At 41.3% G+C, this 72089-nt stretch overlaps 1 protein-coding gene across 3 annotated transcripts; it reads right to left on the bottom strand.

Moving 5' to 3' along the window:
- Positions 1–25000: 25000 nt before the first annotated feature.
- TEX15 (testis expressed 15, meiosis and synapsis associated) lies at positions 25001–68743 on the bottom strand. Of its 3 annotated transcripts, XR_003759823.2 has the most exons (10): positions 68638–68743; positions 61778–61937; positions 58038–58203; positions 54166–54403; positions 52297–52443; positions 49947–50106; positions 36885–44303; positions 36077–36141; positions 31560–31775; positions 25001–26957 (listed from the first exon to the last, which is right to left on the bottom strand). XR_003759823.2 is itself a non-coding variant. In XM_039912021.1 (9 exons), the coding sequence occupies exons 1-8, from the start codon at positions 68671–68673 to the stop codon at positions 36101–36103; spliced, it is 8367 nt and encodes a 2788-aa protein (XP_039767955.1). In that variant the 5' UTR covers positions 68674–68743; the 3' UTR covers positions 25001–26957; positions 36077–36100. The 3 variants fall into 3 exon arrangements, 2 of the variants coding, with proteins under 2 accessions (XP_039767955.1, XP_028921615.1); XM_039912021.1 differs by lacking the exon at positions 31560–31775; XM_029065782.2 differs by lacking the exons at positions 25001–26957; positions 31560–31775 and adding an exon at positions 33153–35246.
- Positions 68744–72089: the final 3346 nt, after the last annotated feature.

The following is a 72089-nucleotide window of genomic DNA, read 5'->3' as shown; positions in this document are numbered from 1 at the left end:
CTCTCTCGTTCACCCACACATCCTATCCGTTACCAAGACCTGCCGGTTTCACCTTTACAATATCGCCAAGATCCGCCCTTTCCTCTCCACCCAAACGGCTACCTTACTGCTACGGGCTCTCGTTATATCCCGGCTAGACTACTGTGTCAGCCTTCTCTCTGATCTCCCTTCCTCCTCTCTCGCCCCACTCCAGTCTATTCTTCACTCCGCTGCCCGGCTCATCTTCCTGCAGAAACGATCTGGGCATGTCACTCCCCTTCTTAAACAACTCCAGTGGTTGCCTATCGACCTCCGCTCCAAACAAAAACTCCTCACTCTAGGCTTCAAGGCTCTCCATCACCTTGCCCCTTCCTACCTCTCCTCCCTTCTCTCTTTCTACCGCCCACCCCGCACGCTCCGCTCCTCTGCCGCCCACCTCCTCACCGTCCCTCGGTCTCGCCTATCCCGCCGTCGACCCCTGGGTCACGTCCTCCCGCGGTCCTGGAACGCCCTCCCTCCTCACCTCCGCCAAACTGATTCTCTTTCCCTCTTCAAAACCCTACTTAAAACTCACCTCCTCCAAGAGGCGTTCCCAGACTGAGCTCCTCTTCCCCCTCTACTCCCTCTGCCATCCCCCCTTTACCTCTCCGCAGCTAAAGCCTCATTTTCCCCTTTTCCCTCTGCTCCTCCACCTCTCCCTTCCCATCCCCACAGCACTGTACTAGTCCGCTCAACTGTATATATTTTCGTTACCCTATTTATTTTGTTAATGAATTGTACATCGCCTTGATTCTATTTAGTTGCCATTGTTTTTACGAGATGTTCTTCCCCTTGACGCTGTTTAGTGCCATTGTTCTTGTCTGTCCGTCTCCCCCGATTAGACTGTAAGCCCGTCAAACGGCAGGGACTGTATCTGTTGCCGACTTGTTCATCCCAAGCGCTTAGTACAGTGCTCTGCACATAGTAAGCGCTCAATAAATACTATTGAATGAATGAATGAAAGTAAGAGGTTGAGCTGGCCCCATAAACATTTGGGCATCCACCAGATGGACTCTGATAGATCCTCGCTCTCAGAACTGATGAGGTGGAATACAGTGGGAGACAGAGCAACCTGCTTTCTAGTAAATTCCTTTAAAAGCAAATTACCCAAGATGTTTCTTTGAACAATCTGAGGGAAGGAGAGGGGAGGAGAGAGAAAGCATTTATTCCTTCTAAATGGTAGGTCTGCACAAAAGCTTGCCAGCCTCTCTAATACTTAACAGCATGCAAAGCGAGCAATTGCCATATTGCATTGTTTACATTAAGTTACCTGATGTAAAATCTCAATTTGCATGTTTTTACATATTATTAACTATGAATGAACTAGTCCCAGAGGAGGCAGGAGGTTGCCTGATTGAGGGTAGTTTGGTTCCCTGGAGACAAAATGGATAGGAGGAAGAGGGTGACAATTCCCTCACCTATAAAATGGGGATTAAGAATGGAAGGCCCTTGAGGGACATTGATTGTGTCCACCCTGATTACCTTGTATCTACCCCAGTGCTTAGTTCAGTGCCTGGCACAGAGTAAGCATTTAATAAATGCCATTAAGAAAAAAAAAAAGCCCAGCCTAGGGGAAAGAGGTTTGGAAGTCGGGAGACTTGGGCTTAAATCCTTGCTCTGCCATCTGTTTATGTGACCTCGGGCAAATTACTTCATTTCTCTGTGCCTCAGTTTCATCATCTGTAAAGTGGGAATTAAATACCTGTTCTCCCTCACCTTTGGATTGTGTGCTCCATGTGGGACAGTGTCTGTGTCTCTGATTTAATTAGCCTGGATCTATCTACCTCAGAGATTAGGACAATGCTTGGGACATAGTAAGAGTTTAAATACCACTATTGCTATTTTGGCTATTATTATTATCTGGTGGGGCCAGGTGAAGCAGGCCTGATGCAAAAAGAGATTGGCAAAGGGGATTCTGCATAGGAGAGCCAGAGAATGAGCCTGGGAACTCAGTTAACTTGTTTCTACAACCAAGATGAAGGAGAGCATGAAGAATCACAAAGAGCCATGCCTCCCCACTCAGCTCTGCTCTGGTAGAGGTCATAGGTCTGCTATGGACCCTCCTGAGATGCCATGTCCATCTCACAGGGGGTGGGGTGGGGTCACCACTGTGGACAGGGAATGTGTCTGTCACTGTATTCTCCCAAGCACTTGGTTCAGTGCTTTGCACACAGTAAGCTCTCAATAAATATGACTGAATGAATGAGTAAAGGCCACATCCCCATGCTGTCCAGCCCCCGTGCTCCAATCCCCGATCTCTCCTCCCACCCCCAACCTGCTTCCTACAGCCTCTTCTGACCCTTGGGCCCTCGGAAGCACATGATTCCGCAGGACCGGGCATGGGCTTCCATCCCACACAAAGCTCTGCCGTGGCCCTCTACTGAGGCATTTGTGGAAAGGGGGCGCCTTCTGCTGGGAACAAGCAAAAATGCAGGATTCCAACTAGGGAATGAAGCAAACTATGTCAACAGGGAAAATTGGGGGAAGTATTGCCCGGGAAATTCGTTCATTCAATCATATTTATTGAGTGCTTATTGTGTGCAGAGCATTGTAGTAAGTTCTTGGGAGAATACAATATAACAATAAATAGACACTTTCCCTGCCCACAACGAGTTTCTCCATCTGGGGGCTACTGGCCCCCTATGCTTCTTCAACTCTCTCATCCTGGTGAAATTATGGGATTGAGAAAAACCAGGCAGATGTGAGGAGAGCAGAGGCCCAAGAACCAGGCTGGGAGAAATAGCAGGGGGAAAGGAGGCTGCAGATCAAGGGGGCAGATTTCCCAACCCTTTTCTGAAACATGCAAAAGTCTTTCATTCAGGCCCAGAACCAGAGGAAGGCCTGTGTTTGCTGGTCTGACTACCTGAAGGTCCTCATTCCAGGCCTGGAAGGAACAGGAGAGACTAATAATAATAACTGTGGTATTTGTTAAGCACTTACTATGTGCCAGGCACAGTACTAAGTTCTGGGGTGTTTACAAGCAAATTGGGTTGGACACAGTCCCTGTCCAGCGTGGGGCTCACAGTCTCAACCCCCATTTTACAGATGAGGTAACTGAGGCACAGAGTAGTGAAGTGACTTGCCTAAGGTCACACAGCAGACAAGTGGTAGAGTCAGGATTAGAACCTATGACTTTCTGACTTCCAGGCCTGTGCTCTATCCACTCTGCCATGCCACTTCTCCAATCTATAGAGTAGGTGAGGCTGGGGGTGCCAAGTCCCCCATAGGTCATAGCCAAGTGGGGGTTTGTGCAGTCTGCAGGGCGGAGAAGAGTGGGAGAGCCCATGGGGCCTGGGGCTGCTATTGAACATTATGGGCAGGGAGCGTGTCTACCAACTCTTTTATATGGTACACTCCCAAGAGTTTAGTATAGTGTTCTGTACACTGTAAGCACTCAATAAACACCACTGATTGATTGCAGGAAGCAGATGGGATTTCTGCATATATTCAGCATTCAATAAATATGACTGATTGATTAGGCAAGAGTAGGAAAAGTCTGAGGCCCTGAGTGGGGAGCTGATTTCCTGCTGTATTAGAACCCAAGAGTTCTTCCTCCCTCTAGCTCTAGGGACAGGCCTCCCAACTGTGACTCACTCATGCTCAGGTTGGGGAGGTAGAAGGCCAAGAGGAGGGGGAAGAAGAATGCTCAGGACCAAATTGAGTCCTAGACCAGAGAAATGGGTGTCAGTGAGGTCTCCCATCAAAGTCTCCCTGAGCAGAATGAGCAGCAATCCCCAAGGCCCTGGAACTGACCCAGAACCTCCAGCCTGCAGGAGGCTGGAAAACATAAGCAAGGCCCTGGGTCCAGGCTACTAGTTCCCACACCTAGCCATCAAGCTATACCTTCCCTGAGGGTTCTAGTGGACCAAGCGACTGGTTCAGTTGGTCAGGGTGCTGAGGAAGGAGAAAGGGCCAGGTCATAGAGAACTAGTCCCAGAACCTCCAGCTTCACCATCTCCCTTATTGCTCTCTCTGTTTTTATGGTATTTGTTAAGCACTTACTACTTGTTTTCCTTGGAGCTTCAGGGCTCTTCTCAGGACCAAGGACTCCTGACATGACTAGGGGGCAAGTTCAGAGAGAAGAGTAAGGTGGGAGGTAATCTAGTCTGAGCCAGGAACACTGGCTTCCAATCTTTTTGTTTCTTCCCCTTTTTTGCCTCAGATTCCTCCTCTACACTATGAAAAGAAGAGTATCTGCTCTCAGCTGGTTGATTAGGAGCTGTTTAGAGGAAGCTGTTATACGAATCTATGCATTTTTGGAGGATCTACTGAAGAGAAAAGCACCTGGAGCATGAGGCAGGAAAGCAGTGTTGCCTAGTGGAAAGAGCATGGGCTTAGGAGCCAGAGGACCTAGTTTCCAATCCTGGCTCCACCACTTGTCTGTTGCGTGTCCTTGGGCAAGTCACTTAACTTCTCTGTACTTCAGTTTTCTGATCTTTAAAATGGGGATTAAATCCTCCTCCCTCCTTCTTAGACTGTGAGCCCTTTATGGGACAGGGATTTTGTCTGACCTATCTTTTACATACCCCAGTACTTAGAACAGTGCTTGACCACTAGTAAGTGCTTAACCAGTACCATAAGGAGAATAAAGTGGCATAAGCCCCTTCACTCCACAGAAACTGCCCTCTTAAAGGTCACAAATGATGTCTTTCTTGCCAAATCCAATGGCCTCTACTCCATCCTAATGTTCCTCGACCTCTCAGCTGCCTTCGACATTGTTAACCACCCCCTTCTACTGGAAACATTATCCAACCTCAGCTTCACTAACACTGTCCTCTCCTGATTCTCCTTCTAACCCTCTGGTGGCTCATTCTCAGTTTCTTTTGTGGCTTCTCCTCTGCCTCACACCCCCTGACTCTGGGTGTCCCTCAAGGTTCAATTCTGGGTCCACTTCTATTCTCCATCCAAACCCACTCCCTTGAAGAACTCATTTTCTCCCATGGCTTCAATTACCACTTCTATCAGGATGATTCTCACATCTTCATCTCCAGCCCCGATCTCTCCCTCTCTGCAGTCTTGTATTTCCTCCTGCCTTTGAGACATCTCTCCTTGGATGCCCTGCAGATACCACATACTTAACATGTCCAAAACAAAACTCCCTATTTTCCCACCCAACCTCTGTCCTCCCGATAACTTTCCCATCATTGTAGACAGCACCAGCATCCTTCCGAATGAGCCAGTAACATTGGCATTATCCTTGACTCCCTCTCATTCAAACCACATATTCAATCTCACTAAATCCTGCCAGTTGAACCTTCACAGCCTCACTAACATCTGTCCTTTTTTCTCCAATCAAAATGGTACCACATTAAACTGAGCACCTACCCTATCCTTCCTTGACTACTGTATTAGTTTCCTTGCTGACCTCCTAGCCTCCTGTCTCTCCCCACTCCAGTCCATACTTCATTCTGCTGCCTTGATCATTTTTCTACAAAGACATTCAGTCCATGTTTCCCCACTCCTTAAGAACCTCCAGTGGTTACTCATCCACCTCCTCATCAAACAGAAATTCCTTACCTTTGACTTTAAACTACTCAGTCACCTTGCCCCCTCCTACCTCACCTTGCTTCTCTCCTACTACAACCCAGCCCAAACACTTCGCTTCTCTAATGCCAAACTATTGACTGTACCTCGATCTTGTCTACCTCACAACAGACCTCTCGCCCACCTCCTGCCTCCAGACGGGAATGCCCTCGCTTTTCAGATCCAACAGACAATGCTCTCCCTACCTTTAAAGCCTCACTGAAGGTACATCTCCCTCAAAAGGCTTCCAGCCTTACTGAAGGTACATCTCCCCCAAAAGGCTTTTCCAGATTTAGCCCTTATTTCCTTTTCTCCACACCCTTTTGTATCACCCTGATTTGCTCCCTTTATTCACCAACCCCACCCCAGCCCTACAGCACTTATGTATACATGTATCCATAATTTATTCATGTAATTTATTCTCCTCTAGACTGTAAGATCATTGTGGGCAGGGAATGGGTCTGCTATATTGTTGGTTTGTACTCTCCCACGTTCTTAGTACAGAGCCCTGCACAAAGTAAGTGTTTAATAAATGCAATTGATTTATTAATTGGTGACTCCTGCTCCTCTGCTGCCCATTCCATGAGTCTCACCCAGTCTGTGAGAGTGGGTATCAAGGCATGAAAACCAAGGCAGGAAATGGTGCTATAATTGAAACTTGTATATTTCAGTTTACTTATTATTTTTAGCAGGGGCACTTAAGATCCTGGAATCCAAGAGCTATAAGGGACTTCAAAGGGTCACCTGGCCCAGCCCCTTTCTGCAGGGCTAGGGATTGGCTATTTCTTTATAGTATTTATTAAGCACTTATGTGCTAGGCACTGTACTAAGCGCTGGGGTAGTTACAAGATTGTCAGGCTAGACACAGTCTATGTCCCACATGGGGCTCACAGCTTTAATCCCTATTTTACAGATGTGGTCACTGAGGCATAGAGAAGTTAAGTGACTTGCCCAGGGTCATGCAGCAGACACGTGGCAGAGCCGGAATTAAAACCCAGGTCCTCTGACTCCCAGGCCCATCTCTTTCCACAAGGCCAGGCTGCTTATCTAAATTTTAAATTATTTTGCTAAAGCTCTCCAGTGGAGTCACCCTGAGTAGCAGGTAGAACACCCTCTATCTAACCACTCCCTCAGCATAGTCTAAACCCATTTCATCTTGTTCATCCCAACCAGGACATTAAGAATCACCAGTCAGCATTCCCCTAAAAAGATCCCTTACACAGTCTTGAAGGCAGTGAATCAGTCTGAGACCATCTCTTCTTCTAGTTAAACAACTTTAATCCCTTTACCCTATCCTCTTTGTTTTAAATGGTATTTGTTAAATACTTTCAATGTGCCAGACACTGTACTAAGTGCTGGGGTAGGTGCAAGATAATCAAATTAGACACTGTCCATGTCCTACATGGGGCTGTTAAATCCCCATTTAACAGGGTACTGAGGCAGAGAGAATTTAAGTGACTTACCCACCAGTCATAAAGTAGATTCATTCAATAGTATTTATTGAGCGCTTACTATGTGCAGAGCACTGTACTAAGCGCTTGGGATGAACAAGTCGGCAACAGATAGAGACAGTCCCTGCCGTTTGACAGGCTTACAGTCTAATCGGGGGAGACGGACAGACAAGAACAATGGCACTAAACAGCGTCAAGGGGAAGAACATCTCGTAAAAACAATGGCAACTAAATAGAATCAAGGCGATGTACAATTCATTAACAAAATAAATAGGGTAACGAAAATATATACAGTCGAGCGGACGAGTACAGTGCTGTGGGGATGGGAAGGGAGAGGTGGAGGAGCAGAGGGAAAAGGGGAAAATGAGGCTTTAGCTGCGGAGAGGTAAAGGGGGGATGGCAGAGGGAGTAGAGGGGGAAGAGGAGCTCAGTCTGGGAACGCCTCTTAGAGGAGGTGATTTTTAAGTAAGGTTTTGAAGAGGGAAAGAGAATCAGTTTGGCGGAGGTGAGGAGGGAGGGCGTTCCAGGACCGCGGGAGGACGTGGCCCAGGGGTCGACGGCGGGATAGGCGAGACCGAGGGACGGCGAGGAGGTGGGCGGCAGAGGAGCGGAGCGTGCGGGGTGGGCGGTAGAAAGAGAGAAGGGAGGAGAGGTAGGAAGGGGCAAGGTGATGGAGAGCCTTGAAGCCTAGAGTGAGGAGTTTTTGTTTGGAGCGGAGGTTGATAGGCAACCACTGGAGTTGTTTAAGAAGGGGAGTGACATGCCCAGATCGTTTCTGCAGGAAGATGAGCCGGGCAGCGGAGTGAAGAATAGACCGGAGCGGGGCGAGGAGGTCAGGAGGTCAGAGAGAAGGCTGACACAGTAGTCTAGCCGGGATATAAATAGATGTGTGGTGGAGCCTGGATTAGAACCACTCATTCATTCAATCATATTTATTAAGCACTTACTGTGTGCAGAGCACTGTACTAAGCACTTGGGAAAGTACAATACAACAGTAAACAGTGACATTTCCTGCTCACAATGAGCTTATGGTCTAGAGGGGTTCTTTTGATGCCCAGGCCCAGGCTCTATCCTCTAGACCACACTGCCTCTCTGCCTCAAGCTGCAGGGGCTTTTCTATTCAATAGACTCTCCATAAATGCTTCTTTTGGGGATCTACATGATTTTCCAGTCACTTTTGGGGGTCAGATGCCCAAGTGGAATTCCAGGTTCTTAGTGCCCCTGGTAGTTTACATGTAGCCTGGATGGGGAAGTTTACATGCAGACTGGATGGGTTTCCACACAAGCAAACCCCAAATTTCCCTAGCAGCTTGCTGCTACCATCCTATGACTCTTAGATTCAGAACCCCCAAAAGCACAGGAAGCTCTGGGGACAGACCTACACCCTGAGAGCCATCTGCTGAAAGGAGGAGGAATGTCAAATGCCTTATGGCCTCCCTGCTACAGCCATCCCTCCAGTATTGTGTGTGAAACCTACTGTCTCTTTGGTTATAAGCAGTTAGAATTGAGAAGCAGCATGGCCTTCTGAATAGAGCACAGGACTGGGAGTCCAGAGGTCATGGTTCTAATTCCGCTTTGCCACTTGTCTACTATGTGACCATGGGCAAATCACTTAACTTCTCTGTACTTCAGTTATCTCATCTGTAAAATGGGGATTAAGACTGTTAACTCTGTGTAGGACAAGGACTGTCCAAACTGATTAGCTTGTATCTACCCCAGCATTTAGTACAGTGTCTGGTACATAGTAAACACTTAAATAAAAAAAAACAACAAAGGAAACAACTTGTCTATGCCTCCTTTACTTCACCTGTAAAATTCATTCAAATGTATTTATTGAGCACTTACTGCGTGCAGAGCAACGCAGCAATAGAGACAAAATGGGAATTAAGACTGAGTCCCATGTGGGACACGGATTGTGTCTAACTTGATTAGCCTGTATCTACCCCAGCGCTTAGCAGAGTGTCTGGAATATAGTATGTGGTTAACAAATACCATTAAAAAACAACTGCAAGACCACCTCTGATGCTCCAAAAAATTGTACCATATCAGCAAAGAACCTAACCAGCATTCAGCATACAAGTTACCAGGAACAGAACAGCACTTTGATATATGTGGAATATTAAACTCAGATCCGAGGACCTTTCCATAGCAGCTCCTTTAACCGCTCGCCCTCTACGGTTTCTTCTTCGTAATTTTCCGACGTTCACCAGTTTCCTCCTCCTTTCCTTTAACATCTCCTTTCTGGGAACGCCACCTACAGGTTCTTATCCCATCATTCACCCTAATGAACGCCAGGGGCTCTTTTTCTTTTTTCTTTATTTTATTTTTTTAATTCCATGGTGTTTGTTAAGCGTTTACTTTGTGCCAGGCACTCTATTAACCCCTGGGATAGCTACAAGCCAGTCAGGTTGGACCCAGTCCCCATGTGGGGTTCACAATTTTAATCTGTAAAATACAGATGAGGTAAATCACAAGAAATAATAATAATGTTGGTATTTGTTAAGCGCTTACTATGTGCAGAGCACTGTTCTAAGCGCTGGGGAAGATCCAGGGTAATCAGGTTGTCCCACGTGAGGCTCACAGTTAATCCCCATTTTACAGATGAGGTAACTGAGGCACAGAGAAGTTAAGTAACTTGTCCACAGTCATGCCGCTGACAAGTGGCAGAGTCAGAATTCAAACCCATGACCTCTCACTCTCAAGCCCGGGCTCTTTCCACTGAGCCACGCTGAAGTGAAGTGACTGGCTCAAGGTCACACAGCAGCCAAGTCAGAGCTAGGATTAGAACCCAGGTCCTCTGACTCCCAGGTCCAAACTTTATGCACTAGGCCATGCTACTTCATGCTTCCTTCCCTGGTGGCAGTCTGGCTGGGACTCCCATCTCGCGGCTAGAGATGTTTCTATTTTCCCAGGGTCCCCTTCTCCAGACTAATTCCTCCCCTAGATTTGACTGTGCTCTGGATGACATCAACAGGAGCTCTAGAAATCTCTGAGTCCTCCCCCACTTTAGTGAATGGCTAGCCTAGCATGGTCCTACATTCTCTCAACTATTTAGCATGCTTGGGTTTGTGTACATGCATATATCGACATTCATGTGTACTCGTGTCTTTATACCCAGACCGTTGATTGTCCTTTGTACTTGAAGGCAATATTGGCTGTGGAATTCACCTTTGGGTTCAAGGATGTCTGAAAAGTTCTAGGACAATTCCACCTATACTATATGATCCTTCCTGGAATGTCATGTTTTGCTTGCTGGTGCTGTTTTCACTTTTGCCTACTGATCTTCGACATAGCTGTTGGGTATGACTAAGGGTGCTCTATCTTTCCTTAGCAACCTTCAGTGGAAGAGCTAGAACACCATCGTAATGCTGGAGCTAGAATACCATGGTAACCCAGGCTCAAGGCTCAGAATCCCTACTGCCAGGAAGTTCTTCTTAGTGTCACATTTAAATGCTTCTTACTGTAATTTTAGCTCATTCCCTATTGTCTCCAATAGTGAATAACTTAGTCTTAGGTGATTAAACAAAGGACACAGGCCTGCAGAGAGGACCCCAGTGGCTCATTAGCAGCTCTCTCCCTCTCTCTCTGTGCCTCTGGTTAACTGGAAGCAATATCTTCATCCCCTCATCTGCTTCTCCAGGCTCTTCCCAGAAAGCCATACATGGTCTCAGCCACTACACAGCCTTGTGGAAATAGCACGGGCTGGGGAGTCAGAGTACCTGGGCTCTAATCTGTGCTCTGCCACTTGTTTGTTGTGTGACCTTGAGCAAGACATTTAACTTCTCTGTGCCTCAGTTACTTCATCTACAGAGTGAGGATTAAGACTGTGAGCCCTCTGTGGGACAGGAACCTCATTATCTTGTATCTACCCCAGCACTTAGTACAGTGCCTGGCACAAAGAAGGCACTTAACAAGTACCATTAAAAAAAGAAGAGGGAAGTAGACCCTGCTCTAATAATAATAATGATGATGGTATTTGTTAAGCACTTACTATGTACCAAGCACTGTTCTCAGCGCTGAGGGGGGTTCACAGTCTTAATCCCCATTTTCAGATGAGGCAACTGAGGCACAGAAAAGTTAAGTGACTTACCAAAAGTCACACAGCTGACAAGTGGCGGAGCTGGGATTAGAACCCATGACTTCTGGCTCCCAAGTCTGTGCTCTTTCCACTAAGCCATGCTGCTTCTTCTAGTCTGACACTTGTCAGAGTAACTGGGAATGTCTGAAATATACATTGTGGAGATAAATGCCTTTTTAGTTTTACCCATCCCTAGCTAAAAGCTCATTTCCTTCCAGGCTGTAGAAACGGCAGGAGATGCAGGAACTCTTCCCCAAGCCAAAGATTATTTGGTAGGATCCAAACCCCAAGAAATAGGCAGGGACTATATCTACCAACTCGGTGTCTACCAAGTGCTGAGTACAGTGCTCTGCACACAGTAAGAACTCAATAAATACAATTAATTGGATAGAATTGGGGTTCTTCTTGGCAGGGAAACCACTGATAAAAGGTGCTTTATTCATCAGGGTTTTCAGGAGTCCTCACTGTCTGGGAAGAAACTTGGTTTGGCCCCTCCCCAGTAAGGGGAGCTGCCAATCAGTCACCATATTTGCTGAGCACTTACTGTTGGCATAGCACTGTACTAAGCACTTGGGAAAGTACAATACAACAGAGTTAGTAGATTTGTTCCCTGCTCACAAGTTTACAGTCTAGAGGGGAGACAGATATAAATAAGTCACAGATATGCACATAAATCCTGTAGATCTGGGAGGGGGGATTAATAAAAATATAATAATAATTGTGGCATTGTACTAACCCCTGGGGTGGATACCAGCAAATCAGGTTGGACACAGTCTCTGTCCCATGTGGGGCTGAGTCTCAATCTCCATTTTACAGATGAGGTAACCGAGGCACAGAGAAGTGACTCCCAGACCTATGACCTATCAATTATGCCATGCTGCTTTCCTAAGGGAGCAAGTCAGGGTAACTCAGAAGGGAGTGGGAGAGAGGAAAGGATGATGTAGTCAGGGAAGACCTCTTGGAGGAGATGTGCCTTCAATAAGGCTTTGAAGTAGGAGGAGGAGGGTGTGGAAGAGTAATTGTATATTGGATATGAAGAGGGAGGGCATTCCAGGCCAGAGGCATGATGTGGGAGAGAGGTCAGTGGCAAGATAGGTTAGATAGACAAGATCGAGGTACAGTGAGAATGTTGGCATTAGAGGAGTTGAGTGTGTAGGCTGGACTGTAGTAGGAGAGTAGCAAGTTGAGGCATGAGCAGGCAAGGTAATTGAGTGCTCTAAAGCCAATGATGTGGAATCAATGCCAGGGAATAGAACATGAGACTTAGGGCATGTCAATACATAAGGAGATTGATGGAGGCATAATATGCAAGAGTGTCCCTGGATGACCTGGGCAAAATGGGAATACCTTCATACTGACGGTGCTGGGGTCCTGGCAGGAGGTGGATCACCTGCGCCTGGCGGTGGAGAGAATGGCAGATGACATCCTGGTCCTGCGGGAGCACATCGCTGCACTGGAGGTGGAGAACAGTGACCTGCGGCGCCGCGCAGCTGAGCTTGATGATTTGGAGCACCTCCTCTCCACCAACATTGACACCACCACTGGGGCCAAGGTGGCTGACAGATCATGTAACCTAGGCAGACATCTCTGAGCAGCCTGATGGCTCATTATGAGCAGGGAATTTGTCTGCTAATTCTGATGTATTGTACTTTCCCAGGTGCTGCTTAGTATAGTGTTCTGCACACAGGAAGCTCACAATAAATCCCATTGATTGAGGGCTGCAGAGCAGTGCAGTGGTCTCTACTATAACAATTGGATTCATTCATTCAACTGGTTTATTAAGCATTTACTGTATGCAGAGCACCATACTAAGCACTTGGTGCCCACAGAGGGTTTCTGGCCATCTGCCCATCAGTCTTACTCAGTGTTGACTGCAGATGATGTTTGGACAGTCTGAGCTTAGTAAAATAGGGAGTGTTTGCCTGAGCCCTAAACTCTGCAGTATTCTACAAGCCCCTTCCTGAGGCTAGCTTCCAGGGGCATTCCCCCATTGCTGGAGCAGCTGTGTCCCCCTAACCTAGGCCCTCTACTGGCTTGCCAGTGGGGTCACAAATCTGCAAGACAAGTAACACTCTTGGCAAACTTCTCCCCTCTTCCTAACCATCTCCACCTCCCTGATACTTCCCAATGCTCCCAAAGCTAGAACCGGTTTTAGTGTCACATATACATTCTATGAGCTAGCCCAATTTTCAAATAACATAATGCTATAATCAAAAACCAAATTTCAAGTAGCATGGGCTAGAAGAGCATAGGATTGGGAATCAGAAGACCTGGGGCCTACTCCTAGTTCCATCACTTGCATGCTGTATGACCATGGGTAAGCCATTACATCTCTGTGCCTCAGTGTCCTCATCTATCAAATGGGGGTTATGTCCTCCTTCTCCTTCCCTAACTACACTGTGAACCCCATGTGGGGCAGGAACTGTGTCTCATTTGAGTGTATTTTGTCACAAGCAACCCCCTACCCCAGCTCATACCAACCAGTACCTTCCTGAACAGAAGGAACCTCAGTGACACTTAGGATAGTCAAACCACACCACTGACCATGATGGTTACTGTGGAAGTTTTTTTTTTTAAACTTAGGTTTACCAACATGCAAGGGAATGACACATACACATTCTCACTCACTCCACCAAGGATCCAATATCCAAGGGAGCCCATTCTGCCAATACTTATTTTTTCAGCTTCCAAGTACTGCTTCCTTCTGCTGCTTTTGAGTGCTGCTCTCCTCTTCAAATCTTGCTTCAGCTTGCCTTAATACTACTTCTCTACATGCCCTTTACAAGTCTCATACTTCCAAGCGACCGCCTTTTATCTGCCTTAGGAGTTGCAGCTGGGGCCTAGGTAGCAGTAATTGATTGGTCCAGGCCTGTTACCAGGTAGAACAGGGAGAGAAAGCCACGCCTCCCTCCATGCTTCACCCCCACAGGCCAACAATCACCTGTCACAGGTACAGCCCATCAGTGCCTTTGCCAGTCTCTTCCTTCCCGTTAGTCGGGATCACAAACAGCCACTAATAAGGTAGCTTCTTGTGGGCTCATCACTTATTGTATTTACCCCAGCATTTATTTAGCACAGTGCTTGCTTTTGGGAAGTGCTTAACAATTACCACAGTTGTAATTATCATTACCACCCTCAGGGTTTGCTTTTACTGCTTTTTCTACGGGGTGAAGAAAAAAAAGAGATGTGTATGCCATGCCACTAATGAGTTAAGAATGCCCACTATGGAAAGAATGTTACATTTGACATGTTATGGATGTGAAAACAGTATTTCTCTCCTACAATCCATACTAAAAGAATTTTGGTTGAAATAATTCTATTAACTCTAGTAGTAAGTAAAAGCCAAACACTAGTAAGTTTAATGAAACAATAATATAAGCCTTTAGCCTCTGGTCCATTGTGAAATCTTCATTCCAACATACCAGAGCATGCATTCTCTAAGAGATTTTTCTCATTTCATATCTCTCTCACTCAACAACAAAAAAAAAACCCTAAGCTTCAGCTCTCTTAGGCAAGATTGCTGGCTAGCAGGGACTCTTCCTGTTAAGAGAGTTTTCTTCAACCTCCCAAATCAATCAGAACCAATTAAGCCAAAAATCATTTGCTCAAGATTCTAGTACCAGAAGAACAAATAGCTACAAAGGGCTAAGACACTCCAATCTGTGGAATTTACTGAATGTTTACTTATGCAGAGCACTCTACTATGTCTTCAGAGAGTAAAATACATCAGAATTAGCAGACATATTCCCTTCCCACTACAAGTTTACAGTTCAGAAGGGGAGACTGACATTAATATGAACAAATAAATAATTTATGATAGTTTAAAGATATGTACATAAGAGCAGTGGGGTTTGGGGTGGAGCAAATATCAAATGTGGCGGAGAGGCATAGACTGAATGCTTTTGTTGATAAATGATCTGCACAGCAGAATGAAGTATGGATTGGTGTGGGGACAAACAGGAAGTTGGGAGGTCAGCAAGAGGGCAGACGCCGTAGTCAAGGCAGGATAGGCTAAGTGCTTGAACCACCAACCTTTGTCCTTATGTAGCCACTCTCTCCTCCCACTTTGCCCACCCACACACTTTGATTTTCCCAAGCTAACCATGTAGCTGTAACGTTCTTATGTGCTCCTTTGTCAAGTCCAAAAAAAGTCAAATCATAACAATACAGCATTAGGAGTTTCTTACCACAAAATTTAATGCAGATCTGTATGGGTGAGAATAGAGAGAGTCTGTTGCCCTAAGAAGGGGCTCAACCACATCACAGAAAGTTGTGAGAGGTAGCTAGTTATAGTCTGTGCTGGGCGTGGTGCTTCTACCCACCAACAACAGAATCCAATTAAGTGAGCCTCCAGTTTTCTTAAAAGATGACAGGGTGTGGCTGAAATTGGCAGCCGGGGAAGATGTGGCTAAACGTGATTAGAGAAGCAGTGTGGTTCGGTGGAAAGAGCACGGGCTTGGGAGTCAGAGATCATGGGTTCAAATCTCAGCTCTGCCACTTGTCAGCTGTGTGACTGTGGGCAAGTCACTTAACTTCTCTGTGCCTCAGTTACCTCATCTGTAAAATGGGGATTAAGAAAGTGAGCCCCATTTGGGACAACCTGATTACCCTGTATATACCCCAGTGCTTAGAACAGTGCTCTGCACATAGTAAGCTCTTAACAAATACCAACATTATTATGATTCAGGAAAACAAGGGAGATTAATACCAAAATGGAGACTGAAAACAAAATGGAGTAAGGCTGGATAAGAGTTGGTTTCTAGATCCCTCTCCATCCCATTGCTCAGGCCTTTATTACTCTCCTGCCTGGAACTCCCTATCCCTACAAATTTGCCAGACCTCTGCTCTCTCCATTTCAAGACTCTCCTAAAAACTCACCTCTTCCAAGAAACATTATCTAACTAATCCCCCACCTACCTGATATTGTAACCTTAACCCTCATATCTTTTTGTTTATAATTTAATTATAATCATTCAATGGGAAAATGATATTTATTGAGAGCTTACTGTGCGCAGAGCTCTATACTAAGTGGTTGGGGGAGTAAAATATGAGAGTTGGTAGACATGTTCCCTGCTCACAAGGAGTTTGCTTATTAATATTTGTTGTATCTATTGATATTACAATTTTAAATATTTTATATTTGGAAACGCTCCAAGGGACTGTAAGATTTTGAGGGTAGGAACTGGGACTTCCACTTCTGCTGAATATCTCCAAGCTAGTCAGTAAATGTAAAAGATAATGATTAAGAATCGGGATGCCAGAAAGGAGTATCTCCCTTCACCAACTGTGCCAGTTGCAAGAGAAAATTCCCCGCTTGTCAGGCATAATTCTGCATAAAAAGCTAAGAAATTCTCCTTTATTTCTATCCTCTGCAGAGAAAAAAAAAACCTGCTAGAAATCTTGATTTGTACATTACAGCTTTTGCATCATCATTCGTTCTGTTATCTGTAATGCTTCCAAAGAGCTGACACCTAAAATGAAAGTATGTTACTTACAAGGATTATTTTTAAATTTCTTATTTCCAGGATAGTAGCTTGGTTTCCATGATGATGACTGTAATTTGGAGCCCTGAAAATAAACTGAACTTCATATCAACTGGATCTTTGTAACATTATCACATTTTTATGTTTCTTAAATGTGTGAAACAAACAAAAGAAAAATGTCAAACAAAAACTCCTCACCATTGGCTTTAAAAGGCTCCACCACCTTGCCGCCTCCTACCTCACCTGTATAGATATAAAATATCTGTAATTTTATTTATTTGTATAGATGTTTGTCTCCCCCCTCTAGACTGTAAGCTCATTGGGGATGGGGATTGTCATTCTTTATTGTTGTATTGTACTCTCCCAAGCTCTTAGTACAGTGCTCTGCACATATTAAACACTCAGTAAATATGATTGAATGACTGAATGAAAAGTGTGAAACAAAATTAACAAGTTAAAATGAAAAAGACTTCAAAGGATTTACTTTTTTTTACTTTTCCATTTCAATTGGCAATGCACTTAAACTTGAACAGATTGCATGCTATCCTCTGAAATGTGTCTTTCTCACAAATATGAATGGAGTACACACTTATCAAAAGTATACAAACATTGATAGACAAAATGGTTACTGGTGGGACAGGACTGTGTCTGCCCTGAGTATCTGGTGTCTACCTCAGCACATAGCACAGTGTCAAGCACATGGTAAGCTCTTAAGCACTACAATCATTATATTCTGTAGAGCAGGCTTTTGCTAGTTAAATATCATCAAAATAATAATAATAATTGTGGTATTTGTAAAGCGCTTACCGTGTGCCAGTCACTGTTTTAATCACTGTGGTGGATACAGGAAAATTGGGTTGGACACAGTCCCTGTCCCACATAGGCCTCACAATCTCCCTTTCAGACTGTAGGCTCATTGTGGTCAGGGAATGTGTCTGTTTATTGTTGTATTTTCCCAAGTGCTTAGTACAGTGCTCTGCACACAGTAAGAGCTCAATAAATAAGATTGAATGAATGAAAGATAAACAAAAGGCTGTTCATCCTTGAGAAGCCCTTACTCAATTATCTTTGAATATTCCCTCTCGGTGATGGAGACTGTGCATGCCAGAAGACTGTTTGTCAGATGTCTCATTCTCAGCAGTGGCCAAAACTCAGTTTTCCTTCCAAACCAAGTGAAAACCATAAGGCAATTCTATCAGTCAATCAGGTAATCAATCAGACAAATAAGTCCCTCTCCTTTCTCCCACTGAGAGTAGGGAGTGGTTAAGACTCCCAACGTATGGTCTTAACATTTAAAGGAAATACAGATAAACTTCTTCCCAGCTTGCCAACCAGAATGCCACACTCCAAGTGCCTTGATTTTGGGTACCAAGTGGACTATTAAGTTCTCTAAGCAGCATGGACAGGAAATCCATCCAAGAGAAGTTTATTCCAAGTTTGAAAAGCTACAACCTTGATGCTTTATTACACTTATTTCTCCTCTGCCAGGAGAATAATATTGTTTAATAGGACCCAGGGGATATTGTTTAGAAATCAATTTCCAAGCACTGAAGACTGAGCTCTTTGCTTCCTAATACACCCCAGGCCACCTGAATCCCAGCACAGTGGATATTTAAAATATTTAAAATGGAGGGCTTCTTCCTTTGTCTTTAAGACTTTCCCTCAGTCTATTTTACATAAATTACTGGAAGTAGGCAGAATGGACACTTGCTGTGGAGCTTGACTATCCTTCCTCACTTGATCTTTCTTACTGAGATGATTCGGTGGTATATTTTCCTGGGATTCAGGTGCAATTAAGGATTTGATTTTATGAATTCTGCTGCAAATGACAGATTTTTACTTTTAGTTGTTTTTAAATCATTCACAGGTTGAATTCATTGCAGGTTTACAAGATTAAAAGGAATGTACTCCATAATAATAGCCAATCCCTTTCAACTGAACACAATAAATGGTCTATTTTACCATCACCTACAATGAGCATTAGCTACTTCCCAAACCAGGGTCTTGCTCCCCGGCTATCATGGGCTGCCTCCCTTAACTTTGAAGAGGTATAGATTAATTTTGCAGCAAATGAACATACTTCAATCCAAGTTAATGAGCCTGAGAAACCAATGTCAGAAATGTGGCCTGGATAAATGTTTTTCAAGTATCTTATCCAAATATATAACCACCATCTCAGGGAGAAATACCTTGCATGCCACAAGCACCTAGATCTGCCCCAACAGGGGGGAAACAGTCCAGACAAGATATCACCATTCCTTAGGTAAGTGATTTAATTGATTTTACAGTCACAGCTCATCTGGAGTGTGAGGACTGGCTCCATTTTCTGAAAATGCTACTCAGAAGCTAAGGAAAAACTTAAATCAAAACACAGCTCATTTATTTTATTTTACTAAAAGACGTCTTTATTGGGAAGCAGCGTGGCTTAGTGTAAAGAGTGTGGACTTGGGAGTCAGAGGTCATTGGTTCTAGTCCCGGCTCTGCTGCTTGTCAGTTGTGTGAACTTAGGCAAGTCACTTAACCTCTCTATACCTCAGTTATCTCCTCTGTAAAATGGGGATGAAAGCTGTGAGCCCTATGTCAGGCAACCTGATTACCTTGTATTTACCCCAGTGCTTAGAAGAGTGCTTTGCAGATAGTAAGCGCTTAACAAATCCCAACATTATTATTATTATTAATCACGCTTGGAAGGATAGAACAACACTTCAATTTTTCCCCGGACTTCCCTTAGCCCCCTCAGGGCATGGTTTTCCTTTATTACTGATTTTTTTACAACTCTCTCTTAGTTCTCTGTCAAGGTAAAGAACTTCAAACAACTTAGAGATCAAGGAGAAATTCATATGGAAAAATAAGCTCAAATAAACATTTGAAGGAAAAATAGGAAAATATTTTTGATAAAAACGATGAAGATAAAATTGGTGCAGGAATCACCTAAAAGAGTTACTTGAATCTAAAAAATAATACATCAATTCTACTTGTTACTCTAAGGTAAGGAATTAGAACAGCAATGTGCTATGCTTACTTGGAACGATTTCATGCTGAAAACTTAATTTGGAATCTAGAACATTCCTAACAAGGCCACCAGAGGGTTGCCATATAATACCCAGAATATAGTCACTAGCAGGTCACAGGTTTAGGGACAGAGACAGCATTTATATTTTAAAATTCTGAATGTTTGAGCTAGCTTCTTATTTTTAGTATAATTTTTTAAAAGAACACCACTAAAATTTTGGGTGGTAAATACTTGGCCATAGAAACAAGTCCTCTAGACTGTAAACTCCTTCTGGAGAGTCTTATGCTGTACTCTCTCAAATGCTTATTACAATGCTCTGTAATAATAATAATAATGTTGGTATTTGTTAAGCGCTTACTATGTGCAGAGCACTATTCTAAGCACTGGGGTAGATACACGGTAATCAGGTTGTCCCACGTGAGGCTCACAGTTAACCCCTATTTACAGATGAGGTAACTGAGGCACAGAGAAGTGAAATGACTTGCCCACAGTCACACAGCTGACAAACGGCAGATCTGGGATTCAAACCCATGACCTCTGACTCCCAAGCCCAGGCTCTTTCCACTGAGCCATGCTGCTTCTCTAGACAGTAAGCACTCAATAAATATGTTTGATTGATTTGGAAATTAAGCTAGAAGCAGAACACAAAGTGATTAAGAATCAGATAGAATGTCAAGACAGGAGGAAGGTGGACTTTACAGTACCAATAATTCCCACAGAGTATGGAAGGTTTTTTTACCTTTGAAGCAGACTGTAATTTCTGATATGCATGAACCTATGTAGCTCTGCAAAATATACTGCCTGCTATCCCAAAGTATATGCCTGCTTTCCCAAAATATAAGATACTAGATATTTTCTTAAATTAAGTACTCTCAGGTCCAAAGCGGGCTGCATGACAGCAATGAGTGTGTGTTGTAGATTGAAAGAATATTTAATGATAATGATAACTGTGGTATTTGTCAAGCACTTACTATGTGTCAGGCACTGTACTAAGCACTAGAGTGGATACAAGCAAATTGGGTTGGACACAGTCCCACATGGGGCTCACAGTCTTAATCCTCATTTGACCGATGAAGAAACAGGCATAGAGAAATTAAGTGACTTCCCAAGGTCACACAGCAAGACAAGTGGTGGAGTCAGGATTAGAGCTCAGGTCTTATGACTTCCAGGCCCATGCGCTTTTCATTAGGTCATGCTTCTTGCATGCACCATAATTATTCTATCAAACACTCTGGGTAAGAGAAAAATCAATCTAGGTTTAATAGAGTACAGTCAATTTTCCCATAGCACTTGTTTTCACCTATGCAACTTTGGAGAGAATGCTCTTCGGGCAACACACGTCTCCCTAGATAGGATGTGATGTAGTGGTAGAAGGGATGATCGTGTGTATCAGCACAGCATTGGTCAAGCCAGAAGTATTATAACATGTGCTTTCCTTAACACTGTATTTGTCAAGAATGGAAAACTTGTTATAGGAAAACGAGGGTTACTGCAATATCGAGTCCTAATTCCTCACTAATACTAGTCACTCATTATGAATGTCTTAGGTTTGGGCTTTATACCATTGGGAAGCAGTGTGGTTTAGTGGAAAGAGCACGGGCTTTGGAGTCAGAAGTCATGGGTTCGAATTCCGACTCTGCCACTTGTCAGCTGTGTGACTGTGGGCAAGTCACTTAATTTCTCTTTGCCTCAGTGACCTCATCTGTAAAATGGGGATTAAGACTGTGAGCCTCACGTGGGACAACCTGATTTCCCTGTATCTACCCCAGCGCTTAGAACAGTGCTCTGCACATAGTAAGCATTTAACAAATACCAACATTATTATAATGAAATTTCTCATGACATCTACACTTTAGAAAGGGAATCAGGCAAAACTACCTAGTTGCAGTTTCATAATGGCCCATCATTAGAGACATTAAAAATCAGAAATATTTTACATCTACTTATTCCTTCAAATCAATCAATAAATGGTAGTTACTGAGTGCATACAATGTGCCAAGAACTGACCTAACGCTTGGGAGAATTGGTAGACATGTTCCCTGCTCACAGTGAGTTTACTGTCTAGAGGGGGAGACGGATATTATGACCCTTCAATCTTTTTGAGACTTCCTTCTCAAGCATCAAGGGGGAAGGACGTGTGTTCGACTTACCTGAAAAGGAAAGGCTGAATTCAGCCTTCCTCAACTAAGCCCTCAATTCATCTTCTCCCACTCCCATATGTATAGCTCTTTCACTTGAATTTGCACCCTTTATTCACCCCTCCTTCAGCCTCACAGCACTTATGTGCATATCTGTAACATTTATATTAATGTCTGTAACCCCCTCTCAACTGTAAGCCAAATGTGGACAGGGAAGGTGCCTACCAACTCTTAGTATAGTGCTCTGCACAAAGTGCTGACTACATATGACTGATTGACCGATTGATCTCCAAGTATCAGACCACGAGTCATATCCAGCACTTAGAATAGTGCTCAATATGTAGTAAGCACTTAACATACCATAATTATTATTATTATATCATCTGACTGAAAAAAATATTCAAAAAAGGGGAAAATGGCTGCATTAGACAACCAAGTGTTGTAAAGTAGCTTCCTTCGGAGCATGATAAGGCTACCTTTTGGACCCATGTGTTACTTACTGTGCTACTTACTGTGCTCTGTAAGTGGATGTAAAGCAGCTGGTAGAGAGGAAACCAGGGAAGAGGTAGGAAGGAGTTCTAAATTTGGGAAGTACAGACATTTCCATCAGCTACAGCCCTGCCCTGGCTCCAAACCTGCGACAGAAAGTTGGTAACCACTGCTAATCTTGGGGCACATGCAGGAGTCTGTCCTGTCAATCAGTCAATCCTACTTATTTGAATGCTTACCGAGTGCAGGGCACTGTACTAAACGCTTGGGAAAGTACAACAGAACAATAAACAGGCACAATCCCTGCCTACAAGGAGCTCACAGTCTAGAGACACAAGAAAAGATAGCGCCCATAACTGATAAGAATGCAGTAGGAGCGATCATGGGCTAAATAACTGGCTCATGACCCAAGTCAGTATTTTGTCCACTCCTGCTTTAGGTCACTGATTGCCAATATAATATCTCTTGGGTCTTCAAGAGCATTTGTAAGCATACACATAATGGGCAATCTATCAAGTGCTACAACTTTCAAAAAACAAATGGAAAATATTATTGCTGTCCTTAAATGATTTTTTAATTTTTCTTTCTGTATTCCTTCTCACCTATTCTCCATTAGGTAGACCTTCCCTGATTCCGCCCTCTTTTCTCCAGCCCCTCTTTCTTCTGGGTCATCCCTGTGACCTTTGGGCATCTGATATTGTCCCACCCTCAACTCCTCAGCACTTATGTATATTACTTTAAATTATATACTTTTTTATATAAATGTCTGTCTCCCCCTCTAGACTGTAAGCTTGCTTTGGCCAGGGAGCCTGCCAACTTTGTTGTATTTTATTCTCCCAAGCACTTAGAACAATGCTCTGAATAAAATAAGTACTCAATAAATGTTATTGATTCCATTTTAATTGCATCGCTCACTTTTTTGCATAATTTCTATAACCTAAAAACAGGGAAGAGGCTATGACACAGGAAATTACGTCTAGCAATAAGGGGAGATGAAGAAGGAAAGACGAGGAGGAAAGGTGGGGAAATGATGAAAGGGCACTGAGACTCCATTTCTTAGTTCTATTGCTCTGCCAAAATGGAACATACAATATGCACTGAAGCAGTCAACCTCCACTCCCTTCTCCTCCTCTTCTTCCTCCTGCTTGCACCAACACCAAAAATAATCACCTTTCATTTTATCTCCAAAAATTGAGGTGGGGAAAGAATTGTGATGGAGGTAACAAAACCATCATAACACATAAAATGATTTAAAAGCAAATGGGCATGAAGCTGTCTCAACAGCCACTGGTTCTTCATGCTTCTGATGGCACAAAACATTACTTGTCATTGAAATCTACCGTCTAGTAGCACATTATCCTGTGGCATACAGTTGAGCGAGGAGGAAGAAAGGAAGCCAACCAAATAAGAAGAAAGTGGTTAGTCTCTTGGAAGATGGCAAGGTGCTGAGGAGGGTTTATGAATTTTATGGATTCCAAGGCTTCAACGGCAATTACCACAGGATGTATCTCCAGAGAGAGAGTAGAGTGGTACACCTCTGCCTCCCCAGGATCCCACATGGACTCTCCTCTGTCACCGAAGGTTGTCTGTTCTGACCTTCCAAGCTCCTCGTGGGACAGAGAAAATCAGAGACTGGTGGCACCACCTTCATAGAATCTCAGGAAGGCTGTGGTGACTAGAGCCATACAGGTTTCTGTGGCTATGACTGTGGACTCTGAAATATGAAAAGCCTAATATTCTGCTTCTCTAGCCTGAGAGCCCTATTGCTCTGTTTGTTTTTGTCGTCTTAAGTGTTTCGTTTCTTCTCGCCTTATATATGTCACCAGTCCCCTCCCCACTTTATATTTTTAGATTGTGAGCCCCCAAAAGGGCAGGGAACCAAGTGGCTTTGGTAGCTGCTGTAGTCTTCAGAGCCCACTTAAGCCAGCTATTCTGAGGATTCCAGATGGGTCTGTTCACCTTGCAGAACACTGTGGGTGGTACTTTGATCGGAGATATTTACCCTTGCTGGTATAGCCTTAGCAGGCAGCATCATCAGGACTAGAATCCAGGTCTCTGAATCACCTCAGTCATGCTCTTTCCAATAGACCAACACCAGGGCACAACAGCAAAAAAAACAAAGGCAAAGATAGGGGAAGTGATATTTTCCCTTTAGGGTCAGAAGTGGACTCATTTGTACCTTTCCAGCTTTGCCCACTTCCTACATGAAACAGGAAAGGGCAGGGATTCAGGTCATTTGTTTAAAAAAAAAATGATTGGAGATCTGTGGCTATTTACGGAACCATAATGACATTCTAGAAAGTAATATCTGTGGATTACTTTTTGCATGATTACTATGTAAAGCAAAAGTGACATGAATCGGATTCCTGAAACCCTATCCTTTCTCTGCACTTTTATCTCAGGAAGCAGTGTGACCTAGTGGAAATAACATGGGCTTGGGAGTCAAAGGATGTGGGTTCTGATTTCGGCTCCACCACTTGTCTTGTAGGGTGGCCTTGAGAAATCACTTCTCTTGCCTGTTACCTCATCTGTAAAATGGGGATTAAGACTGTCCCCATGTGGGACAGGGATAGTATCCAACCCGATTATTTTAACAACCCTAGCACTTAGAACAGTGCTTGGCACATAGTAAGTGCTTAAAAAATACAATTATTATTATTTGTTTGGGTTAAAAATGTCAACTTCAGTAGCATGTATTTGAAATAAACAATTAAATTCATATTTAGTTTGGGAGGATCTCTTTGAAAGCTGGATCTGGTTTAAAATGAAAATAGAGAAAAACATAATTAAACGCACTACAAACACAATCATATAATTCATTTTTTTTTATTTTTTAGTTTAACAAAAACAATTGTCCCTGGAATTTTGAAATAGTTGTTATACAATGTAAAATAAGAGTTTTGTTGATGCATAACAAATGAAGCAAAAGCAGGATACAAGAATAAAGTGATTTGCAGACACAGTTCTTTTACAAGAATACTAAAGTTTTGCATTTCTCGGTGGAAACATTTTTATTATGCATTTTAAACAATCTATCACCAAAGTTAAACTGAAACTGAAAAAAGTTATAGGATGGAAAAAGAAACAAAACTAGTATTAAGAGACTGCTTTCAATCAGTAGGTTTTAATTGTTCATCTAGCAATCTGCTGGTCAAGGTTTTCCAATCTTATCACCTGTAACACACTGCTTTTATGTTATGCTTTATTATTTATGCTTTATTTACTCTCTTAAGTTAGTGGTTTAGGATGTACTCTTCCTTTGATTTCCAACAGATGTTTAGGATACATTTTTCACAAAAGCAATCCTATGGTTCCTAGGTTCTGATCTCTTTCTAACAACCAGAACTAAGAGGCAATCCCAGGGTATGTTACGCCATCAAATGAAGGTTCCTTGAGGAATCATTTCTTGTAGATCAGTATAGTTGAGTCAGGATTATACCACTGTGTGAAAGCACTACAGTGTTAAATGTTTTTCTGCGTTAATCAATGAATGTACACATTACTGGATAATGTTGGAGCTCTGAATGTGCCGTCAGCTTAGGTTTAGCAGGAGGATTGATTCCTGCCATTCTTTTGTAATACAAAGGGAAAAGTTCTAAAAAGTTTTGTTTGTTTTTAAATGATGTACTGGTAGGTGAAGTTATTGAGCAGGGAAGACAATGTGAAACAAGAGAGGATCCTTGAAGTTATTGCTCATCTCATCTCAGCGGCCAAACAGTTATGATAGCTTTTTTAGTTTGGCTTTAATAAAAATCTTATTACTAATGAACCTAAAACACCTACTAAGAAGTCTACAGTCTGAATTGCAGAATTGCTTCTATGGCTATGCCAATTATTTTGTTTTATTTGCTATATGTCCTATTGTGATACATACAAAAAGAACTGTAGAAACTTTAGAAATAGTATATAGGACTCTTATAGTATCCATCCACCGAGAAAAGAACACGGTACCCATTAAAGTTTTCAAAGCAATGAACCCCAGAGCTTAGAAACTTTTCAACTATTCTAAATTATGAAAATAAATTACTCCTTAAAGAAAATCCTGAAAATACAAAAATCAATTTCTATAGGCTTTAACATTTTACATGTATAAATATACAAAATGAAAACTGTATTATATGCAGATTAAATACAGGAAAGTCATATGTTCATATGGAGCTTAACTAGTACTAGCATACTGACCATCAAACATCCAATAAATAAAATTAAATACTTTTATTTTGCTCTCTAGAAGAGACTTGAAGACCAACTTTGGCTCAATTTGCCTAAAGAGTACTTTTTGTTGAGTACTTGTTTAGAGCTTGAGACAAAATCTTTTGTTTTGAAATTATTTTTGTAAAATATTAACTACATCCTACTTTCACCTAGATACTGCATTTATTCCTTTTCCCCTTATAAGAATGGAGTCAGGAATTTCTGTGTATAAGGAATACGTAAAATTTACAGTAAACATTTCTAAATGGTATGGCATGACATAGGAAAATTCTCGTTAGCCACCTGTTACAGATAAAACAGAACAAGAAGAATAGTTTTGACTTCTAAAAACATTTAAAAATCATTTTCTGTTTTTTAGTGAAATATCTAAGAATTTAAAATCCTTTTAAGGGTTATTCACTATATATTCAGCACTGTTTCAAACATTAACTATTATTTTCTTAAAAAAATACAAGAAAAAGTGCTAAACAAAAAAAAAACTGTTCAACTTTCTTTATTTCTGAAGATGAAGGGATATTTTCAGCTTAACAAGTTCTTGCTGCTGCGACTCTGAAGAAACACAAATAGTTGGCATAAATTAGAAACAAAATGAGCAGTCTACCCATTCAAACTCAAAAACACATTCACTAAGAGTTATTAACATATTCAACAAATTAAAAGTGTCCTGATGATCATACACTAAATGCCAGATCACACGCTTGGCTCCTCTCAAGCCAAACAACTCACGGCGACTCTCTCTCGTCTTTCTTGCTGCTGACCTCTTGCTCACACCCTACTGTTGGCCTGGAACTCACTCCCCCTTCATATCCATCAGAGTACCGATCCATCACCCTTCTGAACTCCCAACACCTACAGGAAGCCTTCCTGGATTCATCCAAATGCACTCATTCATTCTCAATCATCCAAAATCCTAGAGGCACTTATTCACTAACTTGAAATCAGAGTACTGCATCCTAGATATAAACCCTCAGAGGATCTTCAAATGACTGTGAAGTACCTTGCCCAATCAGCAAGTGTGGCCTACTGAGTGGATAGAGCACGGCCCTGGGAGTCAGAAGGATCAGGGTTCTAATCCTTGCTCTACCACTCATCTATTTGACTTTGGGCAAGTCACTTAATTTCTCTGTACCTCAGTTACCTTATCTGTAAAATGGGGATAAAGACTGAGAGTCCTACAAGGGACAGGGACTGTGTCCAACCTGATTAGCTTGTATCTACTTCTGAGGTTAGAACAGTGCCTGGCACACAGTAAATGCTTAACAAATACCATCATTATTGTTAGTATCGTTATTAGGTATTATAGGCTGATGCTGTCTAAAGAAAGGCAAAGTGATGTAGCAGCCCACACCAAGGAAGTCAGACACATAACCTGTGTTGTAAATAACACAGAGTAAAATGTGTTCCCCAAATTCTACTGCCTAGACAGTGCACTGACCAGCAATGCAACAGCAATGAACAAGGAAGTAGTAAACAAAATCAAGGTCAGCATGACCTTTTGGGTGACAGATTGGTCTAGTGTGACAGAGCACATGCCTGGGAGCCAGAGAATCTGTGTTCTAATCCTGGCTCCATCACCTGCCCCCTCTGTGACCTTGGGCAAGTTACTCTGTGCCTTGGATTTCTCATTTGCAAAATGGGGATTCAATACTTGTTCTCTCTCCTACTTATACTGGGAACTCCATGTGGGACAGGGACTATAACCAACCTGATTAACTTGTACCCACCCCAGCGCTTAGAACAGTGCGTGATACATAGTAAGTGTTTAAGAAATACCATGAAAAAAGAGTGTCAATGTGGTGGCCACAAGGTATCAGGCTTCAGACCACATTAAAGGTTCACAAAACTCTTGAGCTGTCCAAACCTCTCAATGGCTGGGTCTGAACCCCAAATAAATACATAGACTGGTTGAGTAGTTCCATCAACACCATTTTACCAGTTACTCTTAACATCAAATGGTAAGCCAGAATTACTGACAATGAAGTGCTTAGAAGGATGTCAGGCTCTGAATATAGCTACTTGATTGGTTAAGACACATGAGGCTAACCAAAGAGATAGTGTATGGTGAATTCAAATGGAAGAGTCAAATGGAGGGTGGAGGAAACATTTTATGGGCACAGTAAAACAAGCCATCCGACAATGATGCATCCTATTTCATTCATTTGTTCATTCTATCGTATTTATTGAGTGCTGTGTGCAGAGCACAGTACTAAGCATTTAGAAAGTACAAATCGGCAACAAAGAGAGACAATCCCTACCCAGCGATGGGCTCATAGTCTGGAAGGGAGGAGACAGACAACAAAACAGAACAAAACAAGTAGACAGGCATCAATAGCATCAATGTAAACAGAATTATAGATATATACACATCATTAATAAAATAAATAGAATAATAAATATATATATATATACACAAGTGCTGTGAGGCGGGGAGGGGGGTAGAGCAGAGGGAGGGAGTCAGGGCAATGGGGAGGTGAGGAGGAGCAGAGGAAAAGGGGGGGCTCAGTCTGGGAAGGCCTCCTGGAGAAAGTGAACGTGAAAAATGGAAGTCAACTGCTGCAGATAGAACAAGAGAAGCAGCATGGCTCAGTGGAAAGAGCACGGGCTTGGGAGTCAGAGTTCATGAGTTCGAATCCCATCTCTGCCACTTGTCAGCTGTGTGACTGTGGGCATGTCACTTCACTTCTCTGTGCCTCAGTTACCTCATCTGTAAAATGGGGATTAACTGTGAGCCTCACGTGGGACAACTTGATTACCCTGTATCTACCCCAGCGCTTAGAACAGTGCTCGGCACATAGTAAGCGCTTAACAGATACCAACATTATTAACAGCATGAAGCAACGTAAGCATGAAAAAAACTAGCTCTTTTTAAGCAAAAAGCTTTGCAGGCATCAAGAGACAACACAAAAGGGAAAATAGCACTAGGCACTGTAAACATTTGAAATGACAGTGCAAGAGACAGCTTTTATGTATGAATGATATATTCATATCTGTGTGTCCTTCATTGACCTCTGCAGTCACACACTCACATCCAAGGGGGAATTTTACCTTCGTGGCCTCTTCAAGTGGGAAGGTCATCTAAATGTATGATATTTGCATAATCAATCAATCAGTGGTATTTACTGAGCACTATATTGATTGACTGAGTGCAGTAAGATAGACTTGGTAAACATGACCTCTGCCCTCAATGATCTGGGGAAGACAGACATGAAATAAACTGCGGAAAGGGGAAGCCAAGAGAATAAGGATAACTACAGAAATGCTATGGCGTTGAGGTGAGCATCAAAGTGTTTTGAGGGCACAGGTTCAGATGCATAGGTACCACAGATGGGAGGGTGACTAGGTTGGGGGAAATGAAAGTTCAGCTAGGGAAAGCTTCAAAGATGGGGACTGTCTGTCAAAGAGGAAGGGTGCTCCAGGCAGGAGGGAGGATGTGAGCAGGTGAGAGAGACGAGAGTGAGGTACAGTAAGTAGGCTGATGTTAGAGGAGCAAAGTGTGCAGATTGGGTTGTGGTGGGAGAGGTGCAGGGTTGAGCAGGAGGAGGAGGAGAGCTGATTGAAGATGCTTTGAAACAAATCATATGGAAATTATATTTGATGTGGAGATGGAAGGGCAACTATAGGAGTTTTTGAGGATTGGGGAGATTGGGGCAAAATGATTTTATCTGAAAAATGATCTGGGTAGCAGAGTGAAATATGGACTGGAATGGGCAGGGATGTCAGTGCAATCATTAGAAGAGAAACTGTCAGCTCTCAGTGGGCAGGGTTCGAGGATACCAATTCTGTTGTACTGTACTTTCCCAAGCACTCAGTATGGTGCTGGGAGCTCAATAAGTGCCATTGAATGAAAGGCTTAAGTAAAAATTGGAGTGTGAAAATTTAGAAGGCATATATAAACAGTCAAGGATCATGTTACATGTCATATAAAAAAAGTTGTCAGTCCATATCTTCCCACTCCTCAAACCCTTCAACGGACGCCCATCAACTTCCACATCTAACAGAAACTCCTTAAGTCACTCAATGAACTCTCACTCCCTTCTCTCTTGTTAATCTCCAGCTACAACCGGCCTGAAAACTTCACTCCTCTAATGCCAACCTACTCACTGTATCTTGATCTAGTTTATTAGCCCAGCAACCACAATGATCTTACAGTCTACAGGAGGGGCGACAGACATTAATATAACCTAAATGTATAACTAATGGAACATACACAAGTAAACATTGAAGGTAGGTGGTTTGCTGGGCTAATGTGATTTCAAGGCATCAGAACATTGGAGAAGGTGGGATTTAGGAGCACTTGAAAGTTGGGGAGAACAGCTAGATTTGCTGGTGGATTTGAATGATGGGACTTCGGGGGAAAATTCCAGGTGCATTTAAGGGTGTATGGGGGGTGGAGAGGTCAGTGCAAGAGGAACTGGAGGTAGAAGAATGAAGAGTGATATGGCTAGCAAGTGTACTTGAGAGGAATGAGGAGTGGGAGCAGGTATGTAAGTGGGGAAAGAGAGCTTGTAACATGGTGGAGAGCCTTAATGTCAATGGTATGAGGTTTTGGCTTGATGCAGGGGCAAGTAGGTGGCTGCTAGAAGTTTTGAAGGAGTGGAGAGATGTGTTTAAGGCAGCTGTATAAAGCACAGACTGAAATGGGGAGAGGCTGGGATCCTCTCCATAATGATCAGGATCGATCTCATCAAGTCTATTATATGCACTCACCCTGGACTACAGTTTTATTCATAAGCACTCAAACATTTTTCCAAAGCTTCAGTGACTTGTTCCAGCTGGCAGACAAAAGTAACTCTGACATCAACAGTGCTTCTTAAAATTATACTTAATATACTTAAAATATTCTTGAAACCCTGGCAAAGCAGACAACCTGACCTGCAGGTCACAGATTGGGAAGCAGTGTGGTGGAGGAGCGAAGAGAGGAGGCAGAGGTGGGAAGGGATTTGTTTCCCTCAGGGTTTGGGTGTAACACTGGGGAGAGCTTTCAGATCCTGGGATCTGTTAGCAAGCAGGGCATAAAACTTCTCCGGATTCTTCGTCCTGGTCATCTGGTGCCAGGAGTACACTTATACTCTTAAATAAACACATATTCATATATAAAGTATATATATTATCATATTTATTATATCATGGTAAGTATACACATATACTTACCACAGGTCCAAGCAATTTCTGATGGAAGTTCCATAGCCACTGGCTATGAATACAGGGCAGCTAGTGGGATGACTTGAAGTACAATGTGAACACAGTGTCAGCTGAGAGTTGCATAGGGTGGGCATATGTGAATTAATATATATATACATATGCTGGATATTGTCCAAAATTATTCCTTTGTGGTTCTTCGACATCAGAGTAACCAACTGACTGAGACTGAAACAAATTACAATGCGTATTATGGAAGGAACTTAAAACTGTGGCATACTTATTGGGATGAAATTTCTGTGCGTCAGAAAAAGTTGCCCCTTTGGATGTCTGGCTTACTGAATTGCCATAGCTTCTTTGAATACTATAGGCCAACCCAGAACAGCAAGGATTTAATGTTTCATTAGAAGTTACAAAGGGATTCTAAATTTTGGAGGTAAACGGGGGAAGGTAAGTCCAAAAAGAAGTAGCGTTTTGTCTCAGGACTTTGGAACTCCCATCAGGATGTTGTTGGGAAAATGAATTCCTTGACTGAATTGACTGTTTGGTTTCCTCTAAATGCCACGTTTTCAGAAGAGATCCCAGGCATTCTGCTTGAAATCAAAGAGTTTGTGTTTTCTGTTGATTCGTTTTTTGTTGGCAACTTTTTGGAGGTGCTCAGACCTGGGGTTTTGCTTTGGTTTAAGCTCTGATGAATTATTGCCACTAGAATTTGTGTCAATATGATCGACAGCCCTAATTTTACTTTGATCTTTGAATCTTCCTCCTGCATCTCAAAGAGTTGACATATCACGAGATGCAGAAGCAGAGTCTTTAGTTCTTGTATCTATGACAAACACACCTCATAAAACGAAAGCTGAGCTTCAGGGGCAGAAATGTGACAGAAGGGTGCAGAGAACCCACATCTGCTTTAACATTTCCATTTACTACAAGGTTTGTAGAGAAGCAGCATGGCCTAATGGGTAGGGTATCGGAGTCAGAAGGTCATGGCTTCTAATCTTGACTCTGCCATTTGTCTGCTGTGTGACCTTGAGCAAGTCACTTAACTTTTCTGGGCTTCAGTTACCACATCTGTAAAATGGGGATTAAGACTGTGGGCCCTACGTCAGACAGGAACTGTGTGCAACCCGATTACCTTGTATCTACCCCAGTGCCCTCTAATCTTCTGAAGAAGTGCCATTTTCCTTTTCCCTGTGGCATGGTCCAGAAGCAAAGCCTTCCAGCTCATTTTTTCTTGCCCTTTCACTAAATTTAGTGCCCTTTTTCTTTGGAACATTTAGATTTTGTTGACGCTCAGTTAGTCTTCTGAAATATCAAAGGTGTTTATTGATGCCTCTATTGTATATTTCAATTGCCAAGTACTACTACTAATAATAATAATGATGTTGGTATTTGTTAAGCGCTTACTATGTGCAGAGCACTGTTCTAAGCGCTGGGGTAAACACAGGGGAATCAGGTTGTCCCACGTGGGGTTCACAGTCTTAATCCCCATTTTACAGATGAGGGAACTGAGGCACAGAGAAGTTAAGTGACTTGCCCACAGTCACACAGCTGACTAGTGCCCACCACATCCTTTAAGGGTAAAACTGAGCAAAGTAAACATTGTTGCTTATTCATCTGAGAAGGTACTTTATTCATGCTCAGCCTGCCTAATGAAATTGACCATTTATCACTTCCTCTCTGGGAAATAGCACTTACATTTATCCTACTAAGTTTAAAACACAAATACTTTGAATGCTCTCATTTACAAAGCTCTCTATGTACATGTTTATCAATAAGGAACACTCAGGAAAAAATCAAACAGTAAAAAGAATTTGCATTTTCTTACTCCTATTTGAGTAAACAAAACTCCATCTCAATTTCTGGATACTATCATTACTAATTCTATATCTACACAGTTGCTTTTTTGTAGAGTTACATTTCCATTTTTACAATATTAAGCTTATTGCCCATGATTCTAGGTATGTTGCGAGGCCACATTTGGACCAGGATAAATCTATGGATCCTTTGACCATGGTGCACCAATCTGCCTTCCTCCTATCCTCACCCCAAACTATCTAGTTCTTCCAGGAAAAAAGGTACATATGAGTTCTTTAACCTGTAATCTCATTGTGGGCAGGGAATGTGTCTGTTATATTGTCATACTGTACCCACCCAAGTGCTTAGTACAGTCTTCTGCACAAAGTACTCAAATATGACTGAGTGAGCAGGTCTTGGACTGTACTGCTTCTATTTAGAGAAGTCAGTTCAAGGCCTCTAGCTTTCTCTCCTCCATTTGTTGTTTGGCTTCAGGTAAGCTAAGTAAAACACTTATGTTTTCTCCAGGAACAATACTGGCAGCCACCTCTTACCCCAGGAAATAAGGATATGCTTAGAATTCTCTTTTATACCTGATGACATATAGAGAATATTTATGGGTCATCAAAGACCAGGAAACAGGATGCAGAAAAATGGTTTAGACAGTGAAAATGAGGCTAGGTACCTTATATGACTCTATATCACTGGGGCAATTTTAAAAGTCAATCAAAAACAATATGTGTAAATCCCAAAAAAGAACTGTTGTTTATTTGTTATTTTTAAGCTAATTACTCTTCTTTTACTCCTTGAAAGATTCCTGCATGCTTCAAAGGCTTGGCAGCAATTATGTGCCAAATATGACATCAGTAATCACAATTCCAATTTAGTGACAAAGACAATTTAAAATCTCAACGAAAAAAACCCTACCAAATGTCTCTATTAAAAAAAAGAGGACCATACTTTCATTGGTTCACTTTTTTTTTTAAAGCAGGAACTGAACTCAATCCTTAAAGAGAATCTTTGACTTCTTGGTAGGTTTTGCACAATTTGTTCATATTTGTATGTGCATATATATATATACATACACACACACAAACTGTATAAGTAAAGGTGTGTGTGTACATAAAGAGAGAGACAGAGAGAGACAGAGAGAGCTATCCTCCTTTTTTAAAAGAAGATGTTACTGAGAGGGAAATTTATCTATGGCTGTACCTGTGGGCCATAATGGCTAATATGGATCTTATACTCAGTGCCCTACTTTGGGTTTTTGTAAACTACAGAGTAATGCACTTGCTATGAGTTGATAGCAATCATGTTTCATTGGGGAAACAGAGACACCAATGCAATATGGAATCTCCCCCTTACCAGAGAGTGGAGATGGGGGTCAAGTGACACCCAGGAGTATCACTTTCCCCCATCTGCCTGCCACCACCCTGGGAGAAAAACTTTCAACACAGTTTTCTGAAACCTGACCAAAAGTTCCATATTATCACTATTTTGTAATTTTGAAGTGTATCAATATTATTTCAGTTTGAGTATTCCTGCATAAGTTAGCTTTCTCTCAGTTTTACAGAGCAAGAATCTTGAGGTAGGATATTTCCCTAGTATACAGTCCTCTGCTTGGGACATCACTATATGATTAAATTGTGATTGGGATAGTGATGTAGGTAATAATGATGACAATGTTTATAGTCCCCTTTACAAACTGCCTGTGAATCCTCCTCCTTCATTTCTACTTAAACTGGGGGATAACTCTCCTCTTCTCCTGGGTAATTTGAATTTGATATTGCATTTAATCTTAGATTACTTACATGGTTTTGAACACCAAGACTAAGCACTTCTTAAATTGCCAATTCATCTTCTAATAAAATAGTGTGTTGGCAGAAAAACAGCAAAGACCCACTGGCAATGTGTCATGAAGAAAATAATAAAAATAGTTATTATTATCAGTAGTATTGTGCTTGTTAAGCACTTACTATATGCCAAGCACTGTTCTAAGGACTGGGGTAGATACAAGTTAATCATGTTTGACACAGTCCCTGTCTCACATGGAGCTCACGGTCTAAGTAGGAGGGAACAGGAATTAATTCCCATTTAATAAGTGAGTTAACAGGCACAGGGAAGCTATGTGACTTGACCAAGTCACACAGCAAACACATGGTAGAGCCAGGATTAGAACCCAGGTCCTCTGACTCCCAGGCCCATGCTTTTTCCACTAGGACCTACTGCTTCTTGGCCCAAAGATAATCATGAGTTACTATATTTTCACTGTGGATGCCATCAAAATCAACCACTGATTCTGGACTCAATTCCCTTTGGGTACAGCATCTCTGGTATGCAGTCTCACTTGTGTATGTACCACTTCCAAACAGGTTTATCATCTCTGCACCACTTTGGGCATCTTCAAAATAATGCATCTCCAAGACTGTCATTTACTAAGTTGATCTGACATGAAAGTACTTCTTGACATTAAACAGATTTCTCCTGGGCCATCAAACAATACTGATATTTCCTCTGGATTATCGAGAGGGCTTTGTAGCCACCATAGGGGGGACTGGGGTGAACTGAATGACCCAAATGATTAAAAGCCATGGGGTGGAAGGGACTTGGGGACAGCTAGGATTTGCATCTAGACAAATAATGCAATAGGATGAAATGGCTGCTTGATCTTATGTCTGACTTGTTTTAATTCAGCGATCATTATGGAATGTTTGATTATTTACATTCCATACCTTGGATAGCTGGATGCTTCATTTTCATTTCTGGTTTCTGGGACTTCTATTGTGGAAGTAGCTACCTGAGATTAAAAAAAAAATTAAGCTGATTACAAGTTAAACTATAAAAGTGCAATAGTTAAAATGTCCTCTTCTCAGAAGCTATCAAGATTGCTTTAAGCACTTGCTGAATTTCTAACATTTATACCACAGTCTTAAACAAAATGATTTTAGGTTTTATGTAGTTTGCTATAATGAAGTAATTTATTATACAAAATATGAAGAAATTTTACATACCTGATGAAGTCAGAGGGTGAGCATTTTCAGCGAAAGGGGGATGTAAAAAGCGATATTAAAAAAGGTATTTATTAAAGGTGGCAGTGTTGAGGTTTTTACTGTTTTAGGTTAGCTCATTGTTACTTTTTTTCCCTCAGTCAATATTAGCACCCATAAAGGTCTTATCCAAATTTAGAAGCGGGCTCACAAAAGCCAGAATTTATACTATTTCATATTCCACATACAAATGACTTCTTACAGAATATTTTTTTCTTTCTGACACAAAGGTGGCACGGGAAGAACCATTCCGCTCATTTATGATAATTTATAAAGAAAAATAAACAGCACAGGGTAGCAGAATACATTACTGTACATCCATCCAATATATTTTCTCTCTAGTTTTTATGGACAAATAGTAACTGTATTTTCAATATTACTCTAGATTCAGCTTCTGGAACAAATGAATTATATAAACAAACTGTCCCAAACTCACCAAATGATACATTGATTTAAAAGGGGATTCAAATCCCAAAGAAACAAGTGCACCTACCTTTGGATCTCTGCATCTTGGAAGGGTGATGCTCTTCACGGGTTTCTGAGTCTTCACACTTGGCAAAAGTGACAGATTTTTTTTGACGTGAACTTGAATCATTTTTGACTAGATACCCTGGAGTTGGAGACTTACTGAGACAGATACTGGCTTTTCTGGCAGTTTTCCCAGGTCTGTTCATTGAAATTTTCAAATCTTTATTTTTTTTCAGTTCCTGGGCTTTCCTTTTATTTTTGAGCATTTGACATATAAGAAGAGAAATGGGAGATATATCATTTCGGACACAGGCAAGCTTCATTTGCTCAATAGTTTTCATGATTTTCATAGTATGGGCAATTTTCCCCAAATCTTCCTTGTGATCAGACATTAGGTTTTCCAGCAGTACAGAAAACTGTTTGAAGTTGTATTCCAATGCAGTCACACTGTTCCCATAATTTGCTGACACAATATATGGTTCAAAATGAATGTATGTGGAGCCAGAAGGCACAGGCTTTTCTATTAATTTTCTTATTTCTGAAAGCTCTGTAAGTTCCCTCGATAGCAGCTGAAAAGCATAACTATAGTTAATGGCTTCTGAATATGTGCAGATCACATCCAACTCAGACTTAATTTTCAAAATGGCATACTCCATTGCATCCCCAGGTCCATCTGTGGAAACATCTTGCAGAAATGAAAAAGAAGTCATTGTTTTTTGGAAATGAATCAGCTCAGGAAGAAGTGACAAATCAAACCAAAGCATACCTCGAAATTTTTCCTTGCCTAGCTTTTTGGCCTCTACGTTTTTAAGAAAATGGATTGTTTCGGACATCATAACTATTTCAACGTAAATCTCAACCGTTTCAGGCCTTAGAATTACAGCACTGACAGTGTGGTTCCCCACTATGTCCAGCACATTGTCTTCAGAGATAAAAATATGATTTATGTCTTCTTCTTGTAACATCTGAAAGAGTCGTTTTAAGATCTCCAAGTGATCTGTACATCTCAGTCTCAGTTCTTCTAACTTGTCAAGGTCCGCAAGCTCGACTTGTTCTATTATTTGCCCGACACAGCCAATATCTGGGCGTGAAAGCAAAACCTTGTTAACATGGTTGAATCTGCAGTTTTCCATGCTCAATTTGGCCTTGTCGCCCCAGCCACTGGATTCCCTGGGAGCATTTTTAACAGTCTCCACAGACAAAAGACAAGAAGCCTCTTTAAAACTAAGATCTTCAGCCATATTCTTATGTATTTCCTGCAGTTTTGAAAGAGCATCTTGGTGTAATTTGAACAAGACTGCTTTCTTCATACCTGGCAAGGTCATTTTGCTTACAGGTTCCCTTTGGTTTTTCCAAACAAGACTTTTTGCAGCATCAAAAAAGATATGCTCCATGCCAAAAAGGGATATCTGAACATTCCTCGATTCACAACTCTTTATAAAATTTACCTTTGAGGAGATAACCTCTAAAATCATGCAGAGATGATCTTGTTTTCCTGAATGACAATGAACTTTAGGAAAAGGCAAAGAGTTATATAACAGTTCCAAAGTACATTTTCTTAAAGTTTCCAACTCATCTAAACTCTCTCCAAAATTAGCTCCACAGGTAAATGGCAGAGAAATTATAAAACCAAAGCCATCAGAAGAATGCCGCAGTACTGCTTCACACTCATCAATTTGCCGTTGACACTTTAAGACTGAGTAGTATGAACTGTTTTCCCTTTTGATTTCTTTAAACAATTTAGATAACTGAAAATGGTGTCTTTTTAACTCACTCCAAGTATTGCATTTTAGCCTCTGCTGGAAAACAGAATAGAAACTGGACTGTTGTTGATTTCCATCCTGCCCTTCAAACAACTCATGGTAGAGTGAATCATCATACCAAAGGAGGCTCCGGAAAGTGGGTTCACCTCGTAAGAAACTTTTCTTGTTTTCAATAAACTGTATGATTTCCATCACCATTTGCAGTTCCACGAAGGGATCAATGGCTTGTGGTCTTAATGTGGCTTTACAGTTATTCCACAGATTGTCTTCCACCAACAATTTGTGGGAAACTAAGATGTGCTTAAATGAGCATTTCTGTTTCCTTTCAAAAGCATCAATAAATATGGGAAGGATGCTTTCACAGATTTCAAACTGCACCTGTGCAGCCTCCCAAGATGATGCCTCATCTGCCCTTCGTAAAATTTCAGATAGTTCATCTATGAGACCAGCACGTTCATCCAAACAGTGGTTTTCCTTCAATTCACCTTCAGGGATTGTCCCCTGCTCCTGATGAGAGATACTGTCAAATAGCTGAGGTGGGGTAACTCTTCTATTACCTTGTTTCAGAGTATACGTTATTTCTGAATGTGACTTAGTGTTCGACTGAGAATCACTGCTACTTTTTACTTTCTGGTTTTCCTTTCTTTTGTCGAGATTGGGAGCTGTCTCCTTCAAGGAGATAGTCCTATCAGAAGCACTACTATTATTTGTAGTATTCAGAGTAGAAACAGATGGGTCATTTTTAAGTTGTTTGTTTTCAGTTAAATCCAAGCAACCTTCTTCTAATGACCAACTCTTGTGTTCTATGCTTTCTAATTGAGCAGAAGGCCTCTCAAAAATATCTCCTGAAAGATCCATATCTTCATTTGGAGGATCGATCTGGTCTTTTAGCAGATTGATTTTCCCAGGTTCTAGGCCTGGATTCTGATTACCTTCTTGTGATATGAATGTATGAGATCGAATCAGTGAGTTGTCACCAAAGAACCTAGGGCTGTCATTTAAAGAGCTCATATCAGCCTTGTTCTCACAATTACCAATTTCTATGGCTGAAGAAACTGGCCGCAGCTCCAAGTTAACGTTCTCAGCAACATACATTTCCTTTTTGACTCTTTGGCTGCAGTCATTTGAAGAATACAATTCTTCCTCTGAAATCTCAGTTTCGTTATTTTCCTGTTGCCGGTTAAGTGGTACGGGCATTTCAACAGCATGGACACGTAAAACTTTCTCTGACAGATTTTCTAAGCTAGACTTCCAGGAGTCACTTTGAATATTTAGAATCTGGGGGCATGGTAAAATTTGAGTCTCACACTTTTGGTCAGCTATGGGAGTTGACTTATCTGAGCCTAGAGGAAAGACTGCAGTACCAATATTTTGATTTGCATCTTCTGCCAGCACTGGAAATTTTTCCATGTCAAGGGTGACTTCCTCACTTTCATGATGGACAGAAGCAACTGGAACATCTGATTTGTAGGTGTCCTCATTTAAGTGCTCCCCATTTAATTTTAAAACTGAAATAAGTACACCAGGGTTAATTACTGAGTTATCTTTGCGAACAGGTTGATCAGAATTCAATATTATATTTTCCTCAGGGGAAATATAAAATCTTGAATGATGTTCACTGAAAGATTTATCAGATACAGAGCAGAATTCTCTTTGCGTACCTTTAGGGTGCACTTTAGGCACAGTTTTAAAATTAGCCTGGCCAACCTCATCGGGGAGTTTCCTATCTCGTGGCCGGGTGGAATCCAAAGATGTGACTTTTTCAGGAACAGCCTGAAGATAGGATGGTCTTTGTTGATTCTTTAGAATGCCACTTTTACAAGCTGAGGAAGAACTTGTAGACTGTAAAGAGGACGGCTCTACTAAATCTAACTCAAAATGATTCTCCTGATTACGATTCTCCTTCAAATGAGCTCTCATTTGGCCTCTTGAGAATTCACTGGTAGCATCTTCTGTTGAAATGGACTTTCTAGTTCTGACCCCTTTTCTTTTACACTTGTGCTTCAACTTTCGTGTCTGTGTATTACTTGCCTCCAATGCGACAGTTTTTTTCTCTTCCTTTTTAGCATATTTTCTTTTCCCTGAAGAATATCTAGTGGAGTGATATTTTCTCCGTGTCACAAATCTAAAGCCTTCAAGGTCGCAAATCTCCCAGAAGTTGTTACATGTAACTTCATACGACTTTGGCAATGGGCCCTCTCTCCTTTTCTCTCCCACTTTAGCTACAAGTTGTAATGATCTGTATACTCTCCTCTGAGCTTTCTTTAAGTGAAGAACAGCTCTGTCTAGTTTCTTGGACAGACGTCTGCTTTTGCACAGGGATACTTCACTATTAAGAGTGTTGAGAACACTTCTTATGTGCTTTTCAGACTGTGAAAATGTTTTAATCCTTCCCTCAGATAGTGACAAAAATTTTTCAAAGGGCTGATGACTAACCACCTTCAGTTTTTTTCTACAATCCTCTTGAGATTGTAAATTTTTATGTGGTATAACCTCATTGGTCTGAGAAGCAGGAAGACGTTTTCTTTTATTAACTTTTGATCCCCTATCTTTTTGCTCCTGAGCCTCATCACAATTATTCTTTAGATTTTCCAGGGAACTATTGCTTGCACTGTTCATCGACTCAGAAAAAATAGCAGGTTCAGTTAAAAATGTACAGCTTTGTTTTTCAGGCACACAATCACTATCTGGGTCATGAACCATGTCACGTGACAGGGACCCTTCCCATTCATTGAAAAGTTCTGTTTCCTGACTTAAACTACTCCCTAATTCATCTTCAAAAGGATGACTAAAATTTTCACAAGGAGGCTGGGAATATTCTTTGATTTCTTGTTGTCTTGGCCATTCTATATCAATTTCTGGTTCAAGTGATTGAAATACACAATCCCATATATCATCTTCGAGTTTATAAGGGTCATAAGGGTCAAATTCTGTTTCAAGTACATTAGTAATTATGATTTTTAAGTCTGGGAGCATAGTTGTATTTAAGGGTTTTGTACTGTTCTGCTGTATGCAAGAATGGAAATTATTTTCTTGAAAAATGCACTGACTTCTATTTTCTATGAGTTCACCTTTTGAAATTTTTGCACTCCAACTACTGCTTTCAAACAAACTTCCCCAGTTAATACGTGATTTTAGAAAATTGTACACTGAATTAAATTCTTCAAAATCATCAGGTGCATCTCCATGGTTGGAGTTTGAAGAGTCTTCACACTGCATTAATGAAACTTCAATCTCACTTTCGAAGTCTGGGCCCTGAATGATCAAATCTTTTAATTTCTCCTTTAATACATGCCACTGAGATAATTCCTGGAAGTTATCTTTCTCCACACTATATTTCCAATCATAAAATCCATTTTTCTCTGAAACACTTTCAGAAACACACATTTCACCAGTCTGGTTTCTTTGGCTATCTGAAGGTTCCAAATTGAAAATGGGGAGAGGAATATTCCTGGTATCTGAGCTTGAATACGTGTAACTCACTGAGGGATCAGGAGACCGGGAAAACACTGCTGTAGCAGGTAACTGCTGTAAGTTAACATCACCATGTTCATTTATACCTTTTTCCCTTATAGCAGTTGCAATATTTTCCACTTTAATTGAAGCAGTTTCTGAAACTGCACATCTTTCTTCCCAAGTTAACTCAACTCCAGAAGAAAATCTTTCGGAACCTGTCATGCCTAAACTGTCATATTTTTTTATTTCTTTCACACTATCAAAAATGTTGGTCAAGTCTTCAATTGTAGAATGCTCTCCCTTCTCTGTTGAAGTGTTTTCCACTCTGTTTTCTCCTTCTGAAGCACAACTCTCTCTGGCCATCTCTTGGTCACCTCTTTCTTTGATATCATATTTCTTTGCAAGTTGACATACTTGTTTGAAATCAGTGTTGAGGCTAGGAAACTGTAGAGCATCTCCTGTATCTGGATTGCAGAATACTGGATGTTCTTGATCCTTAAAAACATCTCCATCCAAAAAAGTCTTCAAATTGTCTTTATATTTCTTGTTTATTTCAAGTGCCTTTTCATTTTTTCCAAGGGGATATAAATAAAAAACATTTTTGCCCTTTATTTCATTGTTTCCTGGTGTGTAGAGGGCAGACGATGAATTCACTGAACGATTCAGTGTTTTGGTGGCTGCAGGGGTGTCTTCTACTTTCTGGGAAGTGTTTGATTTTATCTTGATGCACTTACTATTTGAATTTTCCATATCCAGGTCAATTATACTTTGAGAGGTTGCAAGGCTTTGATCTACATCCATCTTTTCACATGGAAAAAGGTCTTCATGTTGTTTCTGTAGACTGTCCTCTGTTCTTTGGCCATTATTAAGTAACTCACAGGCCATGAGATCCATGCCATCTTTTTTTAGTTCCTCTTTGGTAACTGTAGAAGGATGTAGTTTTCTCACCAGACTAGATACTTTATCATTTTTTCCAAAAGTATTGAGAACCTCAGCACCGCATTTGTGTTCTTGATGGGAGGAAATGAAAATATCCTTTTCATTGTGTGGGACAGAAAAAACTGTTGAATTGTTTTTCTTTCCAGTGGTGCAGTGATTTCCATTCTCTTTCTGTGGGTCATGTATTTTTCTATGTAAGGATTTACCTTCCATCCTAGATTTAAGGCACATAAGCTTCTCAGTGTTTTGAAGGTGCTGTGTGCTTTTTTCCCCACTGTGCAGTGGCTTTCCAGAAGAATATTTTTGGCTAATATGGGGTACCGTTTCCAAATTACTAGACTGAGATTTCTGAGAACTCTGACTATTGAGCTTTTTAGAATTTGCTTGCACTGAAGTTCTTTGGTCTGGAGAATGGTTCTTTGGTGATGGAATCTGCACCTTGTTTTGCCACTTAATGGGACCAAGGATGTTACTCATCTGCCTGGATTGTTTTGCTTTTTGACTATCATCCTTCTGATTCTCCCCTTTAGAAATTATTTTCTCATCTGAAATGGGTGGTAAAGCTTTGGAATCAACACTGTTTTGGTCTTTCCTTTGGTCCTCTATTGTGGTCATCTGTGTGTCTTGAAGAGGACCCTTAGCATATTGACAAACCCCTGGGTTATTAGGATATGAGCAGTTGCCCATGATAGATTCAGGTAGGAAGACAGTATCAGGTGGTGGAGATGACAGACTCATATCTGAACTACAACATTTCGGAATATTTTCTGAAGGTGGAATTTCTTGTACATCTGTCTTGGGATTTTGTATTTCATTGTTTCCTTCTCGTCGCATCAGTCTTGGATCCTTGATGAGTTTTGAAGTAATTACAGTGCTTGAATCAACACTGTTGCTAACAGGAGCAGAAGTATAAAGTCTCTTTAAAATCTTCTCAATACAACTCAATTGAATACTTTCATCAAAATCTAAATAAGGCCCAAATGGCAGACCTGGCTCACTTGACTGCACTTGGGATGAGGTCCTGCCTCCTGTTAAGTTGTGCTCTGTCTGGCCATCAGAGGTTTCGGCCTCAATGATGTTTTGATAATGTATATTTCCACAAGAAGGAGAAATATTTGAGCAATGAGGACTAACATCTGAATTGAGTTCACCACATGAGCACCTGTCCTGAGTCTTACAGTCAGAAGAATCAATGGGGTTCCTGAAATGTTCATAGATGATAGTCGCATCTTTTCCTTTACCAATTCTTTTGGCTATGGTGCAGTTTTTCAAGGAATCTCTTCCGTCTATGGAAAGGATAAATGAAAAACAAAAACCACAGGAAAAACTACATTTTTTTCCATTTTAATCCAGGTTATAATTTCTCATATAGTCATGACCATTTCAGGGTTATAATATGATTGAAGACTCCTTTGGCTATGGTGACATCTCCCCTGACCAAGTTTCCCAGTTCTGTTCCCTCTGGCCACCACCATTTCCTTCTACTTATGTCCCCCAGATCACATTTTCCTATTCCCTCCCCCTTGCCAACTACCTCAGAGCTCTGGCTACTCTGTTCCCACGTGCCCTGGAAGGTCTTTATTTCCTGATGCTCCATTTCTTAGGTCCCATCTACTACCAGCTCCAATTCTTCTAGCTCTTTGTGTCCCCAAACCAAATCTGTCTCCTCATTATTCAGTTATGTTTCATTCTATTTAGTGTATGGTTAATCAATTAGTAATTGTGACATTCAGTTAAATTTAAAATTCATCATTGGGGTTCTAGAAAAATCACAAAGCCATTTCCAAAGTGTCTGTCATCCCCTCTCTTTCTGCAACAGTGTTAAATTGAAAAGAATAGTGCAAAAACAGTCATTTATAACAGGCAATAGGATGCAACAAAGATCTAATGCATTCTGTTACTGTACTATTCACCTAGAACCAGTCAGTACAGTAGGCCAAGGCCTTTACAACAGACGTGAGTAGGATGGTTCCTGCCTTGGTGTTTGAGCCCAAAGCCAGACTAGCATATACATAAGGTCCTTGAGGGTAGGGATCAAGTCTACAAACTTCCAGGCACTTAATACAGTGGTCTGAAGATAGTAAGCACTCACTGAATACAACTCATTGATATTCACCACACACATCTGGACAGGAAAAGCAGCATATCCTAGGAGTCAGAAAGATCTGGGTTCCAGTCCTGGCTCTACCACTGGTCTACTGTGTGACCTTGGGCAAGTCACTTAACTTCTCTGCCTGGGTTACCTCATCTGTAAAATAGGGATTAAGACTGTGAGCCCTAAGTGAGATACAGACTGTGCCCACCTTGAATAGCCTGAATCTGCCCCAGCGCTTAATACAGCAACTGGTACCTACTAAGCGCTAAACAAATGCCACAAAAATCCCTTAAGAATAAGTGCTTGAAGCTGATTAAATGGGTGGATCTGTCAGTAGTCCCCTAGGTTCTGCTCTTAGAAAAAGGTGTGGGAATGTGGTAGGTAGAGGATAGCTCACTGGCTCCACTCCCTCAACCTTGGTCACCATTCTTCTCCCGGTTCAACAAACTCTTTGTGGAGTGTCTTAAGAACTACCTCGTATAGGTATGAACTTTATATATATATAAAAGAACTACCTCGTATAGGTATGAACTTTTATATGTATATATATATATATATATATATATATATATATATACACACATATATATATAATGTTCAATTCCCCACCAAACATAAAAAAGAGCTCCCAGAACATTTTCTATCATCGATGGATCATTCCTAATTATTAAGCACTGTGCGCAGAGCACTGTACTGTCTGGGAGAGTACAATGTAACAGAGTTGACAGTTCTCCACCCACAATGTGCTTACAGTCTAGAGGGGGATACAGACATTAATATAAATTATGGATATAATAATGGTGGTATTTGTTAAGTGCTTACTATGTGCAAAGCACTGTTCTAAGCACTGGGGGGATACAAGGTAATCAGGTTATCCCACATGGGGCTCACAGTTTTAATCCTCATTTTACAGATGAGGTAACTGTGGCACAGAGAAGTGAAGTGACTTGCCCAAAGTCACACAGCTGGCAAGTGGCAGAGCTGGGATATGTACATAAGTGGTGGGGAACTGAGGGAAGGGTGAATAAAGGGTGCAAATCCAAGTATATGGGCAACTGAGAAGGGGGTGGGAGAAGAGGAGATGAGGGCCTGTCCATTTTAGGAGAAGCGATTACTTCTAAAATGAACTTAATATTAGGCTTAGGGCCTCAAAGCACAAATACTTTTAGTTTTCTGTGCCACCAAGATCAGAGATTGGTTGAAGATAATGCCACTGATAGACTGTGAGTCCATCATTGGGCAGGGATTGTCTCTATCTGTTGCCGAATTGTACATTCTAAGCGCTTAGTACACTGCTCTGCACATAGTAAGCGCTCAATAAATACTACTGAATGAATGAATGAGTCCATCTGTGCAACAAACGATCTATGTATATATACTTTGTGCAATTAAGGTTTATCCTTTGCCGTACTAATGCACTGGTCACTAGCAACATATACTGCTGTCTTCAAACTAAAGCCTCTGTTCAAGGGCAGCAACCGTTCCCAACTGCCACATTCCAATTGGTCTGCCTGCTGCTACACCACCAAGTTGTGACTCTATTTGATTGTGATTTTAAATGCTTTCCCTCCTACCAAGAAACACCCTCCCCACTGCACATTTAACAGGACAATATTCTCCCCATCTTCATAGCCTGTCTGAAATCCAAATCCTCCAGAAGGCCTCATCTGATTAACGAGAAGCAGCATAGTTTAGTTTAGTAGATAGAGCATGGGCCTGGGAGTCAGAGAGGCCTGGATTCTAATCCCAGCGCTGCCACTTGTTTGTTGTGTGACCTTGAGTAAGTCACTTAATTTATCTGTGCCTGTTACCTCATTTGTAAAATGGGGCTTAAGACTGAGAGCCCCATGTGAGACAGGGACTGGGTCCAACCTGATTAGTTTCTAAGAACCCCAGTGCTCAGATCAGTGCTTGACACACGGTAAGTGCTTAACAAATACCATCATTATTATTGATCTTTTATATCCCCACTCAATTCCCCACTATGCTAGACTGTAAGCTTGTGTCTATGACTGTAAGTCGCTATAGGCAGGGAATGTGTCTATACTGTTATATTGTACTCTTCCAAGAGCTTAGGACAGTGCTTTGTACACTGTAAGTGCTCACTAAATACCACTGTATGAATGTCCTGCCACTTGAGCACTCCCATGTCACCTAAACTGACCCAACTCGCATCACCTAAACTACCACCACCCAGTAGCATTTATAAACAAATCTTCAAACTCTGTGTCTATATCTCCCCTGCTAGATTTTAAGATCCTTGAGAGCAGGGATCAGATCCACTACCTTTACTGCACTGTCCTAAGTGCTTAATACAGAGTTCTGCACAGATTAAACTCTATTAAATCTGAGCATATTGCCAAGATGAGAGGACAGAGTCACTCTGCAATAATACAAATGGGTAGTGGTCCCTTAAAGATGGTAAGTCATACCATGTCAGTAAGTCCTTTAAAAATTATGGATCCGGATTTATCAGGAATGGAATGGGCTTGGGACAGGTTGAGTGGGGCCTTGGAAATCTTCCTTAAGCCGAGCTCTAAATCCTGATCTGGTCGGAATTCTCCAACTATCACATTCTATTCAGTTTCATCCAAGGCACTGCTCTCCAAAACCAAGGACCTATTGTTTAGAGGTAGATCTGTAGTACCTTTCGCCTATGTTCACTTGGGTACTTGAGGTCCCATAGTTACACAGTGCTCACACTCCTTCCCCACCAGAGTGATATTCCCCAATGTACAGTGTGTTAACCACTAAAGCTTGAAATGATAGTTCTGAAAACCAAAATACCTCTCACCTAGCAACAGTAAAGGCCCAACAGAGTAGCAATAATAAACTGCCTTAAGGATGATATATGCTAAAATATCACTTTTTTATGGCATTTGTTAGGGATAACTATGTGCCAATCACTGTACTAAACACTGGGGTAGATACAAGCTAATCAGGGTGGACACAGACCCTGTCCCACATGGACCTCACAGTCTTAATCCCCATTTTAAAGATGAGGTAACTGAGACCCAGAGAAGTTTAATGACATGCCCAAGGTCACACAGCAGATATGCGGCAGAGCCAGGATTAGTACCCAGGTCCTTGTGATTCCCAGACTGGTGCTCTAACCACTAAGCCAAGCTGAAAGGACTTGTCCAAGGTCACACAGCAGGCAAGTGATGGAGCTGGAATTAGACTTAGGTCCTTCTGACTCTCAGACCTGTGCTCTATCCATTAGGTAACATTGCTTCTGGTCCTAGTTCCCTCAGTACCTCTTTGCATCTATTATCCCAATTTAATGGATGGAGAAATAGTGGGCATTTGTTATTCTCAGTGGGAGGAGCTGTACAGAAAAAGAAAATTTTAAATTGTAGAATCCTAGAACATGAGAAACAAGAGGCATAAAGAGCCATCCACTTCTTTCCAGGGGCAACTTCAAGTGTTAGTCAGTCAGTCAATCCTATTTATTGAGCACTTACTGTAGGCAGAGCACTGTAGTAAGCATTTGGGAGAGTACAATTTAACAGACACATACCCTTCCCACAGAGAGTTTACAATCTAAGAGGGGGAGACAGACTTTGATATAAATATAGAATGTGTTCTTCCATACACAGAGTGCTTAGCACAATGCTCAGCACACAAGTGCTCGATAAATACCATTAAATGACTGATTGATTGATCCTCCAATTTTAAATAACCCAAAGAATGTAGCTTTTATTACCAACTGTATTAAACCTAAAAATATTCGCTTGTATTTTGATCCTATTACTCCTGGTGGTAGTCATTTGTAAATTTCTCTCCCTTTTTAACATTAAAACTTCTGGAAATTATTTCCAAACAGTTTTCATGCATTTCTTAAAACCAACATACTCCTGTTTAGCTTTCCCTCCATTTCTCTCTTGTCCCTCTCCCCATTTCCTTAGTTACTTCTGTTGATACGTCTCGAAAACTTAACTTGCTTTGGAAATGAGGAGCAGAATAGTGAAGTTGATACCCTGGGAGTTCATTTGTTCAAGGACTGCACTTTCCTGTTCTGTAATGTAATTCCACTGTTTCTGCAGATTCATTTTAAGTTAATGCCTATGAATGGTGTTGATGCCCAGTCAGAATATAATCCCTTCAAGTTTGCTGCCACTGGACCTCAAAAGCATCTTTCAACATCACTAGCTTTGAAGCTATAACAATTGTTTGTGAAGAACTTTAAGAAAATGGATTCCCATGGCACTTATTCCTGTAAATAGTTAACTTGAGACTTCAGTGCCAACACAAGCATTACTAAAATGCAGTTAGCAACCCAACCACTAGTATTTCAACTAGTTCACCAGTCCTGTCATAAAGAGAATACATGCTCATCATTATTTTTGACAACTGGAGGTTCTAATACGGGTTTTTAGAAGACTGTGTTTTGGAGAGCCATAGTCCTATTTCTATGGTGAGTTCTAATCCTGGCTCCACCCTGTGTCTGCTGTAAGGCCTTGGGCAAATCACTTAACTTATCTATGCCTCAGTTTCCTCAGGTGTAAAATGGGGAGTCATTCCTACTCCCTCCTTCTTAGATTGAGAGCCTCATGTGGGACAAAGAAGCTTCTCCTTTAGACCGTAAGCTCATCGTGGGCAGGAAATGTTACTCTTTATCGTTATATTGTACTCTCCCAAGAGCTTAGTACAGTGCTCTGCACACAGGAAGTGCTCAATAGTACAACTGATTGAATGAAGTATCATGTGGCCAGAGAATGTGTCTATTAACTGTTATACTGTACTCTTCCAACTGCTTAGTACAGTGCTCTGCTCACAGTTATAGTTCAACAAATACAATTGATTCAAGAAAAAAAATGAAAAAAGATCTTACCAGTCCACTTTGGAAATTCTGTAGACAAAAACCTCATAGATGTTATAAAGGGGACATCCATTTTCTGACCAATGAATTTTACTGCTACTATTGCAAATGGGAGACACTGCCTAGGTTTATCCACTGGTTTTGAAAGAACACTATATTCATAGATGTACACCTGAAAAATAAAGAAAATAAACCAAATCACCATACTAATCTCGATGGTTTCCAGCCAATTTATAAGAACTTTAGAATTGTATTATCATATAATTGTTATTTAAATTTGATGTACTATTATTACTACTCAGAAGAAACACACAGTTCTGAATTTGCACTTTGCATTCACTCCCTTGGGGAGCTCATCTACCTCCTAGGGTTCAATTACCACTTCTATGCAGATGACTACAAAAACTACTTCACTACTCCAAACCTCTCTCTTCTACAATCCTGCATTTCCTCTCGCTTCTAGGTCATCTCTCAACAGATGTTCTACGTGAGTTTTGCTAACCTTTTTCAAGCTATCCTGGGCATCATTCTCATGCTGTCTGTCTCCCCTGTTTAGACTTTGAGCCCATTATTGAGTAGGGATTGTCTCTATCTGTTGCCGAATTGTACATTCCAAGTGCTTAGTACAGTGCTCTGCACATAGTAAGCGCTCAATAAATACTACTGAATGAATCTCTCCCATCACTGACTTTTTGCTCACTTTCACCCCCCTCCAATTCAATGGACCATAGTTTTCCCCACTTCAAGACCCTTCTGATATCACAGAATCTCCAAGAGAGGCAGCATAGTCTGCTGGAAAGAGAACAGGATTGAGAGACAGACAATCTAGGTTCTAATCCCAGCTCTACCACTTAGCTGATGTATGACCTTGGGCAAGTTACTTAACTTCTCTGTGCTTAAGTACTCTTATCTAACAAATATCCGTTAAATACCCTTTCTCCCTCTCCTCTAGATTCTGAACCTCCTTTGGAACAGGAACTGGATTGATAATAATAATTATGGCATTTATTAAGGTTCTACTATATGCCAAGCACTGTATTAAGTGCTGGGATAGATACAAGTTAATCAGGTTGGGTCAGACACAGTCCCTGTTCCACATGGAGCTCACAGTCCAGAGAAGAGGGTGAACAGGTTTTTAATCTCCATTTTACAGATGAGAAAACTGAGGGATAGAAAAGTTAGGTGACTAGCCCCAAGGTTACAGTGCAAGTGGCCCAGCTGTGATTAGAACCCAAGTCTCCTGACTCCCAGGCCTTTACTCTTTCTACTAGATAACAATACTTCTCTGTGTACGTGATTTGAGAAGGGCCTTTAAATGGGGGAGAACTATGGTCAGTTGAATTGTAAGGTGGGGGAGGGGATAAAGTGAGCAAGAAGTCAGTGGAGGGAGAGACAAGAATGAAAGGCAGTGATTAGGTTAGTCTGACATATTGAGCTTCAGTTGCCAGCAGGACATCTGTTTAGAGATGACCTAGAGGCAAGAGGAAAAGCAAGACAGAGAAAGGGAGAGATTGGGTCTAGTGAGACTGATCTGATTGTATTGTAGCCACCCCAGCACTTAGTACAGGGCTTGGCCCATAGTAAATGCTTAATACCACAATTATTATTTTTCGGTATTCACATCCTCCTAAAACACTTTTGTACCTCTTATATTCACTATTACTTAAATACTAACTTAAGTATCTATCTCCCTCTCCTTCCTCAAGCTGTAATTTATTTTAGTGCTTGTCTCCTTTGCTGGACTGTAAACTCTCTGAGGGCAGGGTTCATGATTTCTTCTCAGGCCTGGGAGTAAATTCTAATCTGGCTTTGTCACTTGCCTGCTGTGTACCTAATTTCTCTCTACCTCAGTTTCCTAATCTGTAAAATGGGGATGCAATAGCTGTATGCAATGCAATATCCTTCTCCTTCAGAAGGTGAGCCCCATGTGGGACACAGACTGAATGTGGCCTTATTATCTTGTAATTAGCCCAGTGCTTAGTACAGTGCTTGGCACATACTACACTTAAAGTGAATTTCTATTGTACACTCGTACGCATTTAGTACTGCGCTAGGAATACAACAGGCATGCAATAAATACGATTGATTTGTTGAAATATCATTACATCTGATAGAATGTTGCATTCAATTGAAATAATTGATTTCCATCATTGTCATCAATGGTATTTACTGAGTGCAGCACACTTTACTTAGCATTTGGGAGAGTACAATTCAAAAGAGTTGGCAGACTCGTTCTCTGCCTACAGTGAGCTTACAGAATTTCCAACTGTTACTTTGAAAGAGTACTTTATGGACAAGAATTGTATCATCAAGTATGTGGGGAGGGAAAAAACCAATAAAATTGAATAAAGGTTCGACATACTGCTGAGTCACTGGCTTGGTAATCGATGATATCTTTAGGTGAAGGTACACTCCTAGATATGTGGCAGTCAAAGTTAGGTGAAGGATCCAAAATAACTTTCCTTTTATCCAAAATAGGCTGTATTTTCTTCACTCTACCAAAGAGAACCTGATAGAAAAGGGAGAAAAAAATCTCAACAGGGATAGCTCACAAGTAACTTTTAACCTTCTGAACACCTACTGGGAAAAAAGAACCTTGGGTTAGTTAATGAAAGTGTATGCTCTCAAGAAATAACAGATGTATATATTACATGTTTGAATATATTTCTACCTAGATGCATATACAGAAATAGAGAAACCTGTAGTGGAGAATACCAATCTGATGAAATGTTGAATTATTCTGCACCCCAACCATCAGATAAACTGTATATTGTAAGTGAGATGTACATCACCTTGTTTCTATTTATTTACTATTGTTTTAATGAGATGCTCTTCCCCTTGATTCTATTTATTGCTCTTGTCTGTCTGTCTCCCCCGATTAGACTGTAAGCCCATCAACAGGCAGGGACTGTCTCTATCTGTTGCCGATTTGTGCATTCCAAGCACTTAGTACACTGCTCTGCACATAGTGAGCACTCAATAAATACTATTGAATGAATGAACAGTTATTCTCATCCAAATATTTTCAAAAATTTCAGTAAGCTTTAATGATTGGATATGAGGGCAACAAGTTTATGAAATACTAAATTATATCAGAAACTGTGAGCTTTAAACAAGTTTCATACTTGTTATATAATATTAATCAGTTCAAAGAGCAATGTACTCCATTCAGGGGGTTACTAGACACACTGAGAAGCAGCGTGGCTTCGTGGAAAGAGCCCGGGCTTGGGAGTCAAAGGTTGGGGGTGCGAATCCTGGCTCTGCCACTTGTCTGCTGTGTGACCCTGGGCAAATCACTTAACTTCTCTGTGCCTCAGTTACCTCATCTGTAAAAATGGGGATTAAAAGATGTGAGCCCCACGTGGGACAATCTTATTACCCTGTATCTAACCCAGCACTTAGAACAGTGCTCAGCACATAATAAGTGCTTAACAAATGCCATAATGTTGTGAAGGAGCATGGCTCAGTGGAAAGAGCATGGGCTGGGAAGTCAAAGGTCATGGATTCAAATCCCAACTCTGCCACGTGTCAGCTGTGTGACTGTGGGCAAGTCACAACTTCTTTGGGCCTCAGTTACCTCATCTGGAAAATGGGGATTAAGACTGTGAACCTCACATGGGACAATCTGATTACCCTGTATCTACCCCAGCGCTTAGAACAGTGCTCTGCACATAGTAAGTGCTTAACAAATACCAACATTAATATTTTTAAAGGAGAAGGATAACAGTTATTGAATCCCCATTTTACATATTAGGAAACTGAAGTACAGAGAAATTAGGTATACAGCAGGCAAGTGACAAGGCCAGATTAGAATTCACTTTGCTTTACACCCAGACCTGAGTATTCATTCATTCATTAGTATTTATTGAGCGCTTTCTATGTGCAGAGCACTGTACTAAGCGCTTGGAATGTACAATTCGGCAATACACAGAGATAATCCCTGCCCATTGACGGGCTTACAGTCTAATCGGGGGAGCATGGGCTGGGGAGTCAGAGGTCATGGGTTCAAATCCCGGCTCCTCCGCTTGTCAGCTGTGTGACTTTGGGCAAGTCACAACTCTGTGTCTCGGTACCTCATCTGTAAAATGGGCATTAAGACTGCAAGCCCCATGTGGGACAACCTGATCACCTTGTAGCTTCCCCAGTGCTTAGAACAGTGCTTTGCACATAATAAGCGCTTAACAAACGCCATCATTTAAAAAAAAATTTTTGTTTATCTAATGGCCCTTACCTTGAAAAGCAAGACATTTTCTACCCTCTCGTTTCTACTGCGAGCATAATTTAAGGCAACATCAACATGTCTAAACAAATAAACACCAAGGAGAGGATTTCCTAATGTTTTCAGGACAGATTCCTTAGTACGAATTCCACTCTGACATATTTCTGATACAGCACTTTGAGGAAGAGCTAAAAAGCAGAAATGTTCCTCAAGTTCTCTACCATGCCTTCCTTTCTCACGCATCTCCAACCTAAAACAAATGAAAAAAAGTTTTTATGTTTTGTTAAAAATGCATTGGTTTATTTTGTTAAATCAACAAGAAGAACATTTTACCTATTTAAATGACCCCCTGATAAAGCACTGACATTCCAAGCTAGACAAAGAAATGAAGTCTTTGAAATCAATCAATGGTATTAATTGAGAGGTTACTATGTGCAGAGCACTTTAGTAAGAGCTTGGGAGAGTTCAACAGAAGAGCTGGTAGACACGATCCCTATCCACCAGGAGCTTGGATTTTAGGTGGGGTGATAAATGTTACAATAAAGTACAGGTAGAAGAAACAGCCTAGAATAAGGATATGTTCATAAGCATTGAGGTACTAGGTTTGGGAGGAGTATAAAAGTGTTTAAGGGGTAAACACCTAAATGCATAGACAACTCAGAAGGGTGGATAAGGGTGGATAAGAGCTTATTCAGGGAAGGCTTTTTGGAAGAGATGTAATTTTAGTAGGGCTTTGAAGATGGGGAGTGTGATGGTCTATCCAATAGGAATGGGGAGGGAGGTCCAGGCCTGAAGGAAAGTGGGAAAGGGTTTGACAGAGAGACAGATGAGATTATGGTGTGGTACTGTTAGAAGTTTGGTGGGAAGTGTGTGGGTTGGGCTGCAATAGATTAGCAAAGTTTGGTAGCATAAAAAGCCTTAATAGTGTTCAGTGACCAGTTAGTCTCAGCTATAGCAACTCTTGCCCATTCTTATCCTCTTTAAGATCACTGGCAGAAGTAAAATACGGACTGCAAAGAGATTATTTTGGCACTTGTGAAAGCCCAAAGTGCAAAAGAGAATGGAAATTTGGGCTCTCCATCATAGTAACTCTCTTCCAGAGTTTTGAGGTTTGGGGATGCGAGGAACTACCTACTATTGGATGGGTTCTACAAAGTCCTTCTAATAAAATTAACACTCTGATTTTAACATTGAAATTTCAAATCTTATTTTCCAAATTGAATGCCAAATAAGACTGGCCTGTCTTCTTTGGGGAGCATGCGGTATCTGAATGAATACAGAGTCAGCAATCAATTCTTTTTCTTTCCATGAACAGAAAACATCTGGCTGATCATATTGCATTCGAATGCATATTTCCAATGTTCTGCTAAAAGGAACGGATCACATTAAGAAAGGAAATTTCATGCCTAAAGTTGAAGGAGGGCAGGAGTTCAAGGAACATCAGGAATGTTGTTTTCTAAAGACTACTTAAAGTCTCTAGCAGCCTGTAATTAAGCTATAGCCACTTAAACAGGTCTGCTTTGGTCCAATCTCTCTGCCTCCTCCCCGTCTGAGTCTGGAGAGTCAATGGGGTGGGGGGGGAAGGGGCAAGGGGGTCCAGGTTCAGGGACCTTTCCTGACCTAGGAATTCTAACTAGATACAGACAAAATCATCCCATCCACTTCACTTAGGACTCCTGAAAGAACACTACTGGAACACCCAAGGGGTATCAGAAACACCCTAACCTCTTGAAGCTTCCCCGAGCTGATCTGGGCCAGTCCTGAGAGGACACTCTGAGGCAGATGCATAAGGAGGATTTGATACCAGTACTTTTAAAATGAAATTTACCTGAGATTGGTTCCTCGAATGTGCCAAAAGATTGCTAGGCTTGAGACTTTTCAAGACCAAATGCTGCTTGGTGTTCTGGCTAACCTTCCACTCCCCAAACCTTTTCTCTCCTTCCCCCATTCTGGCTAAATTTTACAGATTGCCCTGAGGGCTCCTCTTCCTCCTCAGGTAGCAAGACAGTCTTGGGGGAAGGTGAGGAGATTTTCAGGGTGGAACCAAGCATCAAATACAGACTGTCCAATCACCAGACACAATGGAGCAAGCTCAGAGGTGGGACTAATGTTGGGTGTTGTAAAATAAAAAATATTATTCAAATAAAAGTATTTGTTCTAACGGATGGCACAATCTCACTAATGTTACATTGGCACCTCAGCTTAGATTTGTCCTTGCAGACTTCAGGCAAAAAAACCCCAAAAACCAAACACAGAATTTTCTACTGGAAAATTCTTTTCAAAATATATAAATTACAAAAAATACATAATAGAGTCTGCCCCATGCAGACTCTTGGAATAACTACGAAAATGTCAACATGAATATAAAAATGAATTTTAATGTAGCCTAAATGTTAAGTTTGGTGAGTGATGACTGTAAGGATGAATTTATTTTAAGAACTCATTGGTAAAATCTCATGCCAAAGTGAAGCTATAAGAGTGTAACAAGGTGATCAAAGAACCAAAGGACACTTAAACTTTGTTTTGCACCACTGGGATTTAAGATTTCTTACAATTTAATTTTTATTTTTCACACATTCAACTCTCTCAGATATCATACTGAAATTCTGACCAAACTATTACGATTCAGCATCAACAGGCTTCATCTGGTTGATGCTATCCTGCCTCTACATACTTCTGAGGGGTGGTGTATTTGTTCAAGGCTGCCCAACTGATCGATGTGCTTTCCATAGAAATGGGGGACTGTGTGTAACATAACATGAAATAAGGTTCCCTGCACCTGTTGGGACAAGAAATCACCTAATTTAACCAATAGGGTGGGCTACAATGAACACTTTTCTTCCATTTATAACATTTCACCTCTATTTCCCAAAATTTTATGAATAAAGGATCTTTCTTTCCTTGTTTTCCTAGTGGCACTAAGTATATATGGTAGCCTTAGTAAATTTGCTGCAGGATCCTAAATCACAGTGAAACTCTTCCTCATCAAGTTAACTCCATCCCATCCTGTTTTTTCCCTACCTTGGTGGGAAACAGAAAAGTAGGACGGACTAGAAGAAAGAGCACAGGACTGGGAGTTAGGAGTCCTGGGTTCTAATCCTAGCTCCACCACTTGCCTGCTGTTGTGACCTTGGATAAGTCATTTAACGTCTGTGTCTCAGTAAGTATCTACCCCAGTGTTTAGTACAGTGCCTGACACACAGTAATGTTTAAAAATACCATTTTTATTATTATTCTTATTAGTAGGATTACAAGGACCCATGGCATGAAGCCTCCACAAAACCTTGATTGCTATAGTGTTTGCTGTGGCTATGGGCTTGCTGTGGCTATGGGTGTGCCTTAGACTCTGAGCCTCAAGGAGCATGGAATTCAACTCCTCTAAGCAATTGCATCCTACTGACTTTTGATTTTATTTTGTGCATTCCTCCTCATCTTTTATGTCACTCTAGTGTTTTGCAGCTTCATCATTCCTTATGAGTCTATCTTCCCATTCCCCTCTTCCAGCCTTACAGTCTTATATTGTAAACCCATTGAGGGCTAGGAGAAATGTACCTAATTCCCACCTGTGTATTCTTTCCCAGAACTTTTTTAATTTTTTCAATCATTTTTGTTAATCATTACTATGTGTCAGGCACTGTACTAGTGCTGGGGTAGATAAAAGGGGTAGATAATCAGGATTGACACAGTCCATGTCCCAAATAGCTCTCACAATCCTAATCCCCATTTTATAGGTGAGGGAACTGAGGCACAGAGAAGTTAAGTGATTTGCCCAAGGTCACTCATCAGCAGTTAAGTGGTGGAGCCAGAATTAGAAACCAGAGTTTACTACAATGCTCTACTTACAGTAAACACTTAAATACTACTTACTAGTTAAAGCAACGTACCTTTTTGCAGCATATTTTTTTTCCAAGGTTTGATTGTGAACCAGTTTTCTATCACCAAACTGCCATGAAGAACTTAGGTCAAAGCTCATATCAAGCCTACTCTGGTTTAGAGTGTGGCTTATGAAACTGTGTTCCCTCCCATTGGGGTAACATGGTGTCAAGGAAACTGAAATTAAAAGAAAAAAGGAAACTGGTGAGTAATTTGACCCTAATAAAAACATAATGCTATATTTAAAGCCCACTTTCATGGATGACCTACCTTTATTTTATTAATTAAAACATTTATATAATTGAAATAGTACAAGCAACACAGAAACATCCAGAGGGAATGCCATGCACAAATTGATGTATATGCAATACAGAATACACAATTTTAGCCTGTGTTTCAAGAAAAGTCATTCACCTACAAGAATGGATTTTTAATAGATCACATATACTATGAGGAAGCCATAAGAATTAGTCTGGAAAATATATTCTTTGTTGCTATTCCCAAAGAAATTTGCTAATCTTGCAAATCTAATATTCTATTTAAGATAATCCTATTAGCAGAAAATTGTAAGGCAAAACATAAGATGGATTTAGTTTTATGGAGAAAGCATCCTAAATTGAGGCCAGATGAGAGAAAGCACACTGTAACTGAATAAGGAAAAATGGAAAAAATAGTAAATGTTTATGAGCTTAATAAAAAAATACCCACAACAGTGTTTATACTACTAATTGAATAACTCAACACATTCCAGAATCTATGCCATCCATCTATTAGGTCTGAAGCAGGAACTCCAATATTCTGGAGACATTAAAGGAAGTCTTCCCTCATGCTCCCCCTCTCCCCACCACCCCCAAGTTTAATCAACAGCATTATGTGTCTTCTTGGAGTGAAATTTTTTGTGAGCAAGGAAAGTGTTACTTTCTTATTCTGTACTTCTCAAGCACTCAATGCACAAAGTGAGTGCTCAATAAACGCTACTACTGCTTCCCTTGGAAAACATACATATTTATTTCTGAGCATCTTGGGTAGTTTTTCTCACTACAGTAGTTTCCAAATACTGCTAGAAATAGGCAAGTGAGAATATATAAGTTTTGAGTGGGAATAAGTTACAAAGAGAAAAGAGAAGCAGCATGGCCTCAGGAAAAGAGCACGAGACTTGGAGTCAGGAGACCTGGGTTCAAATCTGATATCTGACACTTACCTGCTGCTTGACCGTGGGCAAGTCACTTAACTTCTTATGGCCTCGGTTTGCTTGCCTGTAAAGTAGGGATCAAATACCTGTTCTCCTTCCCTCTTAGACTTGTAAACCCAATGAGGGAGAGAGACTGTGTCTGATCCAACTGTACTGTAACTACCTCAGGGGTTAGTATAGTGCTTGGCACTTATAGTGTTTAACAAATATTATTAATATCAATAACAACCCAGGGCTTAGAACAGTGCTTGGAGTGTAGTAAGCACTTAACAAATACCATTATTTTTAATAGTAATAAAGGATAAAGTAGGTATAGATTTTAGTGCTATGAAGTCCCTTCTTCTCTGATGTGACACAGAATGTAAATATGCAACTATATTTTACACAGCTAGGAAGCAGTAAAACATTTATTGAGCACTTACTCTGTGCAGAGCACTGAACTAAGTGCTTGGAAGAGTACAATATAACAATATTACCGACACATTCCCTGCCCACAAAGACCTTACAGTTTAGCAGCATGGCCTAGTGGAAAGAGTACAGGCCGAGTCAGAGGACCGGGATTCTAATCCTCGCTCTGCCATTTGCTCGCGATATGACCTTGGGCAAGTCACTTAACTTCTCTATGCCTCAGTTTCCTCAACTGTGAAATAAGGATTCAATACCTGCTCTCCTGACTTTGACTATGAGCCCCATGTGGGACAGGGGCTGTGTCCAACCTGTTTGATTTGTATCTAACCCAGTGCTTAGCTCATTGTAGGCACGGAATGTGTCTGTTTTACTGTTGTGTTGTACTCTCCCAAGCACTTAGTACAGTGTCCTGCACAGAGGAAGCACTTAATAAATACGACTGATTGATTAGAACAGTGTTTGACACAAGTAAGAGCCTAACAAATATCATTAAAAAAAAAGTTGGATTTAGATTAAGAGACCTGCAGCCTTCCTTTATTTTCCCTGTAGTGCAATGACTTCTTGCCCAGGCTTCAAAGAAGGATGCTGGTATTTTAGGAAGTCGATGTAAGGGAGTAGTTACCGCCAACAACCCTCAAATTAGTGCACAATCAGACTGGGTCCCGCAAGGAAGCTCATTATGGATGGGGAATGTGTCCATTAATTCTGCTGAACTGTACTTTCCCAAGCACTTAGCTCAGTGCCGTACATAGTAAATGCTCAGTAAATACAACTGATAGACTGATAAGGTTGTTGTGGGCAGGGAACATGTCTCCCAACTCTGCTGTATTGTACCCACCCAATAGAGAAGTAGCGTGGCTTAGTGGAAAGAGCATGGGCTTGGGAGTCAGAGGTCATGAGTTCTAATTCCGGCTCCGCCACTTATCAGCTGGGTGACTTTGGGCAAGTCACTTAACTTCTCTGTGCTTCAGTGACCTCTTCTGTAAAATGGGGATTATGACTGTGAGCCCCATGAGGGACACCCTGATTAACTTGTATCTGCCCCAGTGCTTAGAACAGTGCTTGGCACATAGTAAGCGCTTAACAAATACCACCATTATCAAGTGCTTAGGACAATGTTCTATACACAGCAAGCACCACTGACGTACGTTAGGGGACCCTTAAAAGGTGGGTATGTGTCACATCTCACCTTAACTCAGGGAGGGTTGCAAGGAATTACAGCAGTTCCTGGCTCCACTCCCAAACCCAAGATGAGTGGGATTTCTACCTTGATCAATAAACTGTATTTCTTGAACATTTACAATGTGCAGCACTGAAATAATAACTGTGGTACATTAAGCGTTTACTCTGTGCCAGGCACTGTAGTAAGCTCTTGGGTGGATACAAGCAAATTGAGTTGGACACAGTCCCTGTCCCACATTGGGCTCACTGTACTAAACACTTGGGAGAGTGCTATACAATAGAATTAGTAGATAGGTTGCCTACCCATAATAACCTTACATGTCTCGATTCTGTTTTCAGAATTCCACCGCTAAAGTGAATGCCGTTTTCTGATTGAAACAGAAAGAGGGTTCCATAATTAAATCATCTTTAGTCTAACCTCTAGGTCCAAAAGAACTTAATGTAAATTGTAGACAACACATTATCACAATGGGATACAATGATAGGATAATTGCTTAATCACCTGCTCAAGGGGAGTCAAGGCATACCATATTATACTCTGGGGAGGAAGAGGGAAGAGGAGAAATGAATGGAAGAATGAAAATGCAGGTTACTTTAGCATTACTACTAGCATTTATGATGTGAGATGAACAAAATAAAAGTTTTGTCTTCTACTTCAGTGGCCCTGAAAGATTTGACTGTGATGAAAGTGTGGTGATATCCTTAAATTTGATCTCACAGTAACTTATTTCAGCTTTAACTGTACTTTTGAAGGGGTTTAGTTTGTTTAGCCATTTTAGATCTGGTTCCATCTAAATCCTTTGTATTGCTTTGTGCTGACGTTCCAAACCAAACCAGAGACAAGGGCTCAAGGTTCTTAGGTTTCTCATCAAATGTATTTTTCAGTAGGGTTTAGCCACCTAAGTCCAATTTATTTAAACTAATGCAACTGAAGTTAACACAATTTTTGTTTATTCTTGAAATTATTACCTTTTCCATTTGTTCTCCTAATCTTGGGAATGATGAATTTCTTCAAAGGTTTGGATTCTGTTACTCGTTCTGACTGAGATGCAGTCATCTTGGTGGATGAGCTCTTTCTTCTCCATGCTTTTCCTTGGTTATTTTCCTCCATTTCCTTTCTGATGTCAAACTAAAAAATACAAACCAATATGTAGTTCAGAAAAACACTACAAATTCTCCCATTGCTGCTGCTACTGGAACAAAACACAATTAATTCTCAGACATTCTTCCAACCACAAAGGGAGTGCAGTAAATTTTAAGAAGAGAAACATAGGAAGTGCAGGAACAGGAAAATCAATGATCTGTGAAACCTAGGGCTATGTTGCTTTTTTTCGGTTCCTAGTTATTCTTACCAAAACACGATCTTCTTGATAATTTTCTGAACCCATCAATGCCTGACCCACTTGATTTTGCCAAGAGGTTTTAAAAATCATTAGTCAGAAAAATTATAATCACTGTGCAAAATGTACATTGAAATATTCATGGTTTGTTTTATGGTATTTATAAAATGCTTATTATGTGCCAGACACTGTACTGAGTGCTACTAAGCTAATCAGGTTGGGCAGAGTCCCTGTCCCACATGGAGCTCGGTCTTAATCCCCATTATACAGATGGGGTAACTGAGGCACAGTGAAGTGAAATGACTTGTCCAAGGTCATACAGCAGACAAGTGGCAGAACCAAAATTAGAACCCAGGGTTTTCTGACTCTGAGGTCTCTGCTGTATCCACTAGGCCTTGCCATTTCTCCAGGTGTATCATGTCTTCTCCTTACCCAACTACTCACCTGCATCCTCTTGCATTAAGCTATGTATTTTCCTATGCTATTGATAGCAATCATATAACCGAGTATGCCTTCTACACAAACAATCTACAGTGACAGATACAAATCACACTAGTGCAGAGTAAGGGTTAAAGCAGTAAAAAGAAGTCAGAAATACACAGAGCCACGGAGGGCAAAACAAAATGAAAAGACTAGAACTATCACCCCCAGCTCCTAAGTAGGATGCTCTGAAAATAGCAGATAAGATGATATGCAGGACGTGGGTTGATTCCCCTACTGTCTAACGTAACTGATTTCAATGATTTTATGAAGAAAAGAATGATCCAAACAAGAAATGGGTTTATATTAAATCATCTTGGTGTTGCTGTCATTTCTTCAATCAGTGGTAGTCATGTTAAGTGCTTACTACATGCCAAGCATTATAATAATGTTGATATTTGTTAAGCGCTTACTATGTGCAAAGCACTGTTCTAACCGCTGGGGTAATCAGGTTGTCCCACTTGGGGCTCACAGTCTTAATCCCCATTTTACAGATGAGGTAACTGAGGCACAGAGAAGTTCAGTGACTTGCCCAAAGTCACACAGCTGACAAGTGGCAGAGCCAGGATTCGAACCCATGACCTCTGACTCCAAAGCCCGGGCTCTTTCCACTGAGCCACGCTGCTTCTCTACTCGGCCACTTGTCAGCTGTGTGACTTTGGGCAAGTCACTTAACTTCTCGGTGCCTCAGTTCCCTCATCTGTAAAATGGGGATGAAGACCGTGAGCCCCACGTGGGACAACCTGACTCCCCTGTGTCTACCCCAGCGCTTAGAACAGTGCTGGGCACAAAGTACGTGCTTAACAAATACCTACCTTATTAAGAGCTGGGCCAGATACCAGCTAATCAAGTTGGTCACAGCCCATTTCCCACATGGGGCTCCCAGTCTTAATCCCCATTTTAAAGATAAGGTAACTGAGGCACAGAAAAATTAAGCAATTTTCCCAAGGTCCTATAGCAGACAAGCAGGTAGAGCTGGGATTAGAACCTAGGTTCTCTGACTCCTGGGCCCGAGCTCTTTTCATTAGGCCATGATGCTTCCGTCAGCGTTTTCTCTCTGTTAAGTGATTACAGTGATTAAGGAAGCTGTTTTAACACTGCTCCCTGAAGAAGCTAGCCTCAGAAAAGCTGTTTTCATGCATTTGTTGATAGATTTCCCTCAACAAGAAATACAGTCCTTGGAAGAGGCTGGTCTATCCTAGCAAGACAAAATAGGAAGCTCAATAAAGCAGAAAATACTTTATTCTGATGTACTTCTCAACTTTGCAAAATGCCCCTTAATAGCAGTGGGATACTAGGTGAGAAGAGTAGAATGGACATTAGGCTGACCAAAGTATCAGCTATCCAGTTCTCAACCTGAAACTGCTTTTGACTTGCTGAGCAAATGAGAAGTAATAACTCAGTTGTGGCATCTTCAGCAGATTGCATACCTGTTTCCAGTCCTGGGGGCTCTAGGGAGATTCTAGCAGGTTCAATAGTATTTATTGAGCACTTACTATGTGCCGAGCACTGTACTAAGCGCTTGGAATGAACAAGTCGGCAACAACAGGTCTGCAACATCCCTGAGAGCCTTGACCTGCCTGGAACAGACTGCTCTGAATACCTCTCACATGGGTGGGGAGAGGAGAAATGGGGGCGGGAGAATGGGATAGAGAGACAGAAAGAGAGTAGTGTGGTCTATTGGTTAGAGTATAGGCCTGTGAGTCAGGACTTGGGGTCTAATCCTGGCTCTTCCTCTTGTCTGCTGTGTGACCTTGGGCAAATCACTTAACTTTTCCATGCCTCAGCTACCTAATCTGTAAAATGGGGTTTTAAGACTGTGAGCCACATGTGGGACATGGACTGTGTCCAACCTGATTAGCTTGCATCTACCCCACTGCTTAGAACACTGCCTAGCATGGAGTAAACACTTTCAAAAACCATAAATGAGAAAGAGAGAGAGAGAGATGCCCTTCATGTTCAAAGAAGACAAATAGCAAAATTCACATAAGAAACATGTGAAGCTGAAAAAGCAAGTCCCAGCCATTTTGAACACACAAAAAGACTGACCCTTATATCATCATGCTTATTACCTGCAGGACCTGGTGTTATCTTCTCTTTTGCCCCCTTGTCCCTTACGAAGCAAGGTTTTGCTCAAAGAGCCATTCCTTTCTGAGAGCAGTAAGCCAGGTAAGTCCGCCCTCAGTTACTGACTCCCAGTTTTCAACTGGGATACAGCACTGTCTGAGACCTTGTTTCAATCTGCCCTTAAAATGTTTTCCTCTGTAGCTTCCTAGTAGCACAAAACTACCATCATGTGTTATGAAGGCAGCCCAAATTTTGGTAAGAGTCCATACTAACTCTTTCACCCCACGGGAGACTGTTCCAGTGCATGTTAAATCCCTTACATATATTGTTTTCCTTCTTCACCCAACCACTCACCTGGAAACAAAGGGTAGAAGCTGCTGTTTGAATTGTAGCTTTCAAAGGATAGACCTAATTCATTTGAACTCCAAACTGTCTCCTTTATCCTGTCAGTTTTGAGGTTCATTTTGCCTACTGTGTTTCAGACAAGCTGCTTCTCAGCATCAGGAAGTTTTAGTTGGCCTCAGAGAGTGTCCAACAATATTCCCACAGATGGTTTGTAAATGTTTTGGGTGATGAACCATCCGATAGAAGTGCTGCTTCCCTACATGATTCTTCTTTTGTTTAATTTTATCCTACCTTATATACCCTGGATCATTTTGATGTAGAGGTCTTTGCACCAAATATTTATATTCAAAAGTTTACAAATAGTTATCATCCTACTTAATCATAATTTATACTAAATGTGTGAGTTCACAAGCACATATGACAATTAAGATAGCCCTAATTTTCTCCCAGAAGAGCAATTCCAAAGCCCGGATTTCCCCCCAAAGACCTGAATTCCCTCCTATCTTCCCACAGCCTTAATAACGCTGACCATCTCCTTATATATAGTACAATCTTTTTAGGATATTAACTTGAAGTTTATTTCATTGGTTGCCTTATTTTGAACATCTGTTGATAATTTTTTTAATCTTTTCATTGTTCTATTATTAAATTTACTATATTAGAAGCAGCATGACCCAGTGAAAAGAGCATCTGAGGATCTGGGTTTCTAATCCCAGATCCACCTCTTGCCTCCTGTGTTACCCTGGGTAAATCACTTAACTTTTCTATGCCTAGGTTTCCTCATTAGCAAAATGACAGTTAAATCCTATTGCCTCCTACTTAAACTATGAGTCTCATGGGGGCAGGGACTGTGTCCAACTTGCTTATCATGTGTCTATCCCAGCATTTACTACTGTACTTAGCACACAGTAAGTACTTAACAAGTCCTATCATTATTAATATTATAGCATGGCAAAGTGAATAAAGCATGGCCCTGGGAGTCAGAAGGTCATGGGTTTTAATCCTGGCTCCGCCACTTATCTTCTGTGTGACCTTGGGCACGTCACTTCCCTTCTCTACTCCTCAGTTACCTCATCTGTAAAATGGGGATTGAGACTGTGAGCCCCACATGGGACAGGGACTGTGTCCAACATGATTTGCTTGAATCCACCCCAGTGCTTAGTACAGTGCCTGGAACACAGTAAGCACTTAACAAATACCATATATAGAAGCGTGGCTTAGTGGAAAGAGCATGGGCTTGGGAGTCAGAGGTCATGGGTTCTAATCCCAGCTCGGCCATTTGTCAACTGTATGACTTTGGGTGAGTCACTTAACTTTTGTGTGTCTCAGTTCCCTTCAACTGTAAATGGGGGATTAAGATTGTGAGCCCCACATGAGACAATTTGATAACCTTGTATCTACCCCAGTACTTAGAACAGTGCTTGGCACATAGTAAGCACTTAAATACCATTATTAATATATATTATTATATATTATTTATTAATTACATTTCCATCTCCAACAATAATGGTGATTAGGCAACTCTATAACAGCAGCCGGGGCGGAAAGTGTCTTGAGTAATGTTTCATTTCTGATGTATTGAAGTGGGACTCAAACAAACAGTTTTTCCAGACCCAAGTGAATAAATAATATCTGTTGAGCACCTATGGAATGCAAAGCACTGTATTGAACACAAAGGAGAGTAGAACAAAAGACAGACACCTGTTCCATACCCTGAAGAAGCTTGCAATTCAGATTGAGTAAATACAGTGAGCTGACCCTAGAGACTGTAGTAAATTAGTTTCATATCAGAATAAGGCGGGGGGCTGGGAGGGAGGTTAAAGCTTGGGTATGGAGGAGTTTGGGTATAACTATGTTTTTTATGGTGATCTAAGTGAATGGAAATCAAGGGTTAATCTGAATTTCTAAATAGCTGTAGATGAGCTGCAAAGGAACAAGTGTCATGGTAATTACATACCTCCCTTGAGTTCTGACTGACCTTCTGACTCCCAGGCCCATGCTCTATCCCCTACACCATGCTGCTTCCATTTGTTATACACATTTTAAGCACAGGTTCCACCCAGCCACGTGCATAGGTGATGCAGAAAGAATAGGGAGGAGGGGAAATGAAAGATTTAGCTGGAGAAGGCCTCTTGGTGAAGATATGATTTTAAGAGGGTTTTGAAGGTGGGGAAGAAGGGTGGAGCTGTTGTATATGAAAGGGGAAGGAGTCTCAAACCTGAGGGAGGACATGGGCAAGGAGTTTACGAGAAGCAGCATGGCCCAGTGAATAGAGCATTGGACTAGGTGTCAGAAGGAGCTAAGTTCTAGTTCTGGCTCTGCCAGTTGTCTGCTGGGTGACTTTGGGCAAGTCACTTCACTTCTCTAAGCCTCACCTTTAAAATGGGGATTAAGACCATAAGTCCTACATGACTTTGTCCAACCTGATTAGCTTGTATCCACTCCAGCACTAGTACAGTGCCTGACATATAGTTAGCGCTTAATATCCCCCACCCCCCCAAAAAAGGGAGTCAGTGGCAGGAATAGGCAGGTCCAAGAGAGTAGGTTAGTGTTAGGGAAAAGGAATGTATGGGCTGAGTTGCAGTAGGAGATTGGAGAGATAAGGCAGATGGTGGAGAGCTGATTACGTTCCCTAAAGCAGATGGTAAATGGTTTCTGTGTGATGCAGAGGTGGATTGACAACCCATGAAGGTTTTTGAGGAGATATGGACTGAACAGTTCTATGGAAAAACACTTTACAAGATTATCACCATGCTACCTCTGCTTAACTCTGAATTTATCTACTTTGTAGTAGCCGCCATTACCATCCAATAGAAATGTCCCTTGAAAAATTTCCCATGCAAACTGCCAATCTGAAAAATCTACAAGTTTTTCTTCCTGCTCCCTGAACAAGACCGGCACTTCTCCTGTAGCAAATTCTATTAGAAACATTAATTAACATGTTGGGAGGACTGAAATTGTTACAAAATGGTGGTCATTACAAATAAGTGGAGGCCCTCATGTGCAGAGGTAATTTTAAGTTGATCTAGAAAATTTGAACAGTGTGGAGAACTTCAAAAATGCTTGAAGGCATCACTTACCCCACCTCTCTGCTGATACCATATTACAGCTGGACACAGCTTCCCCAAAAATTAATGAAGAAAAGGGAGAGGCAGCCCCAACCAGAGGCACCCAGGCATGCGCACATGCTCTCCCCTCAGGGTGCCCAGGCAGCTAGCCCTTTTCACAGACACCTACTCTCTAAAACAAATAATTACCAAAGGTCTCTGAAGCAGCACCAGGTGCAGAAGATGTCTAGGGGACTAACACTTTCGCTGCAGTACCATTAGAGGAACAGTGAAGAGGGGTAGGTTACAGGGAGGAGTGGGAGAATGAACCTCTGCTGCTTCCCTAGCCAAAGGAAGCAGGAATTCTGCCTTTTTGGAGGCCTCTACTGCCTCCTCAGAAGAAGGAGAGGAGAGTCCATTTCTTTAAGGAAGTTGTGGTAGATAGGGGAAGGATGGGTGTTCAATGATGAGATGGCACGTTGCTAAATATAATTACATGTTATAATACATATTGAAAGACAGTGAGCTAGACACACATGCACATACTTACCACTTTAACGCATTTCTTGCTGTACTCTTGCTTCATAAAACTAGTATGAAGATTAAGTCCCAACAACAATACTGTGAAAAAATATCTACAAAAAGGACAAACAGTAAGTCACTTTATGTTTGCAAACACAGAAACAGAATAAGTCTAACAAATCAAGTCAGTCAGTCACTTTACTTATTAAGTGCTGTTTGCAGAGCACTGAACTAAGCACTTGGGAGAGTACAATATCACCAAATAACAGACACATTCCTTGCCCACAAAGAACTTACAGTCTAGAGGGGAAGACGGATATTAATATAAATAAATTACAGATATGTACGTAAGTGCTGCGGGGCTGGGAAAGGGGGTTGAATAAAGGGAGCAAGCCAGGATGATGCCAAAAGGAATAGGAGAAAAGTAACAGAGGGCTTAGTCAGGAAGGCCTCTTGGAGGAGTTGTGGCATCAATAAAGCTTTGAAGAGGGGAAGAGTAATTGCCTGTCATGACATGAGGAGGGAGACCATTCCAGGCCGGAGGCAGGACGTGGGCGAGAGGTCAATGGTGAAAGAGAGGAGGTCGAGGTACACTGAGAAGGTTGGCATTAGAGGAGCGAAGACTGTGAGCTGGGTTGTAGCTTGGTTCTGAAAATCAAGACTGCAAATAGTTAACAGATGGCCTAAAAGCTAATTTTATTTGACTAATTTTGTTAAAACACTTTAAACCCACCAGTTGCTCTCTTGAAATCAACTTAATCTGGCAGTGTAATCATAGACAGTTTGATAATAATTAATAATTGTGGTATTTGTTAAGTGCTTAATAAGTGCCAAGCACTGTATTAAGCCCTGAAGTACATAGGAGATAACCAATACCCAAATGAAGGCCCACAGTCTAAGTTTTGTTTTCTCTTAGTATCAAATGAATCAGTGGCATTTATTGAGTGCCCGTTGAGTGAAGAGCACTGTGCTGTGTGCTTGGGGGAATACAACAGGAGCAAAGAGCATCTTCCTTGCCCTCAAGAAGCTTACCATAGGTGCTTCCTTGTAGTCAAAAGGACACCAAATATAAAATACTCTGAATTCCTGGCTCAGTAATTGAAAGGTTCTGAACTAAACATGCCTGATATTTTCCAACTCTACATTTGAAGTAAACTTTCCTGAGTAGTTATACAAAGCAATACTGCATTCTCATCACACTTCTGATTAAGGCTGAGGTTCTGGGCCTCTATTTGGAAGACAAAAAAACCCAGGAATATTTAAAACCTAGCATCAGATGTTAATATTTAAATTGAACATTACAATATTCACTAGTTTTTACTCAAAATGAATATAACTATGCTCTTGAGGAAAAAAATGTAGAGGAGAAACGATATTGGACAAGAAAGCAAAAGTATTTTGGGCCAGAGAGAGGAAGCCCTAACTGTGTCTTAGCAGCTTGCCGCTTTGGAATGGGAGAAACCTGATGCTAAGGGAGAAAACTATAAAAATGAAGTGGGCTCTCATCCAGCTCTAAGCAAAGGGGCAAACTAGCTATAGCTCCAACAACCAGGGTCTGGGAGTCAAGAAGGACCTGGATTTTAATCCCGGCTCTGCCACTTGTCTGCTTTGTGACCCTGGGCAAGTAACAACTTCTCTGGGCCTCAATTACCTCATCTGTAAAATGGAGATTAAGACTGTGAGCCCCATGTAGGACATGGACTGTGTCCGCCCTGATTAGCTTGCATCTACCCCAGAGTTTAATACAGTGCCTGGCACATAGTAAGGGCTTAACAAATACCATAAAAAATAAATAACGCATCCCCAGGTTTGCAAGTTCCACACATAGATCCCTCAGGTGGTCCACTGGGTTACAAACAATTAACCTGTATTTACTTTGTTAAAAAGTTTCAACAGTATCAGCATCCATGATGCCAGTCAGGGACTCAAGGTTCTGGAATTTCTCCTCATGTCCCAAACTCCTGGCTGAGCTGCAGCTGATGTCATCTGATGACTGACAATCTCTGGAAAATCTCTTTCCCCCTGAGGAGTGAATCACTTCTCGGTTTTAGAAATTTCTGGGTCTTTCCCCCCGATCTATGGATGGGTCTGGCGTGCTGAACTATCAAAGACACTGCAGAGAATCAAGAAACAGGAGGTTGTGAGGCAGCAAACCTTTTGCTGAGAATGGGTCCCCATTACATTCAGAAGCACTTGTCAAAACATTAATTTCCTTCTAAGGTGACATTTGATATCCCTCATCTCTCATAGGTGAATTTGCTAATTTCCTATCTTCTCACGCCAGCTCCAACCCTCCAAAGTTGATCTTGTAAAGAGAATATTTTCTCAAGATGTCTTTTAAACAAATGAAAAAGCTTTTTTTTAAAAAAAAAACTAATAAAAAAACTTGGTAGTTCACCTTAGAAATGATCCCATGATAACAAAATCCTATTACATCAAAAGAAATTCAGCAGATTTAAATAAAGGGAAATTTAGATTTTTTTTCCCTTATTGTAGAGTTGCACCTGCAAGCCACAGCAAGGATGATATCCGGTATCACCTTAAAGTCCCACAATGAACCATGGCAATTAAACCTCAAATAGACTGGGAAGCTATAGAAAATTTGCCATCCCTGAAAAATGATAAACATTAAAGTAGTATCAAAAAAGGGACTCCTATGAAAGATAATAAAACTAAACCATCTTCACAGCTGCACCAGTGAGGCTGCAGCTGCCACTTTCCTTCTAAAGCCTCAGCTGTTGTAATTAGGAGACCTCTCAGGAGTATCTATCATTAGTTTTAAAATGCAATAATTACAAAGACTTTATATTTATTCAGATATTACATTCCAGGATTATTCAACTCCATCTATTCCATAGGGAGCATCTTAAAATGACATAGTTACATCAATAGGGTTAAATGCCAAATACATGGTAAAAATGTTAAAATCTTGCTTGCGTTATTCTTTTTGATAGTTCTGGACTGAAAAATACAGTGTTTCGTGTAACCTTGAAAATTTGATCGTTAGACTTTTCCAATTTTTTGAGACTATCTCCCCAAGGCCCCTCATCAATGCGGAAACAATACAAAAATCTCTTGACATTTCAATTCTGCCAAATTTTTGCCTGCTCCCCACTCCCAACGAAGGGGCTTCGGGGAACCCCAAGTCAATATGGCTTCATCTGCCCATAGAAGGGTATGACAGTTGGTCCCCATTAACCCCATTATCAGGCTAGAAAGAGGGTTAATTTGCTTCTGCCCCTTCCCTGAAAGTCGGATTTCTTAGTAAATGCTGGATTAGGGAAATTGCACTGAAGAATAAAACATATGCATTTTATAAAGAAAATTTAAAACATTTTACAAATGAACTGGGAAAACCCCTGTCTATATTTTACTGCCAAGATCAGCAAATGAAATGACATTTCTAAAAGCCTAGGAATCAAAACAGGTTGAGATCTTTTAACAAGGCATGGTCCTAAGTAAATATTGAAAAATTTCCGT

This window comes from Ornithorhynchus anatinus, chromosome 5 (genome assembly GCF_004115215.2).
Source record: "Ornithorhynchus anatinus isolate Pmale09 chromosome 5, mOrnAna1.pri.v4, whole genome shotgun sequence".
Lineage (NCBI taxonomy): Eukaryota > Metazoa > Chordata > Mammalia > Monotremata > Ornithorhynchidae > Ornithorhynchus > Ornithorhynchus anatinus.
This window is presented reverse-complemented; position numbering and strand designations above follow the sequence as displayed.

Bases quoted from the DNA above. Each gene is read 5' to 3' on its own strand.
- TEX15 (XM_039912021.1), bottom strand. From the start codon at position 68,673: ATGAAGCAAGAGTACAGCAAGAAATGCGTTAAAGTG. The intron at 61,938-68,637 runs GTAAGTATGTGC...TGTATTTTTTAG, and splicing joins GCAAGAAATGCGTTAAAGTG to TTTGACATCAGAAAGGAAAT. The intron at 50,107-52,296 runs GTATGTCGAACC...TTTATTTTTCAG, and splicing joins ACCAAGCCAGTGACTCAGCA to GTGTACATCTATGAATATAG.